The 72,089-nt window shown below is 36.5% G+C and overlaps 2 protein-coding genes and 1 long non-coding RNA gene across 3 annotated transcripts; 2 read left to right on the forward strand and 1 right to left on the reverse strand.

Annotated features, from left to right (window-relative positions):
• The first annotated feature begins 3,857 nt into the window (after positions 1-3,857).
• LOC306869768 (endoglin-like) lies at positions 3,858-51,956 on the forward strand. Its single transcript, XM_079416674.1, has 15 exons — positions 3,858-4,211; positions 4,625-4,785; positions 19,371-19,516; positions 36,502-36,618; positions 40,706-40,886; positions 40,978-41,143; positions 41,527-41,626; positions 42,760-42,946; positions 43,580-43,722; positions 44,866-45,087; positions 45,183-45,246; positions 49,077-49,184; positions 49,514-49,561; positions 49,722-50,546; positions 50,801-51,956. The coding sequence occupies exons 2-14, from the start codon at positions 4,728-4,730 to the stop codon at positions 49,856-49,858; spliced, it is 1,677 nt and encodes a 558-aa protein (XP_079272800.1). The 5' UTR covers positions 3,858-4,211; positions 4,625-4,727; the 3' UTR covers positions 49,859-50,546; positions 50,801-51,956.
• LOC306869769 lies at positions 12,714-15,837 on the forward strand. Its single transcript, XR_013784202.1, has 3 exons — positions 12,714-12,874; positions 12,993-13,029; positions 14,501-15,837. It is a non-coding gene; the product is annotated as an uncharacterized lncRNA (long non-coding RNA).
• A 4,949-nt stretch (positions 51,957-56,905) lies between the features above and the next one.
• On the reverse strand, positions 56,906-58,176 carry LOC306870508 (paraneoplastic antigen Ma1-like; the record flags this gene model as incomplete). The annotated part of the gene is made up of 2 exons (XM_079417815.1): positions 56,906-57,672; positions 57,876-58,176. 2 exons carry the CDS (start codon positions 58,174-58,176, stop codon positions 56,906-56,908), a joined length of 1,068 nt encoding a protein of 355 aa, XP_079273941.1.
• Between the last annotated feature and the right edge of the window lie 13,913 nt (positions 58,177-72,089).

Genomic DNA, 72,089 nt, shown 5'->3' on the forward strand with positions numbered 1-72,089 from the left:
CATTTTTAATCACCACTTAAATGTGGGCAAGTTTTATAAAAAAGTAACATTTTGAACAGAATTGTAGTTTTGTCAAAGACTATGGGATCATTGATAAAACACAGTGGGGGTCAACTGCTCAACAGTTAAAGGTGTCCTATTATGCTTTTTGAATTCTAGTCAGTGTGTAGTGTGTATGTTTGGGCATAAAAAGTCAAATCTCAAAGTCCATTCCAAAGGGAGATATTTCGTTTTTAAAAAATCCCTTTTCAAGAACTACAACAAACGGCTCGTTTGGACTACAAAGTTATTTTCCTGTATTTGTGAGATCAAAAAAATAAATCCCGAATGGTTGGGGGGTGGGGAGAATGTTGAGCACTGCACGTTTCTAAATCAAAATCCGGTGTGGGTGTTTTTATATTACTGTATTTCTGATGGAAAACAACAGTTGTCAGAAAATTTTGGATGTCATTTTCAGTTCATCTTGCATGTAATGTCTGATAAAGCAGCTTTTATGAGCGGAGCTCTGCTTTGTGTACAGCGTTACCGGGAAACCTGGCTCTCTCCTGCTCCAACAGCGCCTTCTGCTGGAAGATAATTAATTTGCATTTATATGCCGCCACAAATAGTGGAAGTCTGTGGGACTATGGTATAAATAAATTCAACTGTATAACAGTTTCAGTGCAATTCATGTTATAATGTTAGAATTAAAGAGCAATAAACATAATATATGTTACGGTTGCACTTATCTGTACGTAGTAAATGCAGTTATTTTTAAGCTGTTGTTGACATGCTATCTAAAACCTGATTTAGCCAAAAACAACAACAACAACAACAACAATATATAATTATATATCGTTATAATGTTACCCATAGACTACACTACAATATGTCTTGCAATATCCGTGAGTGCAAAGGTTCTGTGCAATCCTCTCGTTCAATATTCTCAAGGTCTGAATTGATATAGCAATATTGAGGAACTTGCGGTTTTGGCAAGGGGCGTGGCAATACTGAAACGCAGTCTGAGCTGTTCGCCAATCACAACGCATTGGCACAGCTAACCAATCACAACATATTTTTTTTCGGAAGGCGGGCCTTCACTAAACCCGAACTAATCGAGCCGTTTGTGTCAGGCTGGGGAGAAAGGTATTGTGATAATGTAAATTATGTGAAAAATAATGTCATTTTCGAACCACCAAGCATGAGAGCATGTTCTAGTACACCCCCAAAACAAAATCAAGACTTTGTAAAAGAGCATAATAGGACCCCTTTAATGTGCGCGTTATTTTACATTTGCATCTTTTTACTTGTGCAATCACTTGTTTCTGTTTCTTTGATGTTTTTTGATCCAGACATTCAGTACAATATACAAAAGATGTGTAATAGCGCCCCCTACCGTATAACAGTGAAAACAAAGACAGAAAATTCCGTCAATGGAGGGGAAAGACTTAAAGTTGACAAATTTATCACCATTTGCAAATGTTTTTGCAAAAGCAAGATTATTAAATATTTAAAAAAATAAATAACTGTATACAATTATTCAAATGATGCAAACTCATAAACCGTGTAAACCGTGTTATCATGGTGGCCTTTATCCTCAACAACAAGGGGGCTTTTTTCATGCAACCCTTACTGAAAAACAAAATATGCAACACAAATTGTATGCAACAGTTTCAGTCCGCTGTCACTGCATGCAGTAACCTCACGGGTCAAGAAAACTGCATTTGCATGCAAAAGTCTTCAGTCTTAGAGTAAATAAATCATAAATCAGCGTCAGTAAAGGGGTCAGTCTGAACGGACACATCGGGAGTGAGCTGTTGCCTGTCGCTCGTGTCCTTCACCAGATCCTCCGAGGGCCATAAGGAAATGCAGGGCCTGCGCACAGACACTTTCCCTTTGTTGAACGTGTTGTTTGCTGATGACATGGAAACAAGTGGCACCATGCTGGAAGCCGCATTCAGACGGACAGACTGCATTTCCTGTGATTGACTGTGTGGACAGTATACGTGCAGAATAAGCTTCATGTTTTGTACATCAGAAGCCACTTTGAAGACAAAAGGCCACACAAACTCACTTTCATGTCTGTAAAACAACTACATGGTTGTCCATCATTTCAAACACTGAAGACAAATGATTACGACAAATGTGCGACAACACAACACACATAAAAGCTGGTTCGTAATGAATTATTTCCTACAAGCCATTCATCACTGATGCACAATAGAAAGTACAGTTTTTCTCAATTGATTAGATTAATTTATCCAAAGTAATGTAATTGCTTTTTAAAACAATTAACACCTTAGCCAAACAGTTCTCTATTTAATTTACAACCTATTCACATATAGATACACAAATACACTAACAGTCTAATCAGGATATTTGAGGCCGATCACAGAAAGCAGTATCTGCCGATAACATCACCTATACCGATCTTTTTAACCTTCTTTTATCATGTAGAATTATTTATAGTGATAGTCCAATCAGGATTTTTAGATGTTTATTTAGGGCCTGAATTTCATTTTTGAAAATGGGGGAATTCCCCTCTTAGGTGACTCTTATGAGGGGGGTTACAGTAATAATCGGTTTACAGTAATAAACTGTAAACAGATTTGTTTTTTTAAATCACAGTATTCGTTCATATAGCCTACCTTAAGCGTTTTCTATGGGGGAGAAAAAGCTTAACGTTGCATTCCTATTCTGGGCTATTCTGCTTTATTAATAGTAATATTATGAATAAGGTTATTAATATTAGCCTAAACATTTATTATTATAGTATTTATTATTATCGAATTTGGTCCTCCATTTCACAGTTTATTCAAACCTCAGAAAGGTAATAAAGACATCATTAAATTAAACCATGTGACTCCTGTTGTTTAACCCCAATTTTATGAAGTGATGTGAATGTTTTGTGCGCACAAAAAACATTGTATTTTTATTTACAAAATAGCACGTTCACGAGAGCACCATGATGCATCAGTGTTGGGTTGGCGTGAGAGCTGGCCATCTCATGGTTCTTTTGTGAAAATGCATTGGAGATATATAATTTGTGAATAATTTTTCTGTTGTTGCGGGGTTTTTTTTTTTGCGTACACAAGGCATCTATTAAAAATATCTTCATTTGTGTTCTGCACAAAAGGGTCTTATGGGTTTGGAGTGACATGAGGGTAAGTTATTAATGACAGAATTTACATTTTTGGGTGAAATATTTCCTAATGTGGTTAAGCGATTATCGGCTGATAGCGATTGGTAGTCGATCAATCGGAGCACCCCTGGTTCTTCAGCAGGGAGTTATATTTTTAAAATAAACTTGTCTGTCCACACGAATGCTCTTCAATTCTGAAAAATATTTAGACATTTAAAGAACAGAAGCTGTCCCAAGATGGCTATAAATGTGCACTATGAACAACCATGGCACAATACTTGAAAAATAGAAGTGGTTTGACATAGTAACTCTTTATATCTGTTTCCAAGCTTCTCTCAAGGAGAGGCCATGATTTCTTATGGTCAACTGGGGTAATTCTGTTTTGAAATTCATATACCTTCTACCTCTCACTCTTCCTGTTCCACCCTTCTGTCCACTTCCTTTCTTCTTACAGTTTCTACTCTTTCCTTTACACCATGGCCTCCACTCTATTAATCTTGTTTTAGAACATCCTCCTCTCCTCTCATCTCTTTCTACCTGTTTCTCTCTGCTTTCTTTCTCATTATAATCCTTCCTCTATCCACACCACCACCTTTTAGATTTGCACCTCTTTCATAGATAGATAGATAGATAGACAGATAGATTATTCAAAATAAAATTTTTCTTTTTCTTCGTACAGTCTGTTTCTGTTAGGCAGGGGATAGTTCAGAATTTCAATGAGCAACAGATTTGAGACACTCTCAGGGAAATGAGTCTGACAGATGATCTGTTAATCGTGTTGCAGCTGTAGAGGTCGCTGTGATCAGACTGTATTCAGACCATGAGAACTTCTATGTGTGTCCTATACTCCTCTTCAGCATCAGTCAGTTCTTATGGTCATCCTTCATCAGTATATCATGCATGTGATCATCTATTCTATATCATGTACCGTGTGTGAAAGCTGATTCGCGGTGTGTTTGTTGTGTTGTGTGTGAGAGGGGCAGTGTTGTTGTGTGAAGTGGGAGGGTCATCAGCACTGAGGGTTCAGCTGGACTGAAGAACTGACTGACCGCTGGATCTGATCACTGCCGGAGCCGCGTTCCAGCGCGAGGTAAAACTCTTTCTCCTGTTTTCCATGTTTGTGAAATGTGACTCTATTTAGTTACAGTAACTCTCTCTCTCGCTCTTTGCTTTCACAGTGACTTAATAGATGCGCTGTAATGCGGTTCTTATAACTTTTTAACAACTTTTAAGTGAACAAAAGTGAATTAATCCAAATCGTTTGTTTGTGTGTGTGAATCTGATGTGTGATATTTTACTGTTCAGTACTGTGATCAGCTAAAAACGGCCGAAGTTCATTTTGTACGATTCAGCTCTATTAAAGTTACAAATGTATGTATAAAGTAAATGCTATATATATATATATATATATATATATATACACACACACACACATACTCAAATGTGTTGTTCAGTCACAAACAGGTCTCTGCTCAATCAAACTAATGTTGATTTCTCTCTCAGGAAGTATTGAGTGTGGAATATTCTGGTCACTCCTCTGAAATATCAGCCACAGCTGTCGAGTCCATCAGAAGAGGCACATTTAGTGAAAAACATACGTCTGAACATGAGAAGCATCATATGTTTCATAGGTGTTTTTCTGTTTCTGAGAACCACAGCTTCAGGTAAGAGGACCATTAATACGCTTGAAGGGTAACATACAGTAAATGTGCTGACCTTTCAGTTAATTGCAAGTAATCTGTACATTTACTGACACGCTAATGAAATTGTGTTTAAAAACATCTTAGAGATCATTCAGAAAGAATTTGATTTCTCTCAGTACTTTGCAACTGCATTGCAATTGTTACATTAAAGAGCTATTTCTGCCTATAATATTGTGTATTGTTGGTATAAATTAATGTATTTAGGTGGCTTAATAATATTTTTTGCCTTAAAGCCAGTTAATTTGGATGTTACTATTTCTTTAGTGTGTATGGATTATCTGACAGTAAAAGATATCAGAATTTAATTATGAAGATGATATGTTTTCTTCATATTAAGGAGAAATTTACAGTATTGGTGATTTAATGTAGGCCAAAATATGTAGTGACAGATTTTTGTGAAAACAAATAGCCATTAGTTCTACATTACCATTAATCTAACCTTTTTATTTTTTCCTGTAGTTTAAAGTTCACATTTTTCAAATGAAATATAAGGCCCAGTGTGAAGGACGGATTCTTGATCTTGCTGTTTACTGAAAGCCTTTGAGGCACTGAGATCTGTTCAATCTGAGATTGATCAATCTGTTCAGTCTGCTTCTATTCAAGTGCCACATGTGTTTTGTTTTGGGCACTGATGTCTTGATGTCTGCGAATAAACACGGGATCCTGTTAGCTTTAGACACACAATCATCTGATTTCTTCTGCGTGTTTGAATGATAGCCACCGACATTATTTGTACTTCTGCTTACAGTATGCACCGTATGCCAGTGATTTGCTTTGCTTGTACTTTCACTTTGCATTTTACTGGAAATACTAACTCTGCTCAGCAGTTTCTCGTGCTTTTCTCATTCCTGAGAGGGTCAGTCGGTTTGTCCGTCATCAGAGAGGAAGACAGCGGCCCTTTAGTGTTTTTTAGGGGCAGATCAGAGTCTGAGATTGCTTGAGCGGTTGTTAGCGGCTGTAATCCACAGAAAAGCAGTGGATCTGACATCCTCAGGAAGAGGAACATGCAGGAGCCGTTATGTAACTACCTGATATTCCTGCCACAGCACCATCATTACCGCACTGCACAGACAGCATGAGAGAGAGAGAGAGAGAAACATACGGTTCCTCAGTGAATAAGCACAATGAAGGTAACTGGAAAAAAATCCCCATGTTAAATATGGCGTGTAGCGTTTAAATGAGGCACTTCCGCCCGCTGAAGGACCGCCGGCTGGTCTGGGTGGCAGTGAGACCCTGTGACGCGACCGCATGGAGACCGATTTTTATCTCACACTCCCAATTAACAATCTGTTTTTTTCCTCTTCTGACTGCACGCTTTTTTTCTCATTCTTGGTTTTTTTTTTTTTTTAGTTCTGGTCGTCCTATTTTGGCTGAGATTTTCTGGATAAATTGCTTGAATTTGTGTCTCTATATATCAAATAATCAGATGAAATCAGTGGAAAAGGAAAGTCTATGAAAGCAAAATTTGTTTTGAGAAAAAATATTCTACCGTTCAGAAGTTCAAATATTTAAATTTTTTTAATAAGTCTTTTCTGCTTACCAAGATCACCAAAAATACAGTAAACCAGTGAAAAAATTTAAAATAGCTGTTTTCTATGTGAATATACAGTCAAATGTAATTTCTGTATTCCTGTGATCAAAGCTGATTTTTCAGCATCATTACTCCAGTTTTCAGTGTCACATGATCTTTCAGAAATCATTCTAATGTGCTAGTTTGCCGCTCAAGAAACATTTTGTGACCTTGTACCACAAAACCAGTCATAAGGGTCAGTTTTTTTTTTGTAAATGAGATTTATACTTTATCTGAAAGCTGAATAAATAAGCTTTCAATTGATTTATGGTTGTTAGGATAGGACAATATTTGGCCAGGATACAACTATTTGAGAATCTAGAATCTGAGAGTGCAAAAAAATAAAAATATTGAGAAAATCGCCATTAGAGTTATCCAAATGAAGTTCTTATATTACATATTAGTAAGAATTATACGTTTTTATATATTTACGGTAGGAAATTTACAAAATATTTTCTCTTATCTCCTAATGATTTTTGGCATAAAAGAAAAATCGATAATTTTGACCCATACAATATATTGTTGGCTATTAGTTCAAATATGCCCGTGCGACGTATGACTGGTTTTCTGGTCCAGGGTCACATTTCATTATTATCAGTGTTGAAAACAGTTGTGCTGGTGAACATTTCTGCGAAAAAAAAGTTCCAAGAACAAATCTTTTGTAACATTATAAATGTCTGTCTTGTCACTTTTCATAAATTTTATGCATTTATCCTGAATGAAAGCATGAATTTGTCACTCAGGAATGTGTGTTCAACTAGCTCGTTTTTATACAAACTGGAACGTGGAAGTGTGTGGAATACATTGGAAAGCTTCTGCTGTAGTGTGATTTTCCCTTGATGTGAAGTGTGAACAAGATCTTATTAAGACGAGACAAAACATCAAAGAAACACTCACACAATCCTCAAATTAAGCCTTACACGTCTTCAAGTATTCCCTATGAAACTGGAATGTGCTCTGAACGTCTGCTTCACTCCTGTTCTCCACATATTACACTGATTTTTTTCTCTCGGACTTTAAACTCTGTTCTGTGCCATTAGCATTAATAAACATAATTATTATACAATAAATGTTTCCCAAACTCTCCTTGTTGTCCACTGGTTGGACTGGATGAGCTGCTCAAACAGAGACACTTTTTGTGGAATCAGAGTTGACCGAATTATGATATGAGGAAGCCTTTTAACACTAAAACCCTTTAATTTTTAATTTTTATATTGTAATATTTGTGAGGGAATCAAGAGCAGAGATTGAGCAGTAGCTGAATATGATATCAGTAGTGACACATGCAACAAATATCACAAGTTACGGAAACCCTCAGAGACCATTCATTTTTAATTATTAAACTATTTGTTGTTTTTAATTTAAGGGTTTGACACAATCCCTTACAAAATCTGCAGACTGTTTAGTTTCAAATTAACATGTAAGAAATGTGTTACTGGGAAACACTATTGGCAGGACACTGTTGTTATTGAAAAAGCTTAAATAAAAAAAAAAAAAAAAATGAAAAGTCTTTAAAAACAAAAATGATAAATGTTGCTTTGGCAACTAACTAAAATATAAGCTTAAGTTGAAATACTATAATTACTAGAACTAAAACTGAATTAAATGAATCAAAGTGAAATAGATATAATTTAATGAAAATGATGAAAGCACATGACAAATTTACTAAAACTTTACCTAAAATTAAAATGTCTTTTCAGTGGATTTTTAAAAAAATGCTTTTGAAAGTCTCCTCTGCTCACCAAGGTATAATAATAATGGTAATATTTTGAAATATTACTACGATTCAAAACAACTGCTTTCTATGTGAATATTTTTGTGTAAACCGTTATACATTTTATTTTTCAGGATTCACAGAAGAATAGAAAGTTCTACAGAACAGCAATTATTTGAAACGGAAATCTTCTGTAACATTAGAAATGTCTTTACTGGCACTTTTGGTCAATTCTCTCAGGATCACTATCATCAAAGATGATTGACAGTTAGCATCAGTATGAATTGGCAGAATGGATAAGAGCAGGGAGAGAAGCGATAACCCCCTAAACAGATCAGAACCAACATAAATGTATTGCAGATAGCATTAATGTTCAATAATTTAATGTAAACATAGAAATTAGTCTGATTCAAAATAGAACCAGAAGGCCAGGAGGAGCTGGGGATGGAGGAGGGTAATTAGCTATTGAGCAACGCGGAAATACTGAAGGGACCTTCCATATGAATGCTGAGATGGGCGTCATATTCCTATAGGTAGACGTGGATCAGCAGAGAATCAGCTGATGCAAGCTTGACTAACGTGACCTGCCAGAAGCTTGGTGAATAAAAGTATTAGTTTCTTAAAACAACATCAAAAATCGTACTGACTCCAAACATTTGAACTGTAAATTTTAAGAAAATAAATGATATCAGTTTTGATATTCATGTTGATTTTATGTTCCTTCTATCATTGTAAGCGGTGACTCTCCGTCTCTTATCACGGCTGTAAGCTTTGAAATGCTACAAATAAACTCTGGACTAGAACACAGAAGACACTTTGTGGGTGGCTGTCGCTCCCCTCCCAGTGTCTCTGTGATTGTCTGTGTTTCTGTCTGTCCTGAGTCCCTCAGGACGTGTCCCGTCTCTGGAGCGTCAGGTCTCTCGAGCCATAGCCTGACTCATGAATGGCTCATTAGCATCAGACAGAGATAAACTACATCTCGCTGAAACCCAGAACTGCCATTCTGCCAGCAGCTGCCACGCCGTCACTGATAAGAGCTGCGTTATGAGTGCTTATCACAGCCGTCTGACCAACACACTGATCTAGAATCAGCTGCTAAACTTCACCACAGTAAACGGGCCATGAACCTCTGGCCTTACAGGCAGCATTCAATCAAAAGTGAAAATTCAGTCATCTTCTACTCCTCTTCGAGAGAAACACAAAAGTAGAAATTCTGAAGAATTTTTGGTAGCACTTTACAATAAGTTTCCATTTGTTAATGGTATTGCAATAACTAAAATTAATTAACAATCAACAATTGTTCAATGAACATTGTTACTGTGTTAATTATTATTTGTTAACAATAATAAAAATACAGCTGTTGTTAGTCCATGCAACTTTTGATTTTAATTATGTGTTAGTAAATGTTGGAATAAGTTTTAACTAAGACTGATGAATGGTTTAGAAGTATTTTTCATTGTTAGTTTGTTAACTAAGGTGGTTAACAAATGGAACCTTATTGTAAAGTGTTACCAAACCCTGAAAATTGCCAAAAAGGGCAAAAAAAACAACAACCTTGAAAGTACTTTGAACATGCACTAAGTATGATTCTTTGTGTTAGAGACAGATTTTCACTGAAAATGATGATTTCCTTGTTCACCCAAAAAACATTTACTCTTCCTCATGCCTATCTGAATACCTGTATGAATTTATTTCTTCTGCTGAATGCAAAATAATATTTTTTGAAGAACATGGGTAACCAAACAGTTGACAGTAGCCATTGACTTCCAGAGTATTTTTCCATAAACACTCTGAAGTTAGTGCATTTAATATAAAAGTACATTTGAATTCATTTTCATTTATTTGCAATTAACATGCAATCGCATGTCTGAAAACATTACATTCAGTTCCAACCCAAGTATTCATGTAACTCTTTTTCACAAGGGAATGCGTCTTAACATCTCAACAGACTGAATAACAAGTTGTTATCAAAAGATGAGCTTTCATCTGATATTATCGTGCTGTGCTTATTAAACTCTTTCTTACAGAAGGACCAAAACACACACACTCAAACATCAGTTATCGTACCCTGCATTTTTCACATCCGCTGCTAATTATCTTATCATTTACTGCCAAGATGGCTGGCGGTGATGCTAACGGTGCAGTGACGCGACCAGTAAGCCAGTCCATGAATCTGAGTCAGGTCAGAGTCATTAGCACTTCTGCAGGAGCGCTGGAGGGAGATGTCTGCTCTCTGCCGATGCTTTGGGAAGCATATGTTGTGTGAAGCTACATCAGATTTGAGTGATTAGAAGCCCCTGAGACCCGGTCGCTTCCATCTGCTTAGAGGAACCAGCTAACAGCCTCCACTAAATGAGTCTTTCCTCCCCGAGTCACCACGCTAATTACGGCAGAGAAGATAGATTGGCTCTCTGTGAGGTGCATCAGAAATATCTCATTATTTGCTTATGTGCGTGTTGTTTGCATGACTTTAGTGTGGACTACAGTCGCTAGAAACCTTGCGATAAATGTGTTTTGTGTTGTTGTGCGTCTAATATCATCTAATATCTTTTTGCCTAGAACCTGAATAAGAGAAAGCATGAAACTTGCTTTCGAAAAGAAAATTGCAAGCAAATGCAGTAAAATCTGCAAGCAATTGCAAGTATTTAAATAGCATTTAGAGAGGGCTGAGGCAGCTTTTATTTTTCAAGAGAGGAAGAAAGCACGTGTCATGCTGCTATTGTGCTGCAGCCGCACTGAGAGAATATGACTAACTAGAAAAGAAACGGCTCACTTGTCTGTGTCAAGAAACAACTTTCTTGACACGGATTTGCCTGGAAGTTTAAAACACTTTGAAGCTTCGTTTGAAGTCTGAAGGTCTGTCGTTTGAATACTTGAGCGGGCTGAAAAGAGACTTGTGAAGTCTGAAGGTTGTTTAGGCCCCGTGTAGATTGAGCACTTGGACAGCTTGAAGACAGATTTCAGGTTTGAGGTGGCAATCTGAAGAAAAAAAAAACCTCTAAACCAACAGAAAGCAGCAGTGAGGAGAATCAGTTCAAGAATCATGTTGTCAACTTCAATGCAGTTCTGTATTTATGTCAAACATGTTGACCATAGCACTTAAAAATATTTGAGGTATTTTTTCATATCACGCGCATATATAATTAGGAATAAATATAAACATACTATGTAAAGGTATAAAGTATTAAAGTGCGATATACAGTTAATAATTTCACTAAAAATCATTTTGACAAAAAAAGACTGTGTAACCTATATAGACTCTATAATCAAGTAATTCGTAAAACAGAGATTACATAGTGTCTGAGTAGCTACTACATATGAATTTGAACTTACTTCAAAACAATTAAAAATGGATGTACTACATCCACCATGTTTTCCCTATCATGTAACCTACCTCATCATGGGATAGTAAAGTGTCCATCAAAAGTAGTCGGGTACTTTTCGTCTACTGTTTAGATACTATGAATTCGGAAGTACCATTGCCATACCACTTTTCTATTCATACTATATAGTAGAGAAGTATTTGATTTCAGACGCAACGCTACTCTTCTCTTCTCACAATTTCGAAATTTACGTTAATTCAGAAAATCTTTTCCTGCCATGAAACATATAGATATCTACAGATGTCTAACTGTAATAATTTAATGTAATTTAATTTAATTTTTTGTTTAAATAATATAAACAATATAACCTTCCTTTTAAGTAACTTATTTTATGTACATTAAAATATAAAAAAAATAATGCATATTTATATTTGATTCACTGATCTTATGTAAACATGTACTTTCATTATAATACAAATGTTGTTATTTATTTATTTTTAGCACCCAATAAAAGATACCAGACTAATACTAATATTTACAGTATGAGATTATTTTTATATATTTATTTACTACTTGAATAAAATGTATACACTTTATTTATCTTATTTCTACCCAAAACGTACAAAACAAAACAGTCGACATGAAAAGTAATTCTGAAGTCTCTGCAACACTTGTTAGTGAATGTAGTCCTCTTGAATGCTTGTACTGTATTCTTTGAATTGCTTAAATACTTTCATGTGCACTCTTTTAGAAATGTATATATTTGCATATGATTTATAAGCTCAACATCCTTCCAGACAATGTCATTCGAGTTAGCCATCAGTCATTAGTCTTAGTAGACTATCTGCTAACACTTTATTTTGATGCTCCCTCAACAGACATTCTACTGATTATACAGTAACTTTGCAAGTACATGCCAACTTATTGTACTGACCCTAATCTAACAGTCTACTAATACTCTAATGACCGCTAGTTGACATGTAGTTGCAAAGTTAAAGTTGGAAGAATGTCTAAAGTGGACTTGTGAAATAAAGTTGTGTTTTACTTTTAGTGTAACTGTGACATACAGTGAAGCTGTTTTACATAGGATTGATGAGTAGTTTCCATTAGTACAGTATTTAATCCATCACCACATCATTGTTTATGATGTAAAATAGCTATATAAGTGTGTGTATAGGCTAAAATGACTCTGGCACTGCTATCCTCCTCTAGTTTGAGGTCAGCATGTTCACGATGTGCCCCACTCTCAGTTTGTTGCTCTGTTTATTTCCAACGCGATGAGACGGCCGAAAGTTGGCTCCTGGAGGCTTAAACAGACCTATACAAAGACAGGCTGTCTCCACGGGCCCCAGCCACGGCGTCTGGGTGAAGCGGCTCCTTGGTGGGCCCCAGACGGACATGGCAAACCCGTCCATGATGACCTGTGCCGCTGATGATACGCAGGTGAATATGGGGGGATTGGTGATGTGGCAGGGCGGGCGCAGGGGTTAGAGGCCAGGGGACACCGCAGGGCTCTGTGCGCCACTGATAAGAGTTTGTTTGTCTTCCTGTGGATGGTTAGGCCTCAGTCTGCAGCCGAGGAAAAGCTGGGACAATAGGTGTGCGGAGCAGCCTGTGACCTCCCTCTCTCCCGCTCTTCCTCTCCCTGTCTCTCCCCCCGTCCCCACCTCACCGTTTCTCTTCCGTCCTCGCCTGCAAAACACTTTCATCACCCTCCCACCCGGCCGGCGTCTGACCGATTCACCAGCAGGATTACAACTTCAACAGAGATGACAAATTATGGATTAAAAATGAGAACTTCATCCATAAAATAACACTTTCATCACTCATAAATAATAAACTTCATACATAATTAAGTACTTTTATAATTGTGTGAAATATTAACTGAAATTAAATAAAAATAGTTTTAAAAATGTTATTTTATTTCAACTAGTTGCAAAGTCAACATTTCTCATTTTTGTTTAAGCACTAAACTAACTAAAACTAAATAAACTATAACTTAATAAAACTGTATATACATAAAAAAAAATATAAAAAATTCTCTAGTTGGCATCTAAAATAACTAGACCTAAATAAAGTAAAATGTAATAAATAAAAATAAATAAATAGATAAATAAAAATGACAAACACGCACACAAACTATTTAATTTCAGGTAGTTGGCAAGGCAATATTTCTCATTTTGTTTGGTTTACATTTAAGTACTAAAAGTAAATAAAAAATAACTAAAACTAAAACTAGAAATTTTATAGACATACTTAAAATGACAAAAACACAACAAATGCATTTTATTTAAGTGAGTTGCCAAGGCAAAATTTCAAATTTTCTCATAAATAAAACTAAAACTAAATAAAAAAAACTAAAACTTCATTCATAAATAAGTAAATAAATGAATAAATAAATACATAGATACACACATAAAAAATATTGTTTTTTGTTGAAACTTAAGTGCATAACATAGATAAAATAAACAAATAATAAAATAATCCAAAACTAAAAAACACAACATAATTACTAAAACTTTACTTAAAATATAATTGCAATATTAAATATACAAGTGTAAATTATAAAATGATACAATTTTAAAGTGTATTGATAATAAATTATACTAAAATAACACTGTTCAACTTAACTACTTCTTGTTAAATGGCCTGAATGCAGTGATTCAGAGTCAGTAGTGTAGACTGACTTTCTGAATGAACTGTTTGACTGACAAACAAACAAGAGATCACCTCTCATTCACACAAGTGGTTCGTTTAGCTCCAGATCTGCATAAAATTAGTTCAATTTTAGAAAAACTATGAGCTCTGTTTGTTCTCTGAGTACATAAACTGCAAAGTGCTTGAAACTACCGAGGAAACCAATCAGGAGGGTGAAATACACTTCCTGCAGATCTATTTTTGTACCAGAAGTGTCAGTGAAGGTGTTTTCCACAAAATCCGTTGCATGTTTTCTGTTTCACCATAACCTTAACCGAACTCGAGCCGCTATCACACATAACAGTGCAGCTTCGTTCGCGTCACTGCTTCTCCTCAAACATTCCTCCCAGTCTCTTATTATGTTCTTGACAGGAAACAGACAGGTTTACTGGTAAAGGAGTTATTCAGAAGACGGAAACTGGACGCAGGCTAAAGAGGATTCTGGCGCCTTTGACCTGTGACGGGACTCAGAGCCGGACATGAGCGTTTCCAGAATGCCAGTTCATCACTCTTTCTTAAAAACATCAGCTTTATCTGAGATGCTCTTGCAGTGACTCAGTGCTTTCGTACAACGTCTGAAGTTCTTATGACCTTTAAAAACAAGAAATTGTTATGTGAGGAAAAGTTGACACACAGACTTGAGCAAGATTAGCTTTAAAATTCCCTGTCAGTCATCGATTCAGTCATTTATTTACCGTGAGCGGCAGTAGATGGAATTGTAAAGTAGTGTTCTCAAATTTTCCCAAAAATGTCCCAACTCCTCAAATGCGAGGTCTACTGTATATGACCAGACGAAATCAATCCCACAGAAGTACATTTGAAATCTGCCATCATCAAGTCAATGAATTACTAATAGCAGGGCTTCTCTTTTTTTTTTGAATTAACAGCTCCTTTCATGAGCCCAGAAGTTTGAGACCCGCCAGTCAGAGAAGTTGGTATTACCATATGGGAATTTCCCAGACATCTCTTTAGATTATGATATTTACTAGTAGATTTTACTAGTAGAGCGATAAATCAATAGTGATAAAATAAGTTCACAATATTGATGATAAACTTTTGACCATTTTTCGATAGAGTTGCACCAATACCACTTTTTTCCTGAACTAGTCCGATACCGATACTTTTATTTTTGGTACTTGCTAATACCGATACCTGTACTTTCATTGCATTTGTAATTTTTTAAATATTGGGTACAGAAACCAGTTGGGTGCAGAAAAAAATTATGAATCATGCTGCTTTATTTAGCAAACACATTTCTTTCTGTTATTTTCACACTTAATTATGCCCATTAAAATTTACTGTACAAGCTTTTGTAACTTTCACTGTTCATTTTATTGGTCTTTGGTATTTTGTCATTTATTTTCCTGTAATAATGCAGGGAAAGGGAACCACTTGTAATAAATAAATATATACAAATCTTGTTTTACTAGTAGGGCGATAAATCAATAGTGTTAAAAAACAACTAAGTTCACATTATTGATGATAAACTTTTGAGTAATTTTCGATAGGGTTGCACCAATACCACTTTTTCCTGAACGAGTCTGATACCGATACTTTTATTTTTGGTACTTGCCGATACCGGTACTTTCATTGCATTTTTAAAATATTGGGTACAGAAACCAAAAAAAAAAAAGAATCATGTTAGCTGGCTTCATTTATTTCCGTCTGTTATTTTCACACTTAATTATGCTCATTAAAATGTACCATACAAGCTTTTGTTTCTTACACTGTACCTTTTATTGCTCTATTTGTTCTGTTGTCGGTGTATTTTTGTCTGGACACAGCATTGTTCACACGCTGTGTGGTATCAGCTTTTGGTTTCAGAGCATTTTAATGAGAACAAATAGGCCTACAGGAGTGCAGTTTTGGGCCTGATATCGATACCAATATCGGTATCGGTGCATCCCTAATTTTCTATATTTAACCTTCATCTAGACGATCAGTTGTCTAAAGTTTAACAGAAATTCAAAGTTCTTCACTACAACTCACCAAAATAAAAGTTCAGTTAAACAAAACAATTGTCACATAAATATTACCTAAATAAAAATAATAATAATACAATTTACTATATAAAATATTACATCTATTATTACTATTTTAAGGAATATTATACAACCAATATATTTTGATCAATGTTTTAATTTATACATTAAGTTCTGTTGTGCAACATCTTATTTAACAGAAATATGCAAAGTGATTGTTTTATTTTGATTACATTTTAAAGACATTGTAAAATTTTTATGAATTAATTTGATTAAACACCTTTTTGATGATTGTTTTAAAGTAGCTTTACAGTGATAAACAAGAAAATAGTGATTCAGTGATGGTTATTCTGTGGAGTTTCTTAGAGTTACTGTATGTTTACATTAATTCTCAAGATCTAACAAACGTGGGCATACATTTCCTTCCCTATTAACTGTAAGAAAATAATACTGTGATAAATATTGATATTTTATAATACCGAAAACATACTGTGCTATTATTTTTGTCCATATGGCCCAGTACCGGCATTGTATCCTGTGGCCAGCAATTTCCCATCTTCACCTGACTTGAAGAAATAAATTATTGTGGGATCTCAGTATGATGGTGCTCTTCACTGATGTCTGGACAAGCGTCCTGACAGATACTTTGATTCATTTGAAGCGTTTTCAGAAAAATGTTAAACTTGAAGCCTTTATTGGAGACCCACGAGCGTGTTTGAGGGCCGTGTGACCTTCTCTCCACTCATAATGCTGGAAATGAAACTCATCTGTTGGTGCCTTACTGTTGCGTGTGTTTTTCAGTCTGAAGCGATTCCTCTGCGAGCCGCTCTGATATTCGCCCAGTCGGCTGAGACACACGCTTGTGTTTGTTACTTCAGATGAAGGCCCGAGGGTCAAAATGTAAAATTAAGCCTCTGTCTCGCACATACAAGGGCAGGGAAAATAATAAACGAGCTGCCGGGAAGGCGCTGTGATGGATGGTGGGGCATTATTTGTGTCTTGGCTCAGAGTAATAGGCCCGATTGGATGTCCGCAGACTTAAACATTTGGTTGCATGGGAAAGAGCCATAGATGAAATGAGATAAAGCTCCGGCTTATAGCTCATTTAACACAGAAGCGCTTAGTGAAAGCTTTGGCATTTCCAGGTCATCTCTGTGGGTCAGCGTTTACGTCCCATGAGTCTGACTGATGGATGTAAGGCTGCTGGGAGAAATAATTCATCTGCTGCTCATCATTATGAACGTTAGCACTGGCACTCTCTCTGACATCCCATCAGAACAATATAACGAAGATGTATGAGGAGAAATGTGTGTGTTTCATTAGCAGTTCGACGTGGATGGATTTCTCTGCTAAAAACTAATATTCTTTGATAAGTATGTGGTTTTATATGGCATAAATTACAGGGATAGTTCACCCAAAAATGTAGTTCTGTCATCATTTACTCACCCTCATGCGTTTCAAACTTGTATGAGTTTCTTTCTTGTGTTGAGCACAAAAGAAGATATTTTGAACAATGTTAATGAAGAATGATAAGCAATCAGTTGACAGTAGCCATTGACTTTCATAGTATGGGATAAAAATACTATGGGAGTCAATGGCTACCATCAGCTATTTGGTTACCAACATTCTTCAGAACATCTTCTTTTGTGTTCGACAGAAGAAAGAAATTTATACAGGTTTGGAATGACATGAGGGTGAGTAAATGATGACAATTTTTTTTATTTTTGGGTGTCTTTCTAAGCTTTCAGTAATAGAAGGATGGTAATAAGACAGTATGTCATAAAACAAGCAGCAGTGGCACCAAATACACATATATACAAATATATTCTGAGGTCAAATCAATCATGTGCAGTTAGCAGGTTCATGTGTTTGTTTTGAGTATGTTTAGATATTTTTGCTGTAAATCAAGACAAAGATTCTCATTAAGAATATGCAATGTATTTACAGCGTTTCTCCATTCAAACTGTGCTTACATCCTTGATAAGCCTTGACTTGCTAAGACAAAGCCTGGACTGCCGTCACCATCAGCTTGACGTCTAAACATGGCATTTCCTGTTGTCCTTGTAGTTGTAGTAGCTTCCTGTATTTCCTCCCACTCTGTCTGTCCTTTGTGAACGAGCTGAAAGTGTCTGCAGTGTTTTGTTCACCTGGAACACTAGCTACAGATTATTCAAATGTTTGGGGTTGGTTAGATTTTTTAAAAATGTTTTTGAAAGAAGTCTCTTCTGCTCACCAATACTGCACTTATTTGATCAAAAATACAGTAAAAATTGTGAAATATTATTACAATTTAAAATAGCTTTTTTTCTATGTGAATATAATGCTAAAATCAGTGCTGGGCAACGATTAATCGCGATTAATCGCATCCAAATAAAAGTTTTTGTGAACATATGTGTGTACTGTGTATATTTATTATGTATATATAAAGGCACAGACATACAGTATATATTTAGAAAATATTTACATGTATTTACTTGTATATATTAATATTCATAATTTATTTTATATATAAATATATTTAATATATAAACATAGCATATTTTTCTTGAATATATACATGCATGTGTGTGTATTTATATGTACATAATAAATATACACAGTACACACACATATATTACGTACACAACAACTTTTATTTTGGTTGCGATTAATCGCGATTAATCGTTGCCCAGCACTAGTTAAAATGTAATTTATTGCTGTGACCAAAGCTGAGTTTTCAGCATTATCACTCCAGTGTCACATGACCCTTCAGAAATCATTCTTATATGCTGATTTGCTGAAGAAACATGTCTGATTATTACTTTAAATGTACTTGAAACTTTATTTCAGTCTTTTAAGCTTCTGAGAACAACAAGAATCACTGAGATCACAATAATTTACTGGAGTCATAAGGTGGAATCTGAATCAAAATCACCAGATTCACTATGTTTGTCATCCTTCTGTCAAATGGTGGAAGCCATGACTTCAATAGAGCAAAACAAGATAATAGCTGTGTTTCAGCATCCTACTGTGTCTCTGATTTACAGCCCATGAGACGGCTCTGACGCTTCAGTACTGTCTGCTGCTAACATGAGCCCGATTGGGCCTGATTCAGTTCTGCTGCTCAGGAAGTGACACCTGACCCGTGTCTTCCAAAGGAAGGACGTGTTTTATTCTGGAGATGATTTATGAGCTGCTGGCAGGATATTATTATTCTCCAGGGCCGCAGATGAAGAAAATAAATGATTTCATTAACTCACTGGCTTTATTCTTTATTCTAGATTCCAGTGCGATCTGTGAGCTGAAGGATGTTCCCGGAAACAGCAATGATTGGATTGTCCTGCAGGAAATGTCTCTGGGATGCTGGACGGACTTCACTAGCCAGGATGGGAAAGAAGTCCACATCCTCAAGCTGGTGTCCTCACCTGTAAGTCAGCATGAGCAGTGTTGTGTAGCTTCATCAACGTGTGCTTCGGTTCTATGAAATGTTTAATTTTTATTTATTTTCCGTTGTACTTTTTCAGGATTCCATTTTTATGGAAAAAAAATTGTAGTAATCAAAAAGCATGTTTAATTAATTAAACAATTTATTAAAAGTTTAACAAAAAATAATTTGTTAGGGCCCTATTTAATCTGTTTTATCTTTTCCCAAGTTATTTTTTCCCCAAACCTTTTCCCCCCTATTTAAATGTTTTGATTCATTAAATTAAATTTGATTCATTAGAATGTATTAAAAGTTTGACTATGTTTTAATTTACATTTTAGGGCCTTATGAAATCCATTTAATTTTTTCCAAAAAAAGTCCCCAATTAAATTTTTCTGGATTGCTTATATGTGTGGATTCTACTTCAATGGTTAATTTAAATTGTAGCAATCAAAAAGCATGTCTAGTAATTGAAATAATGAAAGTTATACGATTTAACAGCAATTTAGTAATAGTTTAACAAAAATGCAAAAAAATACAATTGCAAATTCTGTTTACAGTAGTAACTTTTTTGATTTCTAATTTAATGGTTTAATTACATTTTAATGATTTAAACTTTAGAAATTTAACAGTTTATTAATTTTTACATTGAAATGACCTTATGAAATGTTTTGAAGTGTTGTCTATTATTTTTTCTGGATTTATGATTTAATACAAATTGTGATTAAATGAAGGCATAAAACATTGACAATTCAAATGAACTTTTAAAAATGTTATAAATATTTTTTATTTTTTTGGTAAACAAAGTGCTGCACGACAGAAGGTAACTTTTAAAAATAAAACATACAAGTAAAATTGGGACTTTTTTATTTTATTATTATTTTTTATTTTTTTTACAAATTATTTATATATTTATTATTACAACTGTATAACAATACAGTCTTTTGTACTATATTAATATATTTCTGTCACAGTTCTTTTCACATTAAACCACACTTTTTTGTTGTTCTTGTGAAGATCTTTGAGTGGTGATCGAGAAGCTTTGTTGAAACACCAAAAGACTGTAAAGTCATAGTTTAATCATAGTTTGCTCAAGTCCACCAGCACAATGAGTACCAGATGACTGGCTCTCCGGGATTTCCCATGTTACAGTCGATCCGTCTTATTCGAGCAGAAACGCATCAGTCGGCTGGAGGTCCGTCCGGTTTCTCCACGTGTGGTTGAGAAAGACCAACTCAGATCATTAGCGATGACGCAACACTCACCCGTCCCGACTGAAGCAGAGCGGGTTTGTGTGTCGGCATCGGGTTTTTTACTCTTTAAAAGTGAAGTGACATACTGCCAAGTATGGTGACCCATACTCGGAATTCGTGCTCTGCATTTAACCCATCCAACGTGCACACACACAGCAGTGAACACACACACACACACAGCAGTGAACACACACCCGGAGCAGTGGGCAGCCATTTATGCTGCGGCGCCCGGGGAGCAGTTGGGGGTTCGGTGCCTTGCTCAAGGGCACCTCAGTCGTGGTATTGAGGGTGGAGAGAGCGCTGGACATTCACTCCCCCCACCTACAATCCCTGCCGGCCCGAGACTCGAACACGCAACCTTTGGATTACGAGTCTGACTCTCTAACCATTAGACTTCCCCAGGCACTCGTGTCGATTAGATGATTAATTATCAGCATCTGGCAGCTTGAGAGTAAATGCTTCACAGCATGAGGATGCTGAGAGTGATTTTAGGATGATTACACTGGAGACGTGGATGTTTCTTCATCTGTGCTGGATGAGTGAATGAATCGCAGGCCGTGAGAGCTGTGGAAATGTCCTGTTCTTTCACTTCAGCAGGGAATTCAACATGCTGAGTTTTCACATGGTTTGCTGGAGAAAGACAAACATTTCCTCTGTTCTTCAGAACTGATTCAAGAAGCAGCTATCGACTCATTTGCGTCCATTATTTTTCCTCTTGAGGAATTTCGCAGAGAGCTGGTGCAGAGCGCAGAGAGAGTGTGCATCGTTTTTGTGTTTTCAGTGATGAAAGCAGGCTGTTTTATGGAAGAAAATGCTTGGTTCAAACATGCTGTATTACAGACCAACTGATAACGGATCTGCAAACCAGCAAAAGCTAAAACTGACTGAAACAGGTTTATTAAATAAAGTAGGCCAAACCTTGTGAAAAAGAAGTGCATTTAGTGTACTTCAGATTCTAAAAGTATATATTTGTATATTAAAACTGTTTTCATACAGCACTTGTCAAAAGTTTGGATTTCTGAAGGATCATGTGACACTGCAGACTGAAGTAATGATGTTGATAAAATAAATACAAAAATAAATAATAAAATAAATTTTAACGTGTAGTCACATAGAGAATAGCTATTTAAAACTGTAATAATATTTAACTTTTTTTTCCTTTTTATTTTTCTTTTTACTGTATTTATGATTAAAAATGCAATCTTGGTGATCAGAAGAGACTCCTTTAAAAAACATTTTAAAATCATAATGTTTCCAAACTTTTTACAAGTAGTATGTTGGTATAGAAACCATTTTCACAAAATTAAACAATTAAACAATTTCAGAAAATAAACAAAATGACAAAGAAACAAAGAAAAATGACAAACTGACACACTGAAAAATGGAAAATAAATATTTATTTTATTAACAGTTTTTGTCATTTTATTATAAAACACACTCAAATATTCTTTTTCATGTACAACTTTAAATAAATACATACATAAATAAATTCCTTTAAAAAAGTGCAATTTTGAAATTTTGTCCATTTAAATTTTAAAGTACATTTTTAATAATTGTTTTATTAATATTTTGCCCTGCTTCAAAATACGCTTATTTTGATGTGTTGACTAACATACTGAAGCATATGTAAAGAACTTGATTATAATGTACTGACAAGCATTTATGATCAACTAAAATATATTTTAATATCATTTCTATTTAAACGTATATGTCATGTATTTAAATATATTTACAGTTACTCTTTTGTAATAATGAAATTGCAATTTAGTACATTTAAAATATATTAACTCAAGTGTAATGTTGAATAACCATATTTCTAAGGTTTATAATTCCCATAACAAGAACTCTTTTTTTTAAAAACCATGCTAAAGTGTGCATCTTTTTCACAAGCGCATATCAGCTAGGGATGGGCGATATCTTATCCTTTGGTAAAAATTCTCCTCACGATAAGAATTAGTCTTCCCGCGATAATAACGATAATCCATCTCATGAACACTTGATAATAATTGTGGAACACTATTATACACTTATACACTTATTTATCTAATACACACTTAGTTTTACATTTCAAATTTGCACATAATATACATACACATCTAAAGACCCCTCTGTCAAGCTCCTGACGTTTGCAGATGACACCACAATGATCGGCCTCATTCAGGATGGTGAAGAGTTAGCTTACAGACAGGAGGTTAAGGAGCTGGCTGTCTGGTGCAGTCTTAACAACCTGGAGCTCAACATGCTCAAAACAGTGGAGATTATTGTGGAGAAACCCCCCTGCTCTCCCCCCACTCACCATCATGAACAGCACTGTAACAACAGTGGGCATTCCTGGGCACCATCATCTCTCAGGACCTTAAGTGGGACAATCAGATAGACTCCGTTGTCAGAAAGGCCCAGCAAAGGTTGTACTTCCTTCGCCAGCTGAGGAAGTTCAACCTGCCACAGGAGCTGCTGAAACAGCCATCATTGAATCCATCCTCTGCACTTCTATAACTGTCTGGTTCAACTCAGCTACCAAATCTGACCTCAGAAGACTACAGAGGGTAGTCCGGACTGCTGAGCGAATCATTGGTACAACCCTCTCCAGTCTCCAAGAACTGTACTTATCCAGAGTGAGCAAAAGTGCTGGTAAAATCACTCTGGACCCCTCACATCCAGCACACTCCCTCTTTGAACTGTTACCGTCTGGTCGACGCTACAGAGCTCTGAGCACCAGAACAACCAGACACAGGAACAGTTTCTTCCCTCAGGCAATCCATCTCATGAACACTTGACAATAACGCGGAACACACAACTCTATTATACATTATTTATTCACCACACTTAATTTTTATTTATTTTTTAATTTCAAATTTGCACATATCAGACCTGTACACACATAATTGTCTATATTATATTTAGTGTTTTTGCTGTTTTGTACATTGCCTATTTGTATATTTGTATATTATTCTTTTATTATCTGTGTCCTGTCCTGTTGCTGTCTTTCTGTTGCTCTGTGGAGCTTTTGTCACTATAACAAATTCCTCGTACGTGTAAACATACCTGGCCAATAAAGCTCATTCTGATACTGATTCTAAAAATATAATTTATTGACATGCTTTTTCTCCAAATTAACTTAATAATAGAGTGTTTGAAATAACATCTTTTTGTGACCAGACGTGGTTTCATATTACAGAATTATAACGATAAAGGCTATGTCGATTAGCATTGCATTATAAATATACTTTCCTCATAAAAAATACCCAAGATTGCTCGAAGAACACAAATAAACCATATATGTTGTGTAATCGTATGTTTATTGTCTTCAAATTTCATCAGTTAAAATTTCTCTATCTCTGTTTTATTCAGCGATAACTGGATACCTTTGTTCATATTAGGGATTTCAAGGAGCGTCACCAGTAGTATTACTTCTGCTATGGACAGAGTAGTTTCTGCGCGAGAGCGCCCTCCGGCTTCCAGTATGAATTAAACAGTCATTGCATTACGTGTGTACTCAGTAATGCTCACAACACCCTATTTTTGTGTAAAAATAGGAGGGATAATACTTTTCTCTAAAGAAACAGGATTCCCTGAATTATTGTCATTGATATTGTTATCGCAATAAATACCAGAAATACCGTGATATATTTTTAAGCCCATAACGCCCATCCCTAATATCAGCTTCTCTTTCCGCCCGATTCCTCTCTGGCCTTCTTACAGACAGATGCGTTTCATCAAAACAAACAAAGTTTAATGTCCAAAATGTGTCACTGATATTATAGTCCTCAGTTTATAGGTCAAAAATCATTTACTCTCCCTAATGTTCTTTCAAACCCATGTGAGTTTCTTAGTAAAGTGTGACAGAATTGTCATTTTTGTATCCAATTAACTATTCCTTTAAAGCACAAACACACACACACACACAGAAACAGGGGGCGGAGTTAAGTGGGTTGAGCTGCAGTGGGCGGAGCTTCAGGCTTCATTGATGTCACTGTCTGGCAGCGCTCCGGTCACGCTGGCTGAGAGCCGAGTCTGGGATCCTGGAGCCGACCCGGGTCGAGAGCAGAGCCAAAGAATAACAGGAAGCTGTTATGCATCAGCAAAGCCCTGAAAAAAGTGCTCTTGAGAAAAAAAAATTAGCAAAAGGAAAACAATTGTATCTTGAAAGTACAGGAACAAAAATAGCAGGGGCGAGTGATCAGGCACCGCGGTGGACATTGTTTGACCCAAACAGAGTGAGGTGGACATCGATGGATTATGGGAGGTCTGCTTTTCTGTAAACACCATTGAGGATTGCTGCAAATTATTAACATGACTGGATTGTTTCCTTTAGCACGCAGTTTCCATATTAAATATAGAAGGCGCGTCAGCGGATGCCAACACGAGACGCGGAAATGAAAATAAAGCCGTTTGCAGTGAAAATGCACCTCACAACACAGACTCACAATCATTATTTATATGTGAGTCACACAGAGCACCAATTAACCATTATTATAAATATACATTACTCCATTCAAAGGTTTTATTGAATGGCGCAATGTGTGCTTTTTAAATAAGTTTGTTAAATATTTAACAGTGACAGTAAAGACATTTACAATGTTACAAAAGATTTCTCTTTCAAATAAATGCTGTTCTTTTGAACATTCTAAAAACAAAATCTATAAATTTCCATGGCAGCACAAATGTTTTCAACACTGAAAATTTTTTTGAAGTGTTTATTTAGCAGCAAATCAGCATATTAAAATGATTTATGAAGGATCATGTGACACTGAATACTAGAGTAATGATGCTGAAAATTCAGCTTTGATCAAAGCAATAAATTGCATTTTAACATATATTCACATAGGAAACAGTTATTTTAAATTATAATAATATTTAATATACATTTATACTGAGAAAACTAACAATAAATATATGCAAACAAGTATCTGTTTCTATCAAGTTGACACTGCATTTACTATATTTAGATCAGAGTATTTTTAGATGTTTAAAACCTCAAGAGACAAAGCTACAGCTGTCAATAGAGTAGTATTATTAATATATTGTTGTTGTTATTATTAATTATATAACTTTTGTGTGTTTGTAAATTCAGTAAATTTAAACTTTTTCACAGACCACCTAGAATCATCTAGTGACGCCTGTTTAGGAGATACAGTTGAGCTATTAAGAGTGACGGAGATCATAATTGGTAATCATACGGGCATTTACCCAAACAAAGTGTGATTCTTACTCCTCATCTGAAAGCCTACAGACGCTCACAGACACTGGTCTCTAATCAGCAGAGGAAATGAAAGACACCTCGATCAGCCATTCTTTTTTATTTGCTGCTTTGTGCTCATGGACGTCTGACAACTCGCCTCCAGTGAGACTAATTAATGTTTGTCAATCTCACACGTACTAATGATGTTTTGCAGACACACTCCACATACAGTAGATAAAACCTGGCTAGGAAAAACCGGGATCTTCTGAGAGCATTTGAACAGAAATCTTGTGCTGTTAAACTAAAGCGATCACTGCTTGCTTTATTCTGAAGAGACTTTAAAACATTATACTTGTATTATATTTGTAATATTTAACAAATTTCACAAAAGTGTCAATTCTCAAACAATTTGTTTAGTTTTTGTGTTAATACACTGTAAATTTCTGGTAAAAAAAAAAAGGGATTGCAAGAATAGAAAGATAAGTTAGCAATATTTTAGATTTTGCAGATCAAATTTAAATTAAAGTCTTTATTCATTTTTTATTTTTTGATTAACTGATGTATTATACCAACCAACTGAATCAAAAAAAATCTGTTTTGTACATTTATAATATAATGACAACAATTAAAAATACACAGATTGTAGTTAGAAAGACATATCATGAACATTAGTAATATCAAATTTTTTCACAAAACATTTGCATTCTCTCACAAAATGATTGCTTTTGTTTGTAAAACTTTTACATTTCTTTAAAAAAAAAAGTGTTTGTAAACAAAACATTTGCATTATTTCACAGCAATTGCATTTGTTCACACAATATGTATAATGTATGGTGCACACCGTGTCATACACACAAATACAAAACACCCAAAACGACACAATAAAGCAATAAACTACGGAAGTTCTAAGCGGCCATGCATTATTATATTTTTTCTGTCTTGTTTTCTCGTGATCACGACTTAATTTTCTCGTGATCTCGACATAACGAAAGTTGTTTTGTCGTTATCACGACTTAATTTTCTCTGTGTATTCGGCATGAGAAAATGCTATAGAAGCAGCATCATGGATGATCGTATTCGCTTTTACTTTGATCAGGGACTCACTCAAACTGAAATAATAAAAATAAAAATATGGTATTGTATGGTATAAGTACCATCCCAAATATTGAAGGTGTTGTGTGTGTGACCGACTACATTGATCCATGATAGAATACTTGTCATGCATATTAATACTCGGACATTTTAGCTCTGTGTCTGTCAGTGATTGACGACTTACACATAAGTGTTCGACACTTGAGAAGGAGGCTGTCGGGTCTGCAACTTTATCGTCGAAGACAATATAGCGACCCTGATTTACTCACAATAGCTACAATTACGTCGTGAGAAAACGGTTTTTAGGTTGAGATCAACAACTTTTGTTATGTCCAGATAACCACAAAACAAATTTCGTTATGTCGAGATCACGAGAAAATTAAGTCGTGATAACGACAAAACAACTTTCGTTATGTCGAGATCACAAGAAAATTAAGTCGTGATAACGACAAAACAACTTTCGTTATGTCGAGATCACGAGAAAATTAAGTCGTGATAACGACAAAACAACTCGTTATGTCGTGATCACGAGAAAACAAGACAGAAAAATTATAATAATGCATGGAACTTCCGTAATAAACATCAATTTAACAACTTAAAATGTAATAGAAAATCCCAATAATTTATTACAAAGAAATAAAAAAGTCATTTTTGTCGACCTGTCTCTTCTGCTGCGTGTTTCAGGTCAGTGGCCTGTTGGAAGTGATTTTGTGCATTGCATCACATTTTGCCGCAGGGTTTAGCTGTAATTAGCCCATCTTTTCCTGTGCTCATGAATCTCCAGAGCTTGACACTCCCATCATGCTCCACTATAAGGATGGTTCTCAGCACTCAGAGTGTTTGGTTTGCACCACACATGATATGTTGCACTGGAGTTCAATGCTGGTCTCATCAATCCTCTTCTATAAGGTCTCATGTGGTGACTGTGTCCAGCTTGCTGTTGGGAAACTCCAGCTGAAATGTGTGTCAGATTTATGAATTATGAGTGTGTGTGAGTGTGTGTGCTGCTGGTGTCTCACGTAGTTTCTCCATCTCTGTCACCGAGGACTGCAGGTCTTGTTGAGGTCTCATACTGTGGATCTTGTTGAATGGAGTCTCAGTTTTAGACAAGCTTAAGTTCTGGGCATGTTTTTTCTACTTTTCAGCATTTTGCTTGTGAAATCTAAGTGCACTTAATTGTAATCAGTGTGCACTTGTAGTGTACTTGAAATCTTGAAATTCTATTTAAAAAACTGTACTTTCATATAACATTCAATTATTGAAATAAAAGGCAACTAAAGAGAGACACACTTAAGTGCACATTTTAAAAGTGCACTGTGATACTATCAAAATAAAAGTTTTACTTAAAGTTCTTGTAAAGTCAATATTAAATGTGTGTTCTGAGTTTGTCACACCAAAGAAAAATGTGTTATTAGCCACCCAGCCAAATTTGAATGCTTAAAAAAACCATTCAAGTAAATAAAATAAGATCAAAATCTTAAAAATATAAGCAGTATTCTCTGCTCTCAAATGCTGAGGGCGTGTCCACTGGTAGGGCTGAAACCACGCCCACTCGCGGAAAAGCTGCCGTACCTCTCAACTGTCTTCCTTTAGCAGCTTATTTAATAAAGAGACCAAGCTGTTTTGTAAATGATCGCAACCAATTATGCATTTACGTGACGAAGGCATAGCTAGCTAGCAAACTGTAGGCTGTAGTAACCAGTGCCGATCCTAGACTTCTGGGGGCCCTACGCAAAATTTTGTCAGCGGGGGGGGGGGGGGGGGGGGGTTGAGTGGGCTATGAGTGGTTATGAAAGAATGAATGAAACGCATTTGTCCGTGTTTCACTCTGTCTCGATTCGTGCTCTCAGAAAGTGCTTGAGAAACAGTGTATCTTCCGCGGCTCGGTATTCTCGGTATTCTTTCAACTCGTTTTTTTAGTCTCGAGCAAGACTGTACCACATTCACGTTACATGATTTGACAGATTTTTTACGTAGAAAGGGCGACAGGGCACCACATTAAAAGAAATGATCATTCATGTTTTCATAACCGCTGGCCAAATTAAAAAACAAAACTAAATTATTTGTCTTTGAGAGCAAGGGGTGCCTCCTGGTGTTTCGGGGGCCCTAGGCAGCATGTGTATTTTGCGTATAGGGAGGATCGGCTCTGGTAGTAACTAACGGTAATGACAGTAACTCGCGATTGAGCCGTGAACCACTGATGCTAATGCGCTCTAGTTATTAGGTGTGTTCGACTTGAAGCAGCGCTGCAGAACAATCAGTGTATGACATCAAAGTACCGCGAGAGCAATTCGAAAGCATCAGGAGCGTCTGCTCTAGCTCTCACTGTACTTTGATGTCACACACCGATCGGTCTGCAGTGCTGCTTCAAGTCGAACACACGTCTTATAGTGTTGGGGGAGGGTCCGTGCTCGGTGGCTCGATTGCGTCATGGAGATCTGATGTAGCCCCGCCCAAAAAATCCTGATCACGAAAATGGTGAAAATCTGTTTAACGGTTTAACTCCACAATTAAGTACTACATAGTTCACAGTCTTTGTAACATGTTTCAGCAATGCATTTCTAACATTTATAATGTGTGTACAAACAATTCTCAGAATTGACTTTACACGGACTTTAAAAGATTACTAAAACAATGAATTAAAATGTACATTAAGAACACTTATTTTAAGGCGTTGACTAACTAAAGCACATGTAAAGTGTTTGGTTATAATTTTAATTGTATGTGTTACTCGATATTAAAAATACTGTATTTTAAATGTACTAAATTGCAAATTCAAGTGTCTAATTACAAATATATTTAAATAATACATGATATACAGGTTTCTGTAGAAATTGCATTAAAATAGTTTGTCATAAATGCTTGTCGGTACATTCATCAGTACACTTTAATAATATTTCAAAGACAATAGAAGTAATTATAAAATTACATATAAAGATGCATTTAAGTCCTTCTTAAGTGGGTCAAACAAATTACTCCAAAATTCAGCTAATTGCATTTAATACAAATTAAAAACATTTCAGGTAACACTTTATTTTAAGGTGTCCTTGTTACACGTTGCATGTACTTACTATTATAATAACAATAAATTAGGCATTATTACATGCAAGTAACCCTAAGCAAAACCCTAATCCTAACCCTAACCATATAGTAAGTACATGTAGTAATTAATATTACTCAGTATTTAAATGTATAATTACACTGTGACAAGGAAACCTTACAAATAAAGTGTAAACCACTTTCATTTAATTGCAATCAACAATTAAGTATCCAAAACTATTGCATTCAGTTTGCACTTAAAAATATTCTTAAAAAGTTGATGTCTGTAATAAGTACTCTTTTAAAAAGTATGCTAAAGTGTACTTATTTTTTATGGCTCATTCAGCTGCAGTGTTTTTTCCCCAACAGAGGCTTTTCTTCTGTTGCCCTTTCAAACAGGTCAGATTTATGAAGCGTGTATTATTGATGTGTTATACACAGTTTCTCCATCTCCGTCAGGAGACTGGAGCACTTTAACACTCATGGTGAGGACTCTCAGTTGCTCTTAGTTGTGGAGAAGTTCTGGGCAAATTCACAGTATTTCTCAAACTCTGCATTTGGTGGAAAACTTGGACATTTTCCTTTATATTTGAAAAGTTTCTTGGTGTTGTGCAACAGATGGTGTTTATTATAGCATGCTCTCTGAACACATGTTGATGCTAATCTACTAATGACGATAAAGTAGGTGGTCTAAAGCAACAAGGTCATTACGAGCATTGCTGTTCTTGTTTGTAAATGACTTTTAGAAATGTCTGGCTTGTTTTAACTTAGACGTTTTAGATGAACTCACCTTCTCCAGGGAGCTGTAAGTAGTTCTCATTTACTCAGACTTCGATCCAGCTCTGCTCTTGTCTAGTGATGAGGAAGGATACAGGTGGGAATTTTGACGTTGTGTGAGATTACGAGTGAATTTGCTCCCAGTACGAACTGGTCTGGGTTTGGCTCGTCCCTCTGATTTACTCCAGATGGAAGCTCTTTCTCTAGATTCACACAGTAGTTGCTCTGAAATCCCGGGACACAGATTTCACCATCTGAGTGTTGCTCAATTCAAAATATATTGTTTCGAGGATGCATTAATATGATCTGATTGATCAAATGGTTTGCTGTAATTCTTGCTGGACAGCATTTATGTACCATGCACATGCATTAAAGGAATAGTTCACCCAAAAATGAAAATGTGCTGAACATGTCCTTACCCTCAGGCCATCCAAGATGTAGATGAGTTTGTTTCTTCATCAGATTTGGAGAAATATAGCATTCCATCATTTGCTCGCCAATGGATCCTCTGCAGTGAATGGGTGCCATCAGAATGAGCATCCAAACAGCTGAGAAAAACATCACAATAATACACAAGTAATCCACACCACTCCAGTCCATCAATTAACATATTGTGAAGCCAAAAGCTGCATGTCTGTAAGAAGCAAAACCATCAAGACGTTTTTAACTTCAAATGAGTCTTCTATCCATAATAATGCTTCCTCCAGTGAAAAAATTGTCTGGTCTGAATCTGGAGAGAAATATAAACAGATCAAGCACCGTTTACAAGCCAAAACAGTTCTAAACAAATACTGTACATGTGGGTGGATTTGAGGACAACAGGAAATTGACTTTTTCACTGCAAGAATTATTATGTATAATGTTCTTGTATTTTAGCAGTGGTTTAAATTTATGAGTGTGGATTGCTTGTGGATTATTGGGAAGTTTTTCTCAGCTGTTTGGACTCTCATTCTGACGGCACCAATTCACTGCATAGGCTCCATTGGCGAGCAAATGATGGCATGCTACATTTCTCCAAATCTGATGAAGAAACAAACTCACATCTTGGATGACCTGAGGGTTAGACAGAGGCTCAGTCTTGTAGAGTCAGATGTCGATGGTACAGACACCAAACACACGCTACTCTGTTTATTCCTTCATGAAACATTCATGGTTGCCCTCCTCTCATAGTCTTGTCGATATACTTGTTGTAGGAGTGCGTGATAGAGCTTTTTTTGTATAAAGTTTCTCTCAGAGATCTCTGTGTTCGCTGGGTCACTTGTGCTGGGATTTATTTGAGCTTGTCATTACCCTCCTGCACCTTATGAAGTCTTAGCCAAGACACATCAGGGTTAACTAAAACTCAAACTCAAAAAAGCTTCTTTAATAATAATAATAATAATATATGCTAAAAGTGTATACAAATTGTGGATAGTTCTGGAAAATGAAATGTTCATTTATAAATTTAATACAAATGTCTATTTCAGTCTCTGATTAGTTGTATCATATCATGATTCATCATACTGAATGTGAGGGAGATTTTTTTATTATTTGCTTTACTCTACTAAAGAGTGTTGTTTAAACTGTCTAAATGCTTCATTAGTATGCTTGAGTTATTTTGATGTGCTAAACGACCAACAGGAAATGTGACTGGTCTCACACTTGTCTGCACACACACACACACACACACACACACACACACACACACACACACACACACTCACACACACACACACACACACACACACACACACACACACACACACACACACACACACACACACATAAAAATGTTGTTTTAGCCTCTTAGACATCCTAGCTTCTTAGAAATTAATTTGGAATAAATACGTAGAAAACACATCTAGGGGATAAAGTTGGATACCTTAAATGGACACATTTTTTGAATATGCATTATGATTGGATGAGAAAGAAGCATCCTGACTTGAGTTGGGTATGCTGATTAAATGTATTTTCCTGTTTGTCGCACTCTGCAGGAGCATGAATGACTGCTATGACTGTAGACCTTTTCTTGCAAGAAAATAAATATTCAAAAGACTTTTGTCTCATACCTTCATTGAAATGGAAAAATTGCCACGACACTGAAAAAATTCAATAATATTAATTAAAACTACATTACATCAGTTATGTCTTCCACGTCATTTTATTTGAATTCTCCTTCATTAAATTCTAATTATAATTGAAATTTTCCATCCTTTTTGCCAATTTTAAAAGTATTCTCAATCCAGTCCTGAATGACGCACCATCTACAGGGTGCAAAATAATAAAAACATGTCATTGTGACATTTCCAGCATTTTGAAAACATATATGCATATATTAATTCAAACGTGTCCAACATATAAAGTCTTGCTGCATTTTTCTTCTTCTATAAACATTGTTTATGCATCATTATTACCATGCAGCATATTTTTTTTGTCATGTTTTTGTCAGTAGTATGCATTATTACCATCAGTTGATTGTCATCTTGAAGATTTCTCTTTAACTTTTTTCAACGTTTTTGTGCTTTGATGCGATAAACACTGTGTTTTGGCACAGCATAATGAATATAAAAATTGGAAAACATTGAAAACACAGCTCAGTTTTATTCAGATACTCATAAATATCAGCATTTGCAGTGAACTGCACATTTCTGCTTAGTTTATGTACAAAAATAAGATGAAATTCTAATGCTTCTAATTCTAATGTGTGAAAGAAAAGTTTTGATCATGTTGATCATTTGCAGGCCTTAGAAATTAATTTATCAAATATGATACAGTAGGGTTAAAATTGACGGGTCTAAGTCTTAATGTGCATCTCAATTTGCAGCTTTACTGTCACATTTTATTTTAAGGTTCAATTCTCACTATTAACAAACCATTAACTATGACTTTTGCCTCAAACTCCTAATTTGCTTATTATTAGTAGTTAGTGAGGTAGTTGTTAAATTTACTCATTGGGTAGGATTAGGGATGTAGAATATGGTCATGTAGAACATATGCTTTATAAGTGCTAATAAACAGTCAATTTGTTTATAATAGGCATGCTAATATGTAACAAGTTAAAGTGAGAATTGGTCCCTATACTAAAGTGTTACCACACTTTACTTGTGTAGTGGAGATTCCTATACTGAATGACAAAATAACCTTATAAAACTCATACACTTGTATAAGTGCATACTGTTATAGTGTGTGATTTGTGCACAACTTTAGTTCAGTTGTAAACTGTGTTACCGCAGTAAAGCAGGAAGCATGAAGTAAAGCGCGGGCAGGACCAGCAGCTGGACTTCCACACCATACTCCAGCGCGTCTGTATGTCTGCAAAACAACAGCGGCACTGCCAGACCAGCACAAATGTTTAGGGTGCGTGATTTCTGCGCTTCCTAATCACAGGAAAAGTGCCTGTGGGAATTTCTGCCGCCTGGATCAGATTGTGTCTCATTTACTCCAGCTATACGCTGCTGTACTCCAGCAGATCTCAGACCCACCGCTCTGCGCATTCTCTACGTCTTCCTTATTTACACACCCGATCCTGATCATCAGCTTGTTAAGAACGAGCTGCATGAACTGAACCGGATAAAAAAAACCTTGTGAAATGTGCAGTGCTGTGGATCACTGGATTGAATTGCTGAATTGTGCTTTTCTCTGTGGCTGTGGTTTGAGTGATGCTCTGAGTTTTTTTTTTTTTTTAGTTTAGGAAGAAGTCAAGTAGTGTCGAAAGAGATGAGTTTTCAATTGTTGCTTGAAGATTGACAAGGATCCAGCACTCCGGATAGGGGTGGGAAGATCATTGCACCAGCCAGAAATGGTGAACAAGAATGTTCTGGAGAGTGATTTTGAGCCTCTCTGTGATAGTACCAAGAGGCGTCGCTCACTAGCAGATCTCAGACTTTTGGAGGGGATGTAGGTTCGTAATAGTGAGTGGAAGTAGGCGGGTGCTGAGCCTGTGGTAGTTCTATATGCAAGCATCAGTGTCTTGAACTTGATGCGAGCTGAGACTGGTTGCGCTGCTGCATTCTGAATCATTTTTAGAGGTTTGATTGTGTTTACCTTGTAAATAGTGAAATACAATTTCTTCCTTCATATTTGTTGAAAATTGAAATTATTTTTGACAATTAGACTCCTATCTGATTTTCTATATTTTTTTAAAAAGTTTTTTTATTTATTATTTGGGCTAGTTAAATACATTTTCGGGCTACCAAAATCTGAAGAGTACCTGCCTGAAGGGCTACCAGGGATTTTGAAATTTTGTTTTGGTTATGACTGTAGTTGTAGATTATTGCTGCTGCAAGCAAGTACAGGAAGGTGTTACTGCCAATTTTTTGTCATGAATCACTTTAACCCCATGTCGTTCCAAACCCGTAAAAGCTTAGTTCGTCTTCAGACCACAATGTAAGATATTTTGGATGAAAACTGGGAGGCTTTTGACTGTCCCATTGACTGCCAAGTAAATAACACTGTCAAGGCCCAGAAAAGTATGAAAGACATCGCCAAAATAGTCCATCTGCCATCAGTGGTTCAACCGTAACATTATGAATAGTACGAGAATACTTTTTGTATCCAAAGAAAAGAAAAATAACGACGTTATTCAACAGTTTGTCTCCTCTGCATCAGTGTAGCGATTAAAACACAGAATAGCGTACGCAGTTTGCGCTACGCTGACACAGAGGAGACGCGGAGGAGACAAATTGTTGAATAAAGTCGTTAGTTTTTTGTGTGTGTGTTGCGGCCCTTCTCTCCCCGCTCCGAGCAGGATTCGAACTGCGGTCTCCGGCATGGGAGGCGGGCGCTCTAACGAGGAGGCTAAAGGTCACAGCCGCTAGCGTCAGTCGCTAGAGCGCCACTTGAGGTCGGGGAGTGAGGTTTTACCTGCACAGCACTTACCCGCTGGCCTCTGCTACATTTGCATACAAAAAGTATTCGCTTAGCTTCGTAATGTTACGGTTGAACCACTGATGGCAGATGGACTATTTTGGCGATGTCTTTCATACTTTTCTGGGCTTTGAAGGTGTTATTTACTTGGCAGTCAATGGGACAGTCACAAACCTCACGGTTTTCATCCAAAATATCTTAAATTGTGTTCTGAAAACGACAAGTTTTTACGGGTTTGGAACGACATGGGGGTAAGTGATTAATGACAAAATTTTCATTTTGGGGTGGAGTAACCCTTTAAAACATACTGCTGCTGCAAAAATACTATATAAAATATCCCGTAGCAGATGTATACAAGTGGAGCTGGGGAAGGTGGAGGGTTTCAGAGGAACTCTGAAAGTGCGCTGCAAAATGTGGATGCTAACTAGCCATTTAAATGTAAAGCAGCTAGCTCATTGGCTGTGTATGCAACATGAACCAATCAGCTTGTGCCAAGTCGCTTAACACTGTGAATATCATCAGTTACGTTAAGAACCCATCAGCCTGCACCATTTAGAGTTTCATGAAAGAACTAGGCATTTGTTCTTTTCCCATTGACATACATTTTGTATTTATGTATTATACATTTAAAGCTATAAACATATGATATGTTTAATTTATACTGTGAAGATAGACTGTGCTGTTTATAACATAAAGCCTGTTTGCAATTGGTAACAAAATATTTTGTCAAAAAGAAAATATTTTGTACCACATGGGCTCAAACATTAAATTCAAAAGCTCCCGTTCTTGTATTTTCACAGGAAAAACCGTCAATGTCAAGTCTCTTCTTAACTGCGGCAAACCCATCGGTGGTGATCATCACCTCTAGCAGTGCAGGAACCATCCTGCTTCATGACAATCCCGCAGTGAACATCTACGTAAGTACCGATGCATTCAGTGTTTTCATTTATAAATTCTGCCAGAGTTTTCTAAAAATAACACATGTTGCACATGCAAAGGATTCATCCAGATCTACATTTGTTGACGAGCTGCCTGCACAAAGATGCTTGCATCCGCATCTTTATATTTAACAGTGGAATAAATGGTGTGTCGCGTGGGAGCCATTGACAGGTGTCTGACAATAAAAGCAGCTACAGCTGCACACTTTCAGCTCTGATTTGAGAGGCAATTAACCTCGTTTGTTTAGTCCATGACCCCATGAGAATTTGCAAACAGACTTAACTAGTGTTGAAAATGGATGTGCCAGAGCTCTCGAAACAAAACAGCCCAGTATGACACAAGCAGCGCTGCTCCACGATTTGTTTTCTTCAATTTGTTCTTTCCACCGCTGAACCTTGTTAACCTTTATTAGATTGCTGTGGAACAATGCGCATTGGAATTGCAGCACAAAACGAAAGGGAGCGAACATCTATTTCCTTGCAAGGAGGGGAAATTCAGCTCCGCCCCAATTGTGACTGAATCCAGACTAAGATATTAAAAATGCAGTGTGTTGTGATGGGAGAATCTGATGGCCTGGGGGAGACATGCGATTTCTTGAGTCTGGAAAAATAGCATGTGTTGTTCTTGAGTGCTCTTATCAATAGACGCGGTCAGGCAGAAAAACACTCCCGACCGTTTCCAACACCAGCCTGAATCCATCACAACCTGTTCGCTCAGCGTCTGAAACAACTCGACAGGCAGAGAACGAAGTCTGCTTTTCAGTGTAGGTTGTACTATTTACATACGTAGAATATCAACACTGCTTTTCAATGTTTAATTAAAGCGATAGTTCATCCCAAAATAAAAATTCTGTCATTAATTACTCACCCTCATGTCGTTCAAAACCTGTAAGACCTTTGTTCACCTTTGCGACATGAATTAAGATTAGGTCTAAGCACTAGCCCTTTAAGCACAAATCCCTTTCCAGTAGAATCAGTGTCACGTTCATGATACACAACCAAAGCAAAAATTCTGACAGATTTTGCCCAAAAATGAAATTACTTTAAAATATAGCTATTGCTCATGATATTGGAATTAGAGCTATTTTTGCATTGTCTGTACACCACTGTTCAAAAGTTGTATTTTTCTCGTTTCTGCTCACAAAGGCTGCATTTATTTGATCAAAAATACTGTAAAAATTGTGATTTATTATATGTATTTCTACATAAATACTTTTAAAATTTCTACATAAATACTATTAATTTATTGCTGTGATGAAAACTGAATTTTCAGCATCATTACTCCAGTCTTCAGTGTCACATGATAAAATGCTGATTTGCTGCTCAAGAAACATTTCTGGTTATTATCAATGTTGAAAACAGTTGTGCTACCCAATATTTTTTGTGCAAACCATGATACATTATATTTTTCAGGATTCACAGAAAAATAGAAAGTTCAAAAGAACAGCATTTATTTAAAATATAAATCTTTTGTAACCTTATAAATGCCTTTACTGTCACTTTTGATCAAGTTAATGCTTCATTGCTAAATAAAAGTATTACATTATAAATTTAATATAAATTAAATGTTACTGACCCAAAAATTTTCTCATAAAACTGTGCGGGTCAAGCTGTAGTTCCTACTTTTTATTCCATATATTATGCTGGAGTGATGCAGTTTTGACTATGTACTTGAATTTGCTCACTTGATGTTAATGTTAAATGTTAATTTTGGACCTTGGCGTCAAGTTTCAATATTACATCCAAAGCAGTGCAGAATTAAATATTATTCCCTCTTCTTCAAGCATATGCAGTGAAAATTTATTCCAGGCTTGACGTATTCTGACGTCCGTTCACTGTGTCATACGCATCTGCAGCGTGAGAGAAACTCAGTCATTGCATGTTATTGTTCTCCATTTCTCCGTAAATGTCATGTGAACATTGTTTCTTATTTTTTTCTTTTGATTTGTGCGTGTAGTGTGACTTGATGGTCTATTCTGGAGATTCATCATCACATCGCACGATTCTGTCATCTCTTGATTTTGGTTGCTCACGGTCAAGCAGCTTCCTGAGGTTTTGATGCCTCACATCACTCACCCAAGACAGATGATCAATTTACAAGCGCGTTATTGTGCTTAAGATGAGCTCGTGTCTACATGCCTTCCTGTCTCTGTATTTCCATCCAATACACATGAAAAAGTCCAATCGGCCAGAGGTCTCGCTTCAGTAAAGTTCACTGACTCCCTCCCACTAACACAGAGACGGTCATTTGTATGTTGCACATTGTACATACGGCATAGTTTTTCTGACTTAAATGCGATCAGTTGTGTGTATATTAGCTATTCCACAAAGCCTGGGCTGTATGACTGTAAACATGATTTAAATTGATTTATATTGAGAAATTTCATTTCTGACATAAATTCACCAGGTAGTGAATTTCTTTCCTGTCTACAATAAAAAGTCCAAAAGAAGGCAAAAACTGCAGGTTTTTCTGAAGCTGTTTTTGCACTGATGCTAGACTTGTCAATTATTTGTTATGAATAATCCTAGGTTAATAATTGTGTCGATCAAATTCCAAATGAACAGAGAAAATAATCAAATAAGATTAAGCATTTATTTCAATGTACAAAAAGTCCCATTACCACATTTAGTTGCTATATAAAGCATTCATTTCCATTAAAATAACTGATATAAAATCATAATATTTTGTGATCAGCGATCACCCTTATTTGAACACTTTGAAGGTGACTTTTTCTTTGCACGGAAGGTATCATCATAATTATGTGACAATTTGAAAACTTGAGCAATGCTAAAGGTACGACTGTCCTAGAATATAGAGCTCTAGCGATAAATCATGCTACATAAATATTGCAAGGTCGTTGCCTTGGCTTCATATATGTGTTTGTTTATATTCTGATTTCCATATCAGCTATTCTTATTCCATTGTATTGCTGTACTGTGCATTTAATATGCTGTGCTTATGTTTTTGAAAGATGTCTCTTCTGCTCATCAGGACTGCATTTATTTGATCAAAAATACAGTAAAAACAGTGAAATATTATTGCAATATAACATAGCTGTTTTTATGCAAATATACGTATGTTAACATTTTATTTATTGCTTTGAACAAAGCTGAATTTTCAGCATCATTACTCCAGTTTTCAGTGCATGATCTTTCAGAAATCATTCTAATATGCTGATTTGTAGAAACATTTCTCATTATTATCAATGTTGAAAACACTTGTGCTGCCGAATATTTTTGTGGAAACCGTGATACATTTATTTTTCAGTATTCTTTGATGAATAGAACGTTCAAAAGAACAACATTTATTTGAAATAAAAATCTTTTTTAACATCACAAATGTCTTAACTGTCACTTTTGTTTAATGTAATGCATCCTTGACGAACAAAGTATTACTTTGTTTACTAAAAAAAACAAAAAAAATCATACTGACCCCAAATATTTGACTGGTAGTGTATAATGTTACAAAGCTTTCTATTTGAGATATATGCTGTTCTTTTGAACTTTCTATTCATCAAAGAATCCTAAAAAACACAAAAATTGTCCACAACTTTTTTCAGCATTTATATTGATCAGAAATGTTTCTTGAGGAGCAAATCAGCGTTTGATAGTTACTTTAAATTAATATTGTGGAATATTATTTCAATGTTTTTTTTTCTCTCTGTATTTTTCATCAAGAAATGCAGCCTTGATGAGCAGAAAAGACGTCTTTGATATATTATGAAAACTTTTCACCAGTAGTATGGGGTTGTGTAATTTTTCTTTACACTTAATTGTAATAAACAGTTAATGAACTCCAGGGGAAGGCTGTCAAAAGTCAGACATTGCCATCTAGGATCTGTAAATAACAGGCTTTAAATAGCAGTGCAGATATTGCTATGAAAGATTTGAGATCAAGGAATCATTCCATGTAGTGTTGTTTTCTGTGTTGTCTGCAAACAGAACTTTCCTTCTGGTTCCAGGTCTGCATGTGGAGGCTGAAGTTAATTCTCCTGACGTGCTTTTATATTGTATATCTATCTTATATCTTATCCTTAAAGCAAACTCGTTTCCATCCATCTTACAGGTGACAAACGGGACTTCAATAAGGTTTTTCCGACCAATTGGAGGACCTCCGCAAACACACATTGCCCCATTCGCAGACAGTGATTCTGAAGTTCTGAAATGGGCAGCAGACACGTTTGGTGGAGTGACGTCCTTTACCACAGCACGAGATCCCAACACCATCACTTTCACCGGGATGAAGGGTAAGATCACGCTCTGCATCGATGTAGTCGCCTCTTAAGATACGTGCATTATCAGTGATCTGGTCATTTGTAAAACACTGAACTCTTTCAGGCGCACAGCGACCATCAACGTGTGCTCTGCAGCCGGAAACACCAGCAGATAAACAGTTCATTGATCTGGAGCTGAAACCTCCATCTGATGAGCTCAAATCATGCTACACAAAGCATTCTGAGGAACCACTGCACGTGATCAATATTCCTGATGACGTCAAAATACGGTAATGGCACCTTGCAACCTCACAGCAGAAATGGGATGTTGCTGGAGGACGTTTATAGGTGCTTATATGCCAAAATCTGCAGATTCATTTATTTCCGTATCACCTATGATTGGTCCAAAATGCAGCTTCTACTCTGACTGGGACAGTGCTTCATTTCTTCTGGCCTCTTTACTCCTTATCTGTACAGTACAGAATTGAAGTTGAGGTTTCATTTGTTTGTTTTTAAATGGTTTAGTTTTATCTCTCCTCTTTTGTTATTGCTTCCCTCAAATCTTCTAATGAATCTCTTCTATCTGAAGTTTAAGGTTGAAATGTGATCACCCCATTTTTTAACTCTGGTCATGTATTAACATTGCATTAATGTGGCTTTTTTTTCTTTTCAGGAATGTTTCTTTGCATTTACCATCCAAGTCTAAAGTGTTCCTTAGAGGTCCAGCAGGCACTGAGTGGACCATCAACGACGATAAAGATGTCCAGTTGATAGTGAGAATGACATGTGGAAGCTTATTTCCACCACAGAATACAAACATAAAAAGAGACTTTTTAATCTAACATATTTTTTTTCTTGTTATTGCAATCCATAGTATATTCTGACTTTTCATATCAAAAGGCACAAGTCATAAGTGAGAAAATCCATAGTGCAAATTAACTTGCAACAATAAAGGTCATTGCACACGGAGTCTGAAAATGTTTCCGTATTCGTCATCCTTTCCTATCAAAATGCATGCTACGGATGCGAAAATGCAGAAAATCAAACCTGATCTGAATGTTTTTATGACGGAAAGTTTCGGAGGCAGTGTGTAAACGTGATTGACACGTGAGGTCGTATTTATTTTTTAACGTGCGAAAATTTCGGACTCAGTGTGCAGTGGCCTTAACTTTACATAACTCACATTTACAAGTTACATAATTCAATTCTGACTTTTACATCTCACAATCTGAAAATGTTCTCATCCCAATTCTGCATTCACATCTTGCAATTAATAATTGATATTTTTTTTTCCAAATCTTGAAAAAAACTGTGAATTTGTAACTTGCAATTACACATTTACATCTAATACCTTGCAGTTGCGAGACATAAACTTACAATTCTGAGAAAAAAAGACCCAAATTGTCAGTTTATAACTCACAATTAAGAATTTATATCTTGCGTTTATATTTTTTACATTTTGTAATTAATAACTCATAATTTTGTGAACATTTTTCCAAACTAGCCTGCAATTATGAGTTTGCATCTCGGAATTCTGACTTATTTTCTTTGCAACTTGTAATTGAGAGACACATACTCACAATTCTGAGAAAAAAAGATCCAAACTGTGTAATTCAGATTTTGTTTTTTCAGAATTCTGAATTTACTCAAAATTGTGAATGTATTGCTCACAATTCTAACTTTTTTCCTCATAATTCTGAGTTGCGTATGTGTTTCTAGAAAAAAGTAAGAATTGAGAGATAATGACTTTATATTTTTATTCCATTGTGTAAATAAGCTTCCACATTTTTACAACCTTAAATCCTCATTAAAAATAAGTACTACTATTTTACTAGTACCTACTAGTAGTAAAAAATTAAATAACAAGCATTCTCTATGACTAGATATTTACAGTTCTCTCTTTCAGACGAACAATCATATATTCTTAAATGGGTTGAGTGTGTCACCGAGGAGGACGATCTCTGATGACCCAAGAGAAATCAGGCAGAAGGTGTTGTTATACTTCAACAGCACCTCCATCACCAGCTACTCTGAGATCCGTCTGAACATGTCACACATCCAGCTGTGGATCCGGGACAGCACAAGCTCCTCAGGTAATGTGCTGTGGATCTTCTTTCTCTCTCGTTAGCCTGGACATTAGGTTTGGTCAGGAATTAGCCCTCATTGTGTAGTTCTAAGCTGATTTTACTGCTCAGCTCTACAGGAAGACAAACAGACCCATTTGTCCATCAAAATACCAGAAATCATCATATAAAGACTTTTCCCCAGATATATGCGTCATTTTATTATCAGCTTTTTTTTTTTTTTTAGAAGAAATCAAAACAGACACATGGGAGATGATTGTTTTCATGCACTGCAGAGCTATGAAATTAATGTGGAGGGCAGCTCAATTCATTTGATCTGGGAATGTCTGTTCATTTTGAGTCGTTTTCTCAGGAGAAAAACAAAAGCAAAGTAACTAAAGTGAAATCATAAGCTTGTTGATTTGCTCCTGTCGTCTATAAGACCCGGCACACACACACACACACACACACACGTGCCGCTCAAGTGTTCCTGATGTGCACTGATTCAAGAAAAATTAGTTTACGTCGCTCATAGCCTCAAGCTGCAGAAACATTGCTTTTCAATTATGGAAAGGTGTTGCAATTCCGTTACGAGATTTATAAACCTTTATTAAATTGTATTATTGAGACTGTTTGTCTGCTGTCCTGTTTCTTCACCTGTAGTATCAGCAGAAGTGGAGCACACCACACCAGCACCCGGTTCTTCTTCGGTTCCTCTTCAGATGGATCTGTTCTCATCTCCAGACTACAGTTCTCCTCTGGATCCCAGCAGCAAAGTTCAGAGTGACAAGAGGGTCTATGCGGAGGTATATATAGGTTTCTCAGGGCTCATATAGTCTACAATTATTATAATTATTCTGTGGAGATTTCTGCATTATCCATATTTGCAGCTTTCAGTAACAGGCATGTAATCAGCTACGAACAAAATAATAGTAATATTAACAACAATAATTATTATGACTATTTTATTAGTATTCAAAATGAATATTATTATTGTTTTTGTTATTCTTCTTCTTCTTGTTATTATTACTATTATTATTAAGTCCTTTTTTTTTTATTTGACCGTACAATATTAATATTGTAATATACAGTAGTTAATATATTTGACAGTGAAATAATGATACATTTCTTTATTTATTTGTTTAAATTTATAATTTAATAAAAATAAAACAGGTTTTAATAATACAAATTTTACAGAACAACGGTAAAATTACAATACTAATATTCATGGTTGTTTTAATTTCATTGCTTTTAAACTATAGAGCTTTTATTTTGGTTGAAAAAGCTTATTTGTTGACGAGATTTTATAAAATGTTCTCATTATAAATTTGGGAAGACAATTGCATGTATTATAAACAACCCAAACTCACAGCGTTTGCAGAGATAAAATCATTAATGAAATCTTTTTGGCTGATGAGTGAATTTTATTTTGGCATTAATTTTTTTAAACAATTTCTTCACTTGTGTAGTAGGATTCGCTGAATCAAGAAGTGCTTTCAAAAGTGTAAATCTGTTTATTGCCTGTCAAGTTAATTTCCAAAGGATTTATTTCTAATTTAGTAAAAAATAAAAAATAAATCACTGCAACATGTTACTTACTATCTTTAAATCAAATACTATGATATCGTATATATCAGCTTTATATCAACATCTGTAACCAAAACATTAATTTCAGTCAACAACTAAATGGCCACACAATAGCAGAAAATGAGCTGTCCACAGAATTGACACCGAAACGTATTAATTGATAGGAAATTTATTTCTAATCACATTCACTCAAAATAGTCTAAAAACAACTATAAACCAATGACAATAATATCAAATGCTCAAATATTGTTCAGATAACCTTTGATTTACACAATTCATCTAGGAAATTGAGATTCTGATGTACCACAATCCAAATGCAAACACCTCAATTTGTTAAAACTTTTATTCTTGCTCTATACCAGATCTCAAGTGAGAGCTTCGGAGATATTTCCTTAAGCATTAAGGTCAGCAGCTGTTGGGTTCGCTCCATGCCAGTGGTGAGGAAAATGCCGTTCAAAGAGGAGCCGTGCTACATTAAGGACTGTCCTAAGAGACTCAGCTTCTCCTTCGAGATGCTTCAGGACCTGCCGTCCAGCTCGTGGGACCTCGAATGTGCAGTTAAACTTTGTTATGACAGTAAAAAGGTTAGTGGAGTTCTGTTTTTCAGACAGTGTAAAAACACTCTTTGCAAAGCTCATATTACCCAATCATCTCTTGTTGGTTTCTTTTGTGATTTTAGTTTTGTACAAATGAAACGCAAGTCAAGAGGAGCTTGCAGGTCAAGCCATATATCCCAAACTCAAGTGAGTATGAGCTCATTTTATCTCAGTGCAGCAAGAAAATCATGCTAAAAGTCTATTTGAAAGTGTTCGATCGATATGGAGTTGACAGTGCCAATAACTACAGAGCAGTGTGGCTGATGGAAAAATGTAATACTAGTGGTTGCCAGATTTTTTTTTTTTCTTTCTTTTTTTAATGGCATCAGCTGATATTTTTTTCTGTTTGGCTGATAAGTGTCAGATTTTTATTTTGACATCCTTTTTTCAACTACAACTTCTTAATTTGTGAAAAATACTATAGTAGGATTTGCTAAATCAAGTTTATCAGTGACTTATTTTTAATTTAGTAAAAATTTTAATTTCACTGCAGTATGTTACTTACACGCTAAATAATGCTAGGTTAAAAACAACCCAGCGCTGGGTAAAATATGGACAAACCCAGTGGTTGGGTTAAACATTTAACCCAATTGTTGGTTGAAAACAACCCAGCATGTGTTCCCCAGCACTGGGTTGTATTTAACCCAGCATTTTTTAGAGTTTACTATCTTTAAATCAAATACCGTGATATCATACATATCAGCATTATATTAACATCTGCAATCAAAAAAAATCCATATCAGTCAACCACTAAATGGCCACACAATGGCAGAAAATGAGCTGCCTACAGAATTTCTGAAACATTTAATTGATATGAAATTTGCTTCTAATCATCACTCAAAATAGTCTAAAAGCAACTATCAACCAATGACAATAATATCAAAATTCTCAGATATTGTCCAGATAATCATTGCTTATTGTGTTAATTACAGCAATAAACCATTTAAAAGGTAGAACATCCTTCACACATTTTCATAAAGCTGGTATGGGTTTCCCCCAGTTGCTCCCACAATCTGTGTAAAATGACAATGATAAATTTACAAACGTGGATGAAATAGCCAGAAACATTTATCTCGTTGGGTCATCTGTGTGCGTCAGCTACCACAAATTGATATCTCAGATATTCAGGAAACTTGTGATACCCTTTAACCTTGAACTCTGTGATGCTGGATAACCTTTGAGTCCTAATTTGGAAACAAATCCTCCCATTCGAAACACCATTCAGCAGTGTTCATTTCAGTGCACAACAATGGGATGACACGCCATTGTCCCAGATTCAAACTACTCCCATTTGGCCTCAGCAAAATTTGTGCTATTCTGGTGGCACTGGAGCCGCATTTACCATGGCTGACGTTATCAGTCGTCATGTAGATGAGGTCAGGATATGAGGACGAGGACGACGGGAAGGGGGTGTTTATAGGAAGGCCTGCTCACTGACCTTGTGGCCACAATCAGAAATAATGAGCCAGTGGGGGATTTATTGTGTCCAAGGTCTGGTATGCTTGGCCTTTCCGAACATGGGGCCTGGGTCTCTATTGTCAGCCGCACACAAAGAAGGGAAGATGTTGTTCTTCAAAAGGGAAGACGGTCCCCGTGAAGATGAGTCAAGAACAAACTCTTGCATTCCTTGCTGCGGGCCCCAGCGAAGGCCTGCTGCACTCCACACAAACACTGACACGGGGTCATGTTTCTGCAGGACGCTACGTGCTTCGATCAGTCTCCATCCATGTTGTTTTTTCCTCCAGTGTTGTCCATTTGGGACAACAGACAAGGCTTCTGCAGTTTGGTGTAATTCTTGATGATGACTTTTATTTGGTGATTTTTTTCCTGCAGGGCGTCTCTGAAGGTCCAGAGATCAGCATTGAGACATGGTCAGTTTGAAAACTCTTAGAAAACAGGTCGTAGGATCTGTTAGGATTCGCCTGTGTTTTGGAGGATGCGGGCCCTCAGGCTGTCCTTCCAGTTTGAGGGGCCGAAGTTCATCCCCTCCTGACCACCTGCTTGGCTGTTTCCTGCCTCTGTTTGCTCAGCTCAGACTTTCTGACCAAACACAAATAAAAGCTGATATTTGGTGGAAGCTCTACTGCTGACTTGGAGAAGAAAGCAAATAAAAATGGACATAAAACAGACCCTTCCTGTGGCTCCAAATCTAAAGTTCCTCAAGCCTCTTGGGAACTATTATTTGAGCAGCCGAGGTGTTTTTGGTAAACACGCATGTCTTTGCAAATGTGCTTGGCCTTTAGCAAACACCTCTCTATCAAAGCGTGCTATAAGACAGACACACACATCTTGAGCAAAAACAAGCAGCTGCCATTGACCTTCCTGCTTCCCGTAATTGTCATGGAGAGGAAGATGAGAGCGTGTGTGTAGAGAGGCATTTATGAATATCGGCAACCTTGTCCTTCATTTCATTAAGGGTATATATTTGTACTCTAAATTTGTCTTTACACAGCCAAGTTAAGACTGCTCAAAATTTTTTGTAAAGACGCAATGCTGCATAAAAGCCAGGCTAAATTGCATGCTCTGACCCACCTCAGCTCCTAGTATCAAAGTACATTTGTGCCACCCCTGAGTAGCATTAAATGGTCTGTGTAAAGACACCTAAAGGTACTAACATGCACCTTTTAAGGTGCTAGTTGGAGTACATAGAGTATTGCCACAGTGACAAGGTGTTTAAACCCTAAATTAATTTTTCTGACAGTGAAGCATTTTTTTCCCCCAAAACACTTAATTAGCTTCACACCAAATAAACAAGGCAACAATCAAATGTTCAAAGTGAAGAAAAAGGGGAAATGGTTAATCTGGACACCCTCTGTAACATTTTACATCATTCCTTTTTCTCTTCCTTCTTTTTCTTTTGTGGGAACAACATATATATAATACTTATTTTACAAAAAAAGTTGAATGTGTAATTGACTTGAGCTGTGTAATGTTTTATGATGGCACAGGAATCTCTTTCATCCCTCTTGCGGAATATATTTGACTGGTTGAGCTAAGATGAAATAAAAAATTTACCATAATAAGAATATTTTAATTATAAGCATCCTATAAGGGTTTGATTTATAAATAAATGATGAGTAACAAATGTCTTTTGCTGAGAATCATGTGGATGACTATAATCTTCTGTGTGTGCAGCTCTGATCTTCTCAGAATGTTCCGATCAATTTTGCAATAAACTGTCAAATAAATCCATTAAAATGTTTATTAGATATAATAAACATATTTAATTAACTGCATGTGTTAAGTATTTTGACAGCCTTGAGATATACTGTAAACCAGGACTCTTCAATTCCAGTGCTGGAGGGCCGATGTCTTGCTGAGTTTAACGCTAACCTTAACCAAACACACCCAACCAAGCTTATAAAGGTGTTCAGAGTTGCTTGCAAATGACAGACACCTAGGTGGGTTAAATTGGGATTGGAACTACAGTCTGTGGCCAATCAGGACTGGAGTTAAGGAGCGCTGATCTAGGCGAGGGTTTTTTCCATAAAACTGCTTATGCAGTATGTATTGTGAAAAGAACTATATTAATACAATTGACTTAACTTGATGGTCTCAATATCTTTCTTGCAGTTAGCTAGAAGCTTTTAGTGTAGCTAGCTACTTTTAAGGTAACTTCTTTCGGAGTAATTTCTACTGTACGTTATGATTAGCTTGTAGCTTGACAAACTACAGATTGACAATAACTTCCCCGACACTGATGTCATCTAATGCTAACTGGCATACTGTTCCTATAGAACACTGATATGGAAATTAAGTAGCGCTAAGTCTGGGGGTATAATTCTCGCTTTGGGGTGCAAGAGGTCCTGGGTTCAAATCCCGGACGAGCCCCCAATTTCTTACTGCTGTGGTCTGACCTAGTTATCATTTTCAACTGAACCATGGGGAAAATCACTTTACAAAAGCATGTTAATAATTGTCTTTCACTGAATGAGAGAAAGCAGTGGTTTCTGAACTGAATATTTGCTGTGTTTCAGATCCGTGTTTTGAGTTCGGACTCTCGGCTGTTCTGGGAATCGCGTTCGGAGGATTTATGATCGGAGTTCTCCTCACCGGCGCTTTATGGTTCATTAAGATTCGAACAGGTGAGTTACAGGCATTTGGAATGAGTTATGTTTAGCGGAGCTTATGACTTATTTAAATACTCAAGCGTAGAAGATGTATTTGGTAGAGTTTTCTCTGCTTCTTTAGCTTATGAGGGAAGAGGTGGAGAGAGCAGCTCTAACAAGCCTCGCGATGATTTCCCACTAGAAATAAGATGAAGCAGTTAAGTAAGGCCGCTGCCGCAGTACCTCCAGACTGATGATCTATTCTTGTCTTAAAGGGACTTTTCGAAATGTTCTGAGTATAACGATCCATTTATGAGTTTATAATCAATGATAAAGTCCAGATCTCATGTGTGCATGTGTTTCAGGGCATCCTGTGGCTCTGGGAATGAGATCAACGGCGGCCGAGCTCTCAGGTAAACTGAACTCTAAACGAGTCAATCTTTTCCTCAGCACACATCCTCTACTCCTTTCCTGTCGCATTTCCTTTTCACGGTATGATCGCCTCACTCGATAGTTGCCGTGGAAATCTGTTTTTGTTTATCTCACTCAATATTCTCTGTGTCTTTTGTCCAGTCCTCTCTATATCCGGATGCCCGTGTGGTTTGACCAAACGGCAGCCAGTGCCCACCCACCCATCTCCCTCCGAGAACAGCAGTGCCAACGCCAGCATTGGCAGCACCCAGAGCACGCCCACCAGCAGCATGGCATAACGCCATCGCCATGCGTCCCTCCGCTCTTAACGCTCTCTCCCTCTTGAAGCTATCTCGCTCCACGTGTCCCATCGTCCCAAGCGAGAGAAAAAGAGAAGCAGTAGCAATCTTGAAACTTTCCCTGTACCTCACAATACTCCATTCGCTTTCCCGGCTACGGGAAGTCAGTGGGGACGAAGAACAAAAAAAGAAAAAGCTTGGCTCCCAGAGACAGGAAAAACAAAGCATAACCCCCAGGAACTAACAGGAAATTCGTCGCATTCTTGCGCCGGTGCCTCTCTGATGGAGGCGAACTAAGATTTCACAGACAAACAGCGGTCTGACGCATCTGTTCACTTTCAGACGCGGCTAAATGTGGCTCAAAGAGGTGACCGAACAAACGTCAGACTGCCCCATATCCAAACACTCGGCTGTGGACTGACCTGATGAAATATTCCAACAAATCAAACTATTGGACATGAACATAAAAGGAAGCCCTTTTCTAGTTTTAGAGTTCTTACTGAATAGGTTGTCTCACATGGGACAGATTGAGAAATGGCTACCTCGGAGTCTCTGTGGATGTAGATTTGTTTAATATTTGTTTGACCATAACTAGAAACAGTTGCCGAATATCATGAAATCTGACTAAATGTGTCCTATTTAACCCCTAAATCAATAGAAATACAGAAGCAGTACCTTTTTTTGCAATGTGACATTTTCTAATGCAATGAGACATTATATCATTCTTATTACTTATATGTAAAAAAGAAAAAAGAAAGGTTTATATGTAAATGTTTTATATATATATATATATATATATATATATATATATATATATATATATATATATATATATATATATATATATATATACACACACACCTTTCTTTTTATATACATATATATAAACCTTTCTTTTTTACATATCAGTAATAAGAACGAGATAAAGTCTCATTGCATTAGAAAATGTTATATATATATATGACTTTGACTTCCTTTGATTATGGGGTGAAATATGACCCAACATGTTTTCATGAGATTCATATGGATGTCTTTTTTTTGTTTTCTTTTTTTCATTTAAAGACTTTTTTAAAATTTTGCAACTTTGTCTACATTGAGCGACAAAATATATTGTATTAATTACTTTAGTAATTAAGTAACTTTAAATGTTTTTTTTATTTTGTGTGTGTGTGTGTGTGTGTGTGTGTGTGTGTATGTGTGTGTGTTCATGGCTATAATATGTAGATGCATTAAGCAGTGAAATCAGCATAAAGTAGATTCATAACTTAAGATGTTGGCCTGAAGTTATCATAAATTGAGAACTCGCCTTTTTCCCCAATGATTTTAAATATTGCAAGTCGAACAAACAAATGTCCAGTGAAAATGAGCCCAACAGAACCAAAACCTCTCTTGCGATGTAGCTGAATTTACAACAGTATACTGTATATTACACATTTAATGTGTATTTATTCATGTATTTGTACAGAAGATTACATTTATTTGTCTGTTTAAATGACTAAAGAGCAAGAGAATATATAAAGTGGGTTATAAAATGAAAGGTCTAGTTCAGAAAAATCATTGGTTGTCAACCCTCATATCTTTCCAAGCTTGTATGACTTTCTTTCATTTGTGGATCACAAAAGGAGATGTTTAGCACAATGTTACAAAAGGGGAACAAAACACCATAAACGTATTAATTATAAACACATCCCAAGTTTTCTGAAGCCTTGTTTTGAGAAATTAGTCAAATTTAATTTTTTTAAGCCAGAGAGGAAGATTTTCAGTGTGCAACAGCTCAAATTGGGGTGTATTGCTGAAGTGTACTGCTGTGAACTGTTCCTTTAACATCAGGTGGATGTGAAAAGCAAGAAAATGCCACTTGAGCATTTGTGCAATATCTGTGGTATTACTTTGTTCATATAATTGTTAGTTTTTTTATACTGGATTTGTATATTAACTCAGCATTTGTACTGCATGTTCTGTTTTCTCTGGAACGTTTCCATTTAAATCACTTACATTATGGTCATTATCTGAAGTCATATTTCTTCTGTTCTTCCCATTCTTACCCATTCGTCATTTTATTCCAGTTGGACTTCAAATTAAATCATGAAAACAATGACTCCTAATGTCTTTACAGTTATTTATTGTTTCTCCGTTTACTTATTGATGCTCTGGGAATTGAATAACTGTGCAAAGTAGTAGAAGCAGAAGTTGCCCTATGCAAAGTTTGGTCCAACTTCAGTCTGTTGTCCCTTCTGAACCCTATTCGGTGTGCTTTTTCTGGCCCTGAAGAAAATTATCATTAAAAACATTACAAAGATCTGAATGTGTTTTAGTGTTAAACATAGTTATACAAAATATATAGATTGATGCTGCGTCCCAGTTTGCCTGCTTATACTACTCCTGGAATATATGCATTCTTTTTGTGGAGAAAAAGTACATACTTTTAAGTGTACAGCAGAATAGTAAGCAAGTCTCTAAAGCTCTGTTGCATCGTTGGGTGCGTCCTGTCACCATTTAACCTGCATCAATAATCTTGTCACTGTTAATGTTCTTCACATTTTGTTTGATTATTTTCCTACTGTATTGGAGATAAGTGAAGAGGCTCATTAACCTGACAGTCATGAGTCTTTCGTGCCAAGAACTTTTCTCACGTGTTTGCATAATAATGCATTTAAAAGACCAAATGTATTTTTATAAAAGTTCAGGATGTTGGAGATTTTTGTTGCAAACCCCTTTATCTAAAACTCTTTACTGGAGATAGTAAACCATCCGGGTGCTTTTGTGATACTTGTGTCAACACACTATGATTTGGGACACACTAATGCTATTTTTAAATAGCATTTAGGATGGATAGTATGCAAATTGATTAATCAGTCCAAACAACTTTGCGGGTAAATTATATAATTTTGTATCTTGGGAAACATTATCTATGGCATTGTATTAGAGTTTTTCTGTTTAGTTCCAGGAACAGCTCACTATTTTCTCAAATCTTTTCACACAGTTTGAAAACTCACACACACAGCTAACCTCTGGACCTCTGGATCCTCTGAAGATAAATCACACAAGATGTCTAAAATACTGACTGCATGACTGTTCGTTACACACTGGAGGGATTAATTTATGCTTTAGAATAGGTTTTCAGAGAAATCATGTGGGACTTTGTTAAATCACAGCACTGACTGATAACTACTGTTAATGCTGTTCCGAACCCAACCTGACCTTTGAAATGTCACTCTGACAAAATATGTAAGCAACAGTCCATGCACAGTAAAACAAATTTTCAAAAGCTTTATTAAATGTACAGGTTACTCAGCATCATCTCAGGTCTGGGTCAGACCATAATATCTCATCAACATCATGCATCATGTTTGCTCTTGACAGGCAGCGTTGGGAAAATACCCTTATATAACACTGAAAAGGAGGTTTGATAGCCTGATAAATAAATATTTCAGTAATGAAACTTTAAATGGCGCAAGCTGACGGGTTGTTAACGTAATTGATGATATTCAAAGAGTTAACCCTCTATAGGAGTAATTGTGAATTTGCAACTTAAAAAATTATTGACTTTATATTTTACTTTAATTTTTGGATTAAAATCATTTTCCAAAATTTGTTTTCTTCATCTAACCTTTAACCTTTTTTTTAGGGATCCGTCATTTATAACTGACGTTGTCCCAGTAGGGTAAATTATTTTTGCCAAATTGTCTGAAACTTCACAAACAATCAAATGCTTAAATCTTAAAAAGGTGAAAAGTCTTACTGTTTCAAAAAATATTAAAAATCTTTATGAACATTCCATTTTTTTCTTGTGCTGCTATATTTGATTTGGAACTCCTGCGTGAAAAAACTTGACACTAAGACGTGGTTTTCAGGCAGTGAAATTACATCCGAATTTGTGTTTCAAAAGCATTAAAACAACTTTAACATTGTGTTTCACCAAATTAATTATCTTAGCACAAGTGCAAGCCAACACGACTCTTCTTTTTCAGTGTATCCCACACATAAGTAGATGTTGACTTGTGCAGTCATCCTTGGAGCATCGCTGCCAGTTAGTATAGTAATGCCAATAGACATAGGCATCGATCCTGACCTCTGGTTGATGTGTGGATCACATCTTTCAAACTGGCATACAATAATATACCCAAATGCCTGACTTCCACAACAACCTATTCTTCATCACTGCCATCACCCTCATTGCTTCTATCCTCATTGGTCCTCAATAACTTGTTTTATTACTACAACCTGATTTTCTGATGCACTCATATCACTATCATCAATACTTTCTGAAATAAGTACAGATTTGTCGCACCATCTTCCAAAAATGAACCTAAAACACATGCATAAAGGCTATTATATTGCCTGCCAATGCTGGGCAATAGAGCCAGCTACACCAAATATGCATCACATAATAGGACTTTGTCAGTTATGCATGACACTCAGATTTGTGAGTCTCTGAGTTGTTAAACTTTAGAAAACACATTTGGATGTACAATTAATTTTTTTTATAACTTGAATTTATGTTTTTTTTGTAGTATTAAATGAGCTCAATATGGAGCCTTGAGAGCATGTGACCTAACATGTGCTAATGTCTCCTTTACTACTTAGTTACCAAAAATGTGAAGCACATGGTTAATGAATTTTTATTTTACTGGTTGAAGGGGATGCCATTTGACAACACTAAAACAAAATTTTGTTGGTTGAACATTAATATTGTATTTTAAATGCAATTTTCTTAGCATCATTTATAAATGTCAATACCCCATAGATTAAAATACTTGGCACAAGCTGATTGGTTCATGCTGCATATGCAGCCAATGAGCTTACTGCCTTGCATTTATATAGCTGGCTAGTATTCACTTGAGATTCCTGCAGCACGCTTTCAGAGTTCTCTGAAGCTCAACAGCTAGATAAGTAAACGTTCTTCACTCTGATTTCAGTGCATATTGCGCTCGTCAGATTTGCATTTTAAAATAGAAAACATACAAGTTGTAAAACTACATGCAGGTTATTCACGTGAGGAGTAATTACTAAGCATGTATTGTTCATATAACAGCAGTAGCATTAGCAGCAGCAGCAAGCAGTTTTCCTGGTTCATGTATGTGAGAATACAACATCAAGGGTTGTGGATTTTAGAACAGAAAAGTGAATTGGGGATCACCTTATTTGCCTGAAATCTCCATGCTTTTAATATCTTCTGTGTGCATTCATTTATACATTAACCACGAACGGATCGCTTTTAAATGCACACCTCACTAGTGGGGTCAGTTAGCAGTTGGCGTTTCACAGTTGTTCACAGTTTCAAGCAGTGTTGCTTTCAATTGAAAGTAGCTAAAACTGGTAGCTAAATGTCACTAGATGACATCATAATGCCAAATTCACTGATCTATATAAAGATGAATAGAGATCAGTGGGCAAGATGAGAACTTAGATAAGGTTTGTCCAAAAAGTTTAGGGACTATATTTGTCCCTAAACTTTTGAAGTTTTACAGTTTGACTGAACGCGACAGAAGGCCAAAATATCCAGAAGTGGAAGTTCACGCGACTGACAGAAACAGGTTACACCTCCTCAGACCCACATCCAGTCCTGAGAGTCAATGTGGTGCAAAGGTCCATGAACAGGTGCACGGCTGCACTTCCTCGGACCTTCAAACGGAACCACCGGAGAAGAGGGACTCAGGCAGCGACAATGCTGAACCTGACCAAGGTTAACACCCAAGCTGAGGATCCAAAGGCTGAGGAAAATTAGAAACCACTTGTCATCCATCCTGTCTGATCCACCTGCCATCTGACCTTCATGATCCACCTGCGATTCGACCATCATGATCCACTGTTGTCTGAAGATATCTCCAGGTGAACATCTTCAGCCAAAAGGGGGGATTCTGTAACATCTGCTTATGATCCTTGATGTTTAGTTGGAACTTTATGTCTTTATGACATTTGCATATAATTCACAGACCTGGCCCCACATTCAACCTTTATATGGGTGCAAAGAAACACTTTCCTGCTGAAACTATGTGCCTTGTTATTGGTCAAACTGACCAAAATGGGTGTTACAGGGAAACCAGATAAAACTTCTCCCACACCCAAAAGGCGAGTTCTTCTTCTCTTTACTTTCGGTGCCCTGGAGACACACATATCACCTTGGAAATCTCACGGCTCCTCTTTTGGGGGGAGTCCGAGCTTCTGGCAGTTTTGAGTCCAGTAACTTTGGTGATTCACTTCGGACCAATCAACCCATGGCTGGAATAACGAAGCTTTCACTCCTAAAGGAATTCATCAAGAATCTACGCACTATACATGCACCGGGACACTTTACTCAGCACCAACAGAACCAATATGCAAGTAACCACTTCGACCCCTTTTGATTAATGTGATGTAATTCTTTGATTGTTCTAAAAGGTTGTGTTTAGCTGATGTGCAAATCCTGCCATTATGCTCTCTCTTGCGCGTGAGAGATCTCTCTCTCTCTCACTCCATGCATTCCGTGCATTGGCATCTATGTTTAATGTGTGTATGTTTGTGTCTAGTTCAATGTTACATGTTCCCCTGTAGTGTAGTTTAATAAACATCCATATGTATTCACGCTTGGTTGTCTGTGTCTGTAGTTCACGGAAGGTCACGTTCCGGTTTCGTTACATGCTCTATGACCAATGTATTAGTGAGGAAATTATTTTTCGTGACCAGAGAAATAATTTTCCTTAGAGTCAATAGACGATTAAAACTGTCCGTACTGCGGACGAACAAATCATTTTATTGTACAATTAATGCTGCAGTTAATTCCTAAAGATGAATATATAATTGATAACAACCCGTTATGATTAATTATGTTCATCTCACTTTGAGCTACTTTGCTACAGTATCAATGGCAGATGCTTTAGGAATTTCTCATAGAAAGATCTGTACTGAAAAGTGACTTGTGATCCACTATCCAGCAAAGCCTTTGCATAGATCCCTTCCACCTGGATAGGAAGAACAGAACTAGGTCCCTCGGAAGAACTGCTGGCTCAACTTTGACTCTTTTGCACTTTGTGGAACGTGTCTTTTACGGAGCTTCAGGCCGTCCCTCTACTGAGCCGTGGAGAAGTTTCCCGACGACTGTCTCATTCTAATGAGTCGCTGGTTTAATTTCTTGAGGTTTTCTTCATTTGTACAGTCGTGCTTCAGATGCTCATCTTCTCCACACCTGTAGCAAAAGACATTAGCTTTGTTCACTGGTCTGGTTGGTGCTTTACTCTCTGCAGTTGCAGTATTAGTGTTAGCAGATGGCTCCTCCTTGGCAGAGGACACTACAGACATGGTTACATTAGAATGTAATGAACTCTTACTATTCACCATATTTTCTTCTTTTCTCACCTCCTTCATTAACTCATTTAAAGAAGGAGGGGCACATAGCTTATGGGTTATCCTCAAATGCACAGCCACCAGGTCACTTGAAAGGGCACCTCTGACTATCTGCTGCATTCGAAGCTGATTCAGGGCAGAATACTCTATACCTTTTTTCCTCAGCATACTGAGCAGCATCCTGTCCAACCTCAGTATGTAGGCTGAGAGCTTCTCTCCCTCATTCTGGTAAGTGCTCCGAAACTTTAGCATCATATCTGCAGCATCCTCAGTAGTGCCAAACGCTGACTCTAGCACACTAAGATAGTCACTGAAAGTAGCAGATGGGTTAGTCTTTTCAAACCTAACAATATCTGCTGCAGGACCTCTGAGACACTTTACTAGTCTCTGCTTCTTGACATTATCAGAACACTGCCATTCTTCCAGAATGTGGGTAGTCTGCTCCACCCAGACCTCATACTCATCTTCCCCAGGAGGAGTAGGTATAAATCCTAAGAAAGGGCACAGCTTTCTATATCCAACTCTCTCCTCAGATGAAGCCACATGACATGTTTGGACAAGTGAGTTTATGGCATCAACCCTAGCTTAGGGTTGAGGTCAGGTGGAGGGAAAACAAAACTTGGTATGTCAGCTAATGATTTCCCCTCTTTTTGGAGAAAAGAAATCAACTTAGTCTGGAACTCTTCTTCCCTACTCTGTTTAGGGATTTTAGCTGCAACACGAACAACCTGTGTGTACCAAGGACCCACTTCAGGTCCTCCAATCTCTGCAGGGATAGACATCTGGGAAATGATACCAGTTATTTCAGTCAAAACAAACTGACATTGTTTAGTTTTATCAGAGTGACGATCAAGCACTTTGCATTTCCTAATCCACAGAACAGCATCCAGCTCATTATAGACTTCACAGTCTTTAGGCACATTGCACAGAATAAGAACTCTGTCCAGCGCAACATCTTTCTCTCTGCACCATGCAATAATCTCACTATCCTCCATTTTATCCCTTTGTATAACTGATAGTACATGTGCAAAGAAGAAAAAAAAAGCTGTTAAACATTAAAGCTCTCTAGACAGAATTCTCAAAGAATTACAGTATACACTTAAATCACTTCCAATTTTCTTTCCACAGAACTTCACCGCTTCTGGAATCTGAATAATCTGAACACAATCCCAGACGATGCCCTCTCCTGTTGAATGGCTCAAATGATAAGAATGTCTAGGGGGAATTTCAATAAAACAAACAATAAAATTGCAGCGCATGATTTGAGGTGCTTGATCGGGAGGACTCACACTGCTTCTTGACGGGAGCAGCTCGCAGCGTCAGATCGGTGAGCCCTACCGTCCGATAAAAGGAGGAGCAGCGTGTTTGGGCTGTCATGTTGTTATGAAAACATTCACATATTCGAATGCTTGGGCAAGATCATGTCCACATCAAAAAACAGCCTTTTGTATGGGCCGCCTTCATTTACTTGCCCGTTTTCATCTCTTTTGCTTTAATTCTCTAAACTGAACATCCAATCAGAATTCTCTCTCTCACTGACGATCCGCGATGGCCCGACGCTGATTCAACATGTTGAATTGGGCAAACTATCGCCGACGTGAGCCCGACGAGAGCCGATGAGTGGAACACACCAAACAAACTAGCCCAACGGACGCTCACCGACGGCCTGACATTGGTGCAAAAACATGGTGCAACTACAGGTCTCCTACGAACTACTAAGAACTACTAGAACTACTCTCTAAATTTCAACGGACTATGAGATCAGCAAAGTCTAAATACTTTGCTGACCTCATGGATAGAAATTGCAATAACCCAAGAACTGTTTTTAAAACTATAAATGCGGTAGTGAATCCTGCTATTAGTATGCCACATAGAGTCAGTAACTATGTGTGAAAATTTTCTGCAATTTTTTGTTAATAAGAGACAAGATTGAATACCATGCCTGTAATACCCGATTAAGCTGTGCCTCCTGTATGTCATGTTGTTTTTAATCAATTCACAGTAATTTCTCTCTCGTCCTTGCTGGAAATTGTAAATAAGCTGAAACCCACTGGTTCCTCGTTTGATGTAATTCCTCCTTGCCTTGTTAAACACATTTTAAATTAGATAGGGCCCAATCTTTTAGCATTTATAAATAAATGTCTCAAAGCAGCAACTGTACCTGATTATTTGAAACATGCCTCTGTCCAACCTTTTAAACAATTCAAATTTAGACAATTCTATCAAATTTTAGACTGGTTTCTAAACGTTCAATTATCTCTAAAATTTTTGAGAAGGCGGTCTTTCAACAACCGTATAATTTCTTGGAAGAAAATTAGATTTTTGAAGTATTTCAATCTGGATTTAGAAAATATCATTCTACAGAAACAGCACTTGTTAAAGTGATAAATTATGTACTGAGAACTGTGGATACGGGTAGCTCCGTCGTGCTTGTGCTCTTGGATTTAAGCGCTGCTTTTGACACAGTCGACCATACTGTCCTGTTTTCCCGTTTGGAGAAATGCGCTGGCATCAAAGGGAAAGCTTTAAATTGGTTTCAGTCTTTTCTTGAAAATAGAACTTTCTCAGTTAATATTGGGGACTCTGTATCTAGTACAGCTTCACTTACAAGTGGAATCCCCAGGGTTCTACCTTGGCTCCAATGTTATTTTCCATCTATATGCCGCCATTAGGTTCAATCTTTAAGAAATATGACATTTCCTTTCACTGCTACGCAGACGACACTCAAATTTATCTTCCCTTAAAACAAGATAAAAACTACTTAGACTCTCTACTATCCTGCCTTAATGATTTAAAGGCCTGGATGGCTGTAAACTTTCTAAATCTTAATGATAATAAGACTGAGATTATTGTATTTGGACACACTGAATCCAAAAATCCTCTCTCTCCAAATGTAAAACCCTGTGTAAAAAAACCTGGGAGTCTATCTCGAAAGTGCTTTGAAGTTTGACATTCAGGTCAGCTCTGTGGTCAAATCTAGTTTCTTCCATCTAAGAGCACTGGCAAAGGTGAAGTCTTTTCTGTCCTTTAAGAACTTTGAGAGGGCTATTCATGCCCTCATTACTTCTAAGCTTGACTATTGCAACGCACTTTATATAGAGATAAGCCAAGGTTCACTTTCTAGACTTCAAATGGTTCAGAATGCAGCGGCTAGACTTCTGACGGGTTAAAAAATATGAACACGTCACACTGATATTAATGTCTTTACATTGGTTGCCGGTCCGCTACAGAAACTATTTTAAGGTCCTTTTAATGGTTTATAAAGCTTTAAACGGCTTGGCACCTTCTTATCTTACTGATCTTTTGTTGGAATATGACCCAGGGAAGGCCTTGAGATCATCAAATCAGGTAATATTAGTGGTGCCAAGAACAAAACTAAAACTCAAAGGAGACCAGGCATTTGCAGTAGCCGCGCCAAAATTGTGCAATAGCTTGCCAGCTAGGATCAGGACTGCTAGAACTGTAGGTAATTTTATATAAAAACTGAATTCTTACTTGTTTGAAATAGCTTTTAACAAAAAGAGTCACGTTATATTTGGCGTGTATACCTTTGTGTGTTCTGTTTGAATTAATTAGTTAAATCATTTTAAATGTAATGATTAATTGTCAATGTACAACACATTGGTCACCAGTTGTTGTTTTAAATAGTGTTTTATAAATAAAGTGACATTGACATTGTATAACTGCAGATCTCCAAAATGGGGCGTGAACTCCAAAAGTGGGCAGAGCCTCCGAAATGGAGCAGGGTCTCTTTGCGCAAAGACTTTCACCATTGGCTCTGGCTTCAGCCAATTGTTATTGACTTACATTTCAAAATAAAACTTTATAAAATAAACATTGTTTCTACTTTATCTAAAATAAAATATGCTATATAAATCAATATTCTCTGTGAGAGCAGAGCCCAAAACTCATGCCAGTGGTGTTCGGACCGGAGTTTGAAGCTCTGCTTCATGAATATAAATGAGAATCACCCACAAGCTCTCCCACGAGCCCAGCTCAACACAGGGGAAAGATTTTACTCGTTTGCTTTGTTTGAAAGCAACGGGGACTTCCCGGAGCTTGAAATTCGCAGGGTAGGAGGGGGTAGTGACGCTGGGTGTAACTAAAAAAGGTGCCATTGCCAAGCTTTATTGTCATTCTGCTACATGTGTGGACATATAGTCGAACGAAATGTTGTGTCTCGCAGGACCACAGTGCTACATACTAGTTAAACATAAGATCAACATACAACAATGCAAGTATAAGAGAGAAAAAAATAAATAAGAGAGCATCTGACTATACATATACTATAAATACTATAACCTCTATACCTAGTTGCCTAGACATACACAAGCTGAGACTGTACAAGAACTTTACATATATACTGTACATGAAATTGTGCAAAAAGATAGAAATAAAAATACAACTTGTATATATATTTTGTACATTAAATTGTTGTGCAGATTAAAGAGAGATTTTGTGGGAAGCAGCGCATTGTGCAAAAACATTTGTAGTGCAATGCTCAAGTAAACATTTTTTTATTGAGCCTTTGTAGCAGGGAGTGTTCATAGAAAGTGTCTAGTGTGCATATAGTGCGTTAGGATGAGTGCGTTACTACAGGTGGTTTCTATAGCCCACTCACCTGTGTGTAGCACACTCAGAATTGCACTTAGGAAAAGTTGTCAACAGTATTAATGAGTTGGGTGGGTGGGGGGTCAGAGGGGGACAGGGAGATTTGAGTTAAGAGCTCTCACAGCCTGGGGAAAAAAGCTGTTGAGCAATCTGACAGAGCGAGCTTTGATACTCCGGTACCTTCTACCTGATGGTAGGAGCTGGAAGAGGTTGTGGGAGGGGCGGGTGGGGTCTTTCATGATGCTGGAGGCCTTGCTGGAGTATCGTGCAAGGAAAATATCCAGGATGGAGGGGAGATGTTCCTGGTTCCTGGTTAAGACTTATGTTCCTGGTTAAGACTCAAGACATTCTCAACAGAGCGACGAATCGACGAGTCACTATGGAAACGGACACTCAGAAAACGCGTGCCATGCTGTTTCTTTCTTCTTCTTTTGTTCAATGGTCGTTTACATGCTTAGTGCATATCACCACCTAACTGCAGTGTTGCCAACTGCTTTCAATTGAAAGTAGCTAAACCTGGTAGCTAAATGTCACTAGATGACATCATAATGCCAAACTCACCGATCTATATAAAGATGAATAGATCAAACTTTTGAAAAAAGTCTCAAAAGGGGCGAGGAAGTTGCAAAATCTAGCTACAAAATAGCTAAATTGGCAACACTGCCTAATTGATGGTTGTGCAATCAATTTATTTTCCGTTAAACCTTTAATCCTTCACTGTAAAAAAATCCAACTTTTGAAAAGTTTGACTAACCATTGTAAAAAATAATTTTTTAGAAGAAGTCAGTTAAATTTTTTTTTGTGTGAACTGAACAAAAATACTCTAAACATGTCGCTAGCAAAAGTTGTTTTGTTTACCTTACTTAGATACTCAAGTATTTGTTCACACCATATCCAAATGTTCTCCCAACTATTCAAATTGAGTTATCTGAACAAACAATTTTACATTGAACAACATTGCACAAGTTCCCAGCATGCATTGCAGCTTGAAAATTAATTGAAATTTTATGTTAATTATTATTAAAATATTATCCTATTTCAATTTTACTGGCTACATTTATGATGCTGCTGCTGCTATTGTCACTGTCAGTTAGCTGTCATGTGGATCAGAGTTCATATTTTTACTGATTTAAAATTTGTTGATCCTCACCATGGTTACGAATCGTGTGCTGAGGTACTGTATATGTGCACCTCATTGTTACTTGTTTAAAACATTTGTCTATTAACATAAATGTTTACCTTTAGTTTTAAGAGGCAAATACCACCCATATTATGTGGAAGGCTTTGAAAATAAATATAGAAGAAAGAGGATTGTTAAAAAAGATTAGCATTACTAAATGCTAAAACATCTTTGGTTGCTCTAACAGATCTTTTAACACTCAGTTGACTGACTTTTATTCATTAGATGAACTAAAGTTTATAAGTTGTCAGTTGCTAGTTGAGTTAACTTGAGTTAAGTTGATTGTGATAGGTTGCCTTATTTTTTTGAGTTAGGTCAATTTGTTTTTATAGTGTTGAGAATATGACATTTTTTGTTTGATGCTAATTATATATTAAGTCATATCAGATATGTATTTTAATTATAGAAATACATTATAGAAAATGCCAATCCATGTGTGAGATGATAATATAAAATGTAATACATATATAGAATATAATAAATTAAATATTACCTTGTCATAGTGTTTTGTAATTTATACAGATAACTGTTATATATGCCAATAAAATAAAGTAACCATATTTGAATAATATACTACCTTATTTATAAATTATATTAGCGCTCTAATGATAATTGGTCACCTTCTATTCGTGGCTTTTGTTAAAACCGCTAAATCCTAATGTAAAACACACTACAGGAAACCGTTATTTAATGGTTGTAGTGGAAATCATTCGGATTTCTGTGATGGTTCTATTGTTTTTGTCGGCATGTAGGGTCACCATGGGTTTTGTGATGTTATTTGCCATAAATGCGATAGTATTGCTGTAATACTGTGAGTAGCGACTGTTTGTAGTTGTGTTGGGCCTATTTGGGAGAAAATCCAGGGCCGTTTTTTACTCCCAGTCCGTCCCTGTATACACGCATCTTATCTTGTTAAATGGGTTGATTAATGATTGATCTCCTCTTGTGCTAATTATCTGAACGTGCTCCTCCCGAACTTTGTTAATAAAACATCATTTTGTTAGTGGACATGGAGGAAATCAAGAGAACCAACTAAAAGACACTGGACACAGCACACGACACAGGGGATTTATGACAATAGCAATTATATATGTTGGACTTTTTTTTTTTTTCTTTTTTTTTTTACAACAAACAATTGCCTTTAATAAAGGTTTTTAATAACGTGTATTTGGTTATCAAGGAGACAACAGTGTGGTTGAAGTGCTTGATATTGACAAGGAAAAAAAAAATCCAGTCAAGCTGTTGACAGATGATGCAAAACATAATGGGGATACATACAAATTAAAAATAAATAAAACTTTACTTGATCCGTAAAATGCATTTCCATCAGAATTTTAGGCTAGGCCACTAATCACTTAAGATGTGATGGAAAGTGTTTAAATGACTCTTAAGTGTTTAAAATAGAAAATGGTCATATCTGTGATCATATTTGTCTGCTGCTGATGTTATTAATAGACAAATGAAGGGATCTAGTGAGAGAGTGAAAGTATGTTTTAAAAGTTTGTTTTCTGAAAGTCCACAAAAGAGTCGTAATGAAGAAACACTGCTGTGACTTTAGCTGGTCACAGAACCAAACTTTCTGGCTATAATTCATAAGCAGCTTATTTCCCCTTTCAGTTTAGTTCTGTAATTGAAAATATTTATTTTTCACACGTATATCAGCAGAGTGCAGAGAAACAAATAAAGCCCATTTTCATCAACCCCGTGCGGCGTCTGTGATATTCATAATGCATTATTTCTTGAACTTCATTTCACATGCAAGAGACGGCGGAGGGAAACAAAATATGATGCTGCAGCAAATCCAGGCCTTTCTTACTCTGGGAATAAAGTAGCATTTACAGTATTTAGGCGAGAGGGGGAATATTAATCACAGAGCCCTTATTAAGCGCACGCTGTTTAATTAGAGATGAAAAGCTGCTGTTGAACTCCTGAGACACATGTGGATGATTTTTTTTCTGCCCTCCTGTGGTGGATGAATATATGACTGTTTATCAGTGTCTACAGTCTCCAAAGCTCTGTAGAGTTATCTTATTTCATTATTAAACCAATTGTTTTTCATAATGAATATTGTGGTATAAAACGTGTTTAGTAATAATGGAAATTTTCATTATAATCTTGGAGAATCCTTGTAAGACTGAGAATTATTGACAAAATATGTATTCGGTATGCTCATTTTAATATATGGATATTTGTAATATACATATGTATTAAGATTTTTGTTTAAATGTTTTAATTATATAATTTAATAATTATATAATTATGAGAACATTATATAATATCTTATTTATCTCTTGATGACTTAAATCTTTTTATTTTTATGTGTGATTTAAAAAAAAACAAAAGCAAGTAAACGTTTAATAAAATTACATGGTTCATTAATTACAATGAATTCTATTTTACATAATTTCTGGTCATTCTGTCATCATTTACTCACTTTGACATCATTCCAAAACCATATGACTGTCTTCCTAGTTAGGAAGTGACAATTTTGTTCTCTTGAACACATGAGATGGAAACGGTACTTTATGCACAGATGTTTTATGCAATATTCTCATTTTCCACAGCTAAATTCACAACTTTGGATGGATACATACCTTATGTCACTTTTTCAACCAAAACTATTTCACATAAACGAATGTAGGAGAGAAGGAATTGTACCCTTGGACTATTCCTGGGAAAAGGAAACACGTGTCACCCTGCTGTCATGTGTATGACATTGAGCAGCAAACTAGGTCAAAGCTATAGAGAAGATAATAACCTTCCCTTTAGGGAATGTGTGAGCGTATGTATGTTTTGAGAGTGTGTGTGGGCAGCTGTGTGTGTATTAATTGTGTATTACAGTGCTCTCAGCCTGAAGTGGTGTATAATGATGTTCTTCTACGCATCTGATCAGCCTACAAACAACCTTCACACGGTCTGTTTTCAGCATACAGCTGCAAGCTAATATAAAAACAGATATGCTGTGAAAGTGCTTGTCAAAAAGTAAACCTTTATGATTACACTAAATTTTGTGCTTGGATCCCACAGTAAAGCAGGTTGTATGGAAAAGGAACAAGACCTGCCAAATATTGCAATTTTTTCTGCAAAGGAGTGTTTGTCATCTAAGTCAGTGTTTTTTTAAAACCTGGGTCGTGACCCTTGGTGGGTCGCGAGATGGGTCGCCAGGATGATTTAAGGAACTTTATGTATGTAAGAAAGTTCAAGACAGCTGCCTCGTGGCAGACAATGCATATTTGTGTTTGCGCTCTGGAGAGCATCAAAGGTTTCTATTCACAATGAGTTTCGTTCAATCTTGAGAGTCTGTCTGCCTATCTAGCTATCTTTGCTTGACTTGATGCACGTAAATGGTTGTATATATGGGTTGCGTCAATTAAAAAAAAAAAAAAAGGGATCACTCTTAAATATTTTGAAAAACACTGATCTAGGTGACACAAAACATTATTCATGACCTGGAAGTGTCAACTGACCAATCTCTGATAGGGAGAAATATGTGATTGAGGACTTGCCATGAAAAATAATTGAGTTTTGTAGAGATTGAGCTTGATGCAACGATTTGATGCAAAGTTGAGGGTCAGCAGCATATCACAATTAAAACAGAAATGATACAATGGGATTTTGTATTTTGACCATTGTGAGAAAATCAAAAGGTACAAGCACTGAACCTCGGTAGTTTGGGCACAGGTCAGGAGAGTAAGGCTTCCTTACTTGGTTGTTATCCAGATTATGCCCATCTCTGCACATTTGGAGATCATAACCATATAAGATTATAGATAAAAAATGGATAACCTTTTGAAACTTTTAGGTCCAAAAAGTGGGGTAACTTTCAGGGTAAGTAGCCAAAGCAACCTTTTCTCTTAGTCACCATTTAAATGGCACTTGGTTGGGTTGAGGATGTGATGCCAGACTTTGTAATGCATGACTTTGTTTTAATTTGCTCAGATTCAGTGGCGTCACTTTCAAACCTTTAAACTTTCCAATCATCTTGAAGTGACATACTGACAAATAAATATTGGTTTGTTTCACAAAGGTGTATAGGAGTTTTTGTACAGTAGGTGCCACGTTTGCAGAGTTTGTGCTTGCCATTTAATAATCATTTGAAACTGAACTGGCATCTCCAGTAGCAGTGAAAAGATTTATCTCTGTCATGGAAACTTGCATGTATAATGCTTAATTAAACAATTTAATTATCAATTAAAAATAATCTATACCGGTATGATTTTACACTGTGAACATTGGATTAGCGGTTTGGAAAAATGGATGGATGGTTCAGCGGCAGGCTCATCTTCTGGCAAGATGCAGGAATTCATTCGGCAAAACCCTTAAAATGCATTGAGTATTCTCTAGACATTGAGCACATTGGTTGTACACTTGATATTGCAGTGCATTATGGGATTGAATGAGTGCACTTGATAACATCCATGGTTTCGAACACCACCGCAAATGGCTCAGATAGAGTATGCGGTCGATTTCGGACATAGCCTCTGTGTTGACTAAACTTACGACTGGCCATGTTTTTTGAACTAAGAAATGTGATTTATCTTGGTGTGCTGGTGAGCAAATCACTCGTGTGTCATGAGTGCCAGTCAGGTCTGTCTGAAATGGGTGGAGAGATATCTGCATTTTTATCCAAAAAAATACTTACTGCACTTTATCAGTTCATGCATTCCCTGGGAAATTAACCAGTGACCTTGCAGCTGCTAATGACAACTTTTACCAACCAAATGAGCTGAACGAACAGATATTTGCCATTTGGCCAGGTGCACCACACTGCCAGCCATGTTCTTTAGGTGGACACTAAAACATGGACTTGCTGGCCATCACACCACTTACAGAAGATCTACATTTCACCACTTAAAAAAACATGAAAATCCAAATAGCACATATCCTCCTTTCTCCAAAATGAGAACAGTCAAGTATCGATGTACTATCTTCACCTCTGACATGTGTAGACAGCTGTGCAGTCCATCTAATGCTAGATGGTGTCTTGGGTGGATTTGATTGACTGAGATGGAGACAGATTTATCTGAATTAATAGATACAGATGACATCTTTCAAAATAATTTCAAACTGGACACTCAGCATATGACAGACAACACTTTATTAATAGCATCAGTCCATTAAGCTTGAACAGAACGGCATTCCAGTAGTGCAGTGAAGCACGTTGTATTTTTATTCTGCTCAGTCTTACTGGTAAATTACTTCTTAAGCCTCTGTTACACTTGATGGAGGGCAGGAATGTGTCAATAGTAACAGCAAAATAAGAAGAAAATCCATCCTAAAGGAATGAGAGCGTAAATGAACTTGAGGGAGAGTAAAACTTCTGGAACCGAAGTGATTGCTTTTGCCATTACTTCAGACGGCTTGGTCACACTTCGTGTTTCATTCACTTCTATTCTCATGCATGAGAGTGGAACACAAATATGTTGCACTGATGTTTTTGTTTATGTGCACCATGGTTTTAGTTGAACTCTGACCTCTGAGTCTATAAAGTGAAAAGGCATGCATTTCCATTTAAAGACCTCTTTTGACCCAAACTTTGGTTGCTTCATGGATTGATTGTCGGCCATATTTGTTGTGCACTCTTAAAGGGATACTCCACTCCACTGACGATGCTTTTCATACTTTATGGACCTTGACAGTGTAATTTACTATGCAGTCAATGGGACAGTCACAAGCCTCCCGGTTTTCATCTAAAATATCTTAAAGTGTGCTCTGAAGACGAACGAAGCTTTTACGGTTTTGGAACGACATGGGGGTAAGTGATTAATTTAAGATTGTATACGTGCCATTGCATCTGCCACTGAGATGAGTGAGAATACACACTGTGCCCTGTTATATGTGAACTGGTTCTTGCATTTCTCTTCATCTTATATGCAGTGGATCTAAATGTTGATTTGGCACAGCAGTTCTGCTGAAGTGGCTTGTTTTGTCTCTTGAGTCTGCAATTGTATCAGCAGATCCATCATATAGTTTTCTCCACATCCCACCCAACCCAAATCTTTTTTATTTGGTCCAGAGAAGCAAAAATGTTCTGTTGCATCAACGACTCATTATTCATAGTAAAGAACTGTTCCGCCCACTGATACACTGTACGTTTTTCTCTCTGTCTGAGAATTTCCAGCTGTATCAGAGACACATCTGAAAATAAAAGACATCCATATTCAGGATTTGCTTGGAGCGAGGAATATATATTTCATATGCCCTTCAGTAAAGATTAAAATGAAACAGGAGCAAAGCATTCACCTCAGTGCCAACTTAAATATTCACTTTTTCAGCATGTTCTCTCCTAGTCTAATGCCAGTTTGAACTCGATGGAAGAGGCAATAGTTATTCTTATTATAATGACGATTAGTTTAGGTGCTCTTTGTCTACATACCAAATTGAAACACCACATAAACAATATATCAAGTAAATTAATTATTGTAGAATGCATTTAAAAATCAAGGATACAAATGTTGAATCAGAAATACACAGAAAAGGTGATTTCCATTGCATTTATTAAAGAGTGAAGCTCAGTCTATACAATAATACACACACACACAATAGTTTTGTGTTTCTTAAACTTAGAATAAAATAAACGCTTAGGTGAAATAAACACTGTCCCTCAATATTAGCAGAATTTACAATATAACCAATGTTTTTTTTTTTTTTTCACTCAGGTTGTCACATTTATTTATATAGCTCTTTATGAAACCTTTATGAATAACAGATGCAGTGTACTTGGTTACCAAGGTGACAACAGTGTCAGCTGAAGAGCTTGAGGTGAAACATGAGGCTTGTGAAAACTAAATTCGTGCTTAACACTTAAACATACTATATTTATAAATGTATGATTTCCAAGCTGTGGTTGTTCTGAAAGTATGCAAAAAAGTGAAAATATTTTTTATTATTTAATTAGCCATTTTTTTTCCCCAAAAAAATTAATTTCACCTCCACTGCAGAATGAGTAATGAAATGAGATTGGCTTCAACACTCTCATGGCAATTTTGTAACTATTTTACATTGTCAAATTGGTGGCTAATTTATGGAAGCCCATCTCTGCAACTCACTTGGAAAAAAAAAAATTATATATATATATATATATATATATATATATATATAAAAAACGGTAATTGCAACTTTTTATAATTTTTATCTTTTTTTTTTTCTCGCAATTGTGATTTTACATCTCACAATTCTGACTTTTTTCTTATAATATAAACTAGAAATTGCGAGAAATAAAGTCAAAATTGTGAGATATAAACTCGCAGTTCTGAGAAAAAAAGAAAGAATTGTGAGATAAAAAAGCTGCAATTAAATATATTTTTTAATTCAGTAGGCCTACTAATTCACATGAATGCATATTTGTGTGTTTCCTGATCAGCAGATTACAAGGAAACATACATCGACCATCTGTGGTCAGTTTTAAGGATTTAATTATTATTATTATTATTATTTTTAAATCATAAATTTAGGTACGAATCTCACAAATACATACAAATTTGACTTCATTGGATAGTTTAGCTTTCTCGGGTTGAGCGTCAGGTTTTTTGATGATCATATACGTACGTCCATGTTAGACATTGTTCAGAGACAAACTACTGAAAGTATGAGATGTGCTTCTCAAGTTCACTTTCCTAAAGTCCACAGGGCCGGAAGCGCCCATAGCTGAAGAAACACTCTTCTACAGACTGAAGACAGTAATGAATACGCCTCTGAATGTAAACGCCACGACATGCTGCCGAATAATTGGGTTATTCCAGACGCTGCTTCCAGACTCTCCCACATCTCAACTTATTTCAAACGCTTCTATCCATCCTCTCCTATTTTCAGTTGGCAAACCTTATTACGGTGAGAGAAAAACATGATTGATGCCCCCCCAATCCACATCCCTCGCAGCAGATATGGAAATAACAAGGCAAAACATAAATGTAAATTAGTGGGAGTTGCTTTAGGTAAGCTGTCTGTGAAGACGACTGGTTTCACTCTCAGAATGCTAAGCAGCCGCAACAGCTCGTAAACAAACCGGCCTCTATTCAATTTCAATGGCCGTAATTAGAATGAATGAGACGCGCTTCATGCCAAGAACAGGAGTTCGTCAGGAGAAGAGAGCAACAGAAGGAGGCATGGACGGAGAGATAAAGGCCCTAAAAGTGATCTCCGCAGCTCAAACGCACACGATAATGGCCACCAGAAAGGATAACAGTGCTTTTTGATGGACTTTCAGTCTCGTAACTGGATCACAGTGTGGAGTTTGCAGATTCGCTCGCTGAATGCCTGAGATACTGTTTGCAAACAATGTGACAAATTAATTTGATTTGCCCACATGCATTTACAAAAACATGTGCCCTAAAAAATTATATGCATCATGCATTACAGAAATAATGCATACGAATAATGAAGGGCTGGGAGGAGGAAAGGTGCACCGACTGGGAGGATAATATAACTTAATTTGACATTGGTGTAATGCTTCTACTGTACTTGCTGGTGGACAATATACTACAGGACTATATGCGGGTTTGGCTGGTCCAAAAATAACCCTTTTCCTCTAATGGCCCTTAAATTTCACAAATAAAAGTAGTTATATTAAATGGCATGAATAAGTGTCCCGTTCTTTGTTAAAGGAATAGTTCACCCAAAAATTAAAATGTTCTTAACATGTCCTCACCCTCAGGCCATCCAAGATGAGTTTGTTTCTTCATCAGATTTGGAGAAATGTAGCATTCCATCATTTGCTCAGCAATGGGTCCTCTGCAGTGAATGGGTGCCGTCAGAATGAGAGTCCAAAGAGCTGATAGCCTGACATCACAATAATCCTAATCCACACCACTCCGGTCCATCAATTAATATCCTGTGAAACCAAAAGCTGCACGTGTGGTTTGTAAGAAAGAAATCCATCAAGATGTTTCTAACTTTTAAAAACTCATCTACATCTTGAGAGTGAGTACATTTTCTGCTAAATTTTCTAGTTTTGCGTAAACTATCCTTTCAATCTGTGTTGTCAGGCTTTTTAATGTTTTATATATCATATTTAAAATATTAATAGACCCTATGTGGCATTACGGCAGCTATGGTGTGAATGTTGCAACCTTTTAATACAAGTGCCAAAATAAACATCTGCTCATGTATAAGCGAGTA

Source organism: Barbus barbus (assembly GCF_936440315.1).
Source record: "Barbus barbus genome assembly, chromosome: 5".
Lineage (NCBI taxonomy): Eukaryota > Metazoa > Chordata > Actinopteri > Cypriniformes > Cyprinidae > Barbus > Barbus barbus.

Bases quoted from the DNA above. Each gene is read 5' to 3' on its own strand.
- LOC306869768 (XM_079416674.1), top strand. From the start codon at position 4,728: ATGAGAAGCATCATATGTTTCATAGGTGTTTTTCTGTTTCTGAGAACC. The intron at 41,144-41,526 runs GTAATGGCACCT...TTTTCTTTTCAG, and splicing joins CCTGATGACGTCAAAATACG to GAATGTTTCTTTGCATTTAC. The intron at 41,627-42,759 runs GTGAGAATGACA...TCTCTCTTTCAG, and splicing joins ATAAAGATGTCCAGTTGATA to ACGAACAATCATATATTCTT.